At 40.6% G+C, this 72,089-nt stretch overlaps 1 protein-coding gene across 1 annotated transcript; it reads right to left on the bottom strand.

Annotated features, from left to right (window-relative positions):
- Positions 1-36,317: 36,317 nt before the first annotated feature.
- LOC128685959 (tRNA (cytidine(32)/guanosine(34)-2'-O)-methyltransferase) lies at positions 36,318-66,199 on the bottom strand. Its single transcript, XM_070080370.1, has 6 exons — positions 66,018-66,199; positions 61,308-61,377; positions 60,958-61,139; positions 52,627-52,836; positions 43,877-44,064; positions 36,318-38,300 (listed from the first exon to the last, which is right to left on the bottom strand). The coding sequence occupies exons 1-6, from the start codon at positions 66,136-66,138 to the stop codon at positions 37,950-37,952; spliced, it is 1,122 nt and encodes a 373-aa protein (XP_069936471.1). The 5' UTR covers positions 66,139-66,199; the 3' UTR covers positions 36,318-37,949.
- Between the last annotated feature and the right edge of the window lie 5,890 nt (positions 66,200-72,089).

Here is a 72,089-nt window from a genome sequence, read left to right as displayed (position 1 = left end):
GGGTGTGTGTGTGGGTGTGCGTCCTTGTGTGTATGCATATATTTGTACGCTCGTGTGCACATGTCCGTGCGTGCGCCCTCGTGTGTGTATGTGCGCGGGCGCGCTAGTGTGGGTGTATGATCCACTTAATATTTGTATTTATAACTCATTACAATTGTGACCAGGTGTGGACGTATCAGTGGTTCATTACTTTGTAATTTGTTCATGACTGTAACCATGTATAGGAGTGAAGCTGATTCATTACCTCTGTAACTTGCCATGATTAGTGACCAGATCTACCTGGAGTTCATTACCTTTGTAACTAGTTCAGCTATCATAACTTTGGGGTCCAGTCACTGGACCCATTATGTACCTTTGTAAAAGTGTGTGTGTGTGTGTGTGTGTGTGTGTGTGTGTGTGTGTGTGTGTGTGTGTGTGTGTGTGTGTGTGTGTGTGTGTGTGTGTGTGTGTGTGTGTGTGTGTGACTCAACAATCAATATTTGCACCAATAACTCATTACAGTTGTGACCGGGTGTGGAAGTGTGAATTGCTCATTACTCTATAATTTGTTCATGATTGTAGCCAAAGTATAAACGTAAGTAACCATTCTACAGAATTCATTACCTTTGTAACTTGTGAGCTCATTACCTTTGTACCTAGTTCAGCTATCAAAACTTTGGGGGCCCAGTCCCTGGACCCATTACGTACCTCTGTAATCTGTAAATACCTTTGTAACTTGTCATGATTGTGACCAGACTTACCTGGAGTTCATTACCTTTGTAAATTGTGAGTTCATTACCTTTGTAAATTGTGAGTTCATTACCTTTGTAAATTGTGAGTTCATTACTTTTGTAAATTGTGAGTTCATTACCTCTGTAACTTGCTCAGCTATCAAAACTTTGGAGTCCAGTCCCTGGACCAATTATGTACCTCTGTAATCTTTTGACTACCGCCCACAGGATGGGTATGGGGTGCATAATAAACATATTAAACTAACTTACCAGATATTCTCTGGTGGTCACTTGATGTAGCTGGATCACCCATAACCTATCCAATTACAACATACCTAACTGGCCAGTATCAGTCTGCTATAACAGAAGGGTTACTTAACTGTGGGTGATTGATGCTCCTTATTCCTTCCATTCACCATCACATTTCGATGTCCTGCTACACCGACACGGTTCTTATTCCAGCATGATGAGGTATCCGTTGCTTTGCCCCAGTTTAAAAGTCGTGACTCAATAAAAACTTCACTATCCTTGAGACAGGAACACGAGATAAACAGATGCTCACTCTGAGAACGGCGACTCATTTCACTTCACACATTCTCTTAACTTGGTGTTATTATCACTGATTACTTCTTAGCCCACCATACGGTTTAATGTCTCCTAATTATTATACACATTGGAGGCCACTCCATTAAGATCTGAGACCGATGAGTGATGATTAAACCACGGGTATTTTTCCCCAGGACACAGTCCATGGCGACGCGCCAGTCACCACCGGTCTTACCATTATTCACTAATTTTACCACTATATTACGGTGGTCGCGTAAATCACGTTCCCTCACTCTTCACCAGGAACAGTTACGACACTTCCTATTATGAAGTGATGCCTATATTAATCCTTAGGCCGCCGTGAACGCCAATTTCCTGGTCCCATGTTTTCACAGCCCCTTCACTACATTCAAAAAACTCCCGCCGCCCCATGCCCTGAGTCGACCTGTCCCCCCGCACATCCACGCAGGCGCAGAGGGAACTCTTGGTCCTATTCTATTTTCAAATACATTTTTGACCCAAATCAACACATTAAACACCTATTAGGAATTATAGCTTCGGAAAATTAAAATATTTTCCACACTGCAGCCGGGAGGAGGTCGTTGTTAGATGACATAAATAATGTGGAGTGCAACTTTCCCATCTTCACTGGCCACCTGGCTTGGGAACTCCAACATTGGTATTTACATAATCGCCCATTAATTCTTTCCACCTGATAACTCCTCAGGTAGGGCTCCACCAAAAGCCCACTTAAGCTTCCATGCTTCTGATATTAACAATTTCCCTCTTATTGTAAGGTGTGACACTAAGCCTATGCTCTCTGGGTTAATTTATTGGGCATACTGGAATTATGAGGCTTTAACAATAACAAGTCTCTCTCAGTGTCCCAAGTCAGCCCCAGCACCTTACTGCATATAGGCACTTCAACTCCAGGGCTATCCATATTTATTGATCCCTCAAAATGGACTAATTACTGTTCCATTCCCTCAGGGGTATCCTTGCACCTTGCATTATTTCATTAAACCCTTCACATATCCTCATTAGTTCCTCTTCAGTTGACGTCACACCCGGAAATTGTCCACATGAGATTATTTACCCAATTACTTCGCTCAGTGGACCACCTGTGCACTTAAGGTGTTCATTTATCGTCGCCTGAAGTAAGAACAATTTATTATTTAATTGTTTATTAATTATATCATTATAAACAGTCAACAATTTTGATGTCTTGCTCAGTTCGCAGAGCTGGGCCCTTTAACTGTCCATATGCCATCCTATAATTTAGTAGGTAATTCTGGACGGCTGAGCTTCCACGGAAGTCGCACCCAGTAATGTCCAGATTCACATTTAACATCCTTCAGGTATTGTTCCTGAGTAAAGAAATCATTTGGACTTTCCTCATTTATATTAATCCCTATGAACTAGCTACAAGAAGTATAAAATCAGGGAAGTGTTTTTGGGTATGCCCAAATGAGATAAATCTGTGGACTAAAATCACATTGGTATTAAAAGAGGATAACATCAAAGCTGCTTTCATAGAAAACCTGGAAGCATTCTACAACAGATGGAAACATAAAACGTCTGGGCTGGATGGTACTGCCCTTCATGCTGGCCATGTAGTCAGAAACTGTAAGGCTGGAGGTGCTGTCCTGGTAGTCAGTAAATGTGGGGCTGATAGTGCTGTCCTGGGAGACAGTAATGGTGAAGCTGGAGGTGCTGTCCTGGGAGACAGTAATGGTGAAGCTGGAGATTTTGTCCAGGTAGTCGGGAATTATATGCAGGAGGGAATGCATATAAATGACCTCATGGGAGACAGGAGCTGTAGTGGGGAAACAAGTGTAGTCAGAGATAAGATAAAACCAACAGTAATACCACAATAGTAATACCACAGGAAATAGCAAACAAGAGGACTCCACTAGCAATAGTGAGGATATATTACCAAAAACAACTGGTGAGAGCTCCATTGTTGGTGCTAGTGAGGATAGGAATAAGACAGGGAAACATGCACCAACAGGGAATACAGTCACAGAAACCCAAGGCAAACGGAAACCAAGCCTGTGCACATACTATGCACTTGGTATCTGCAGGCATGGGAAATCTGGAAAAACAGATGGGACGTGCAACTATGACCACCCTAGAAAATGCCGTGCCCATATGACAACAGGAAAATGCAAACTCCCTTCCTGTAAGCTTTTTCACCCTGAAATGTGTACCTCTTCAGTACAGGAAAGACTGTGCTATAACTTAAATTGCCAGGCACACCATCTAAAGGGGACAAAAAGATACAAAACATCCAGGCCATGGGAAAACCTGGGTAGCCACAGCCACTCAAGAGGGAGAGGTTTTTTAGTGCCAGGAAGGAAAAAAAAAACTGGCAGGAAATGGCAGAAATCGTACACCAAATCCAGTCATTCCTGGAGTGGAACCACAGTCGATGGCCTCCACTCCAAACCAACAGATACAGATACTAATGCCGGAAACTCCCCCCCCCCTTTCAGTACCAACAACACCACCAGTCCGATGACATTCTTCTTTGCAAATATACAGGGTCTAAAGCCAGCAACAACAAAATACCTTTCATCCGTGGACTGCAGAGGCAAATGCAATGTTCGCGGCTTTCACTGAGACCCACATAAAGGATCACTTGGACAACGAAATATGGATCCCAGGTTACAACCTATACAGATGCGACAGAGTGAACAGGCAAAAGGGGGGGGGGGAGGGGTTGGCCTGTACATGGCAGAGTCACTTGTTTGCACAGAACTGCTTAATGCCTCAAATGATGAAGTGGAAGTTTTAGCAGTAAAGATCGAGGACCAAAACCTAGTCATTGTGGTAGTCTAAAAGCCTCCGGATGCAACATCCCAGCAATTCCAGGAACAGCTGTTAAAAATTGACCACTGTCTGGAAAATCTGCCAGCTCCTGCCCCCAACATCTTGCTCATGGGGGATTTCAACTTAAGGCACCTAAAATGGAGGAATATAGCAAATAATGTTGTTGCAGTAGTAACACCAGGAGGCAGCTCTGATGAGAACTCACACACACACGAGCTTTTAAATCTCTGCACAAAATTCAATTTAAACCAGCAAATAATAGAGCCTACTAGACTGGAGAATACACTAGACCTCATCTTCACTAACAATGATGATCTGATACGAAATGTCGCCATATCAAAAACAATATACTCAAATCACAACATAATTGAGGTTCAGACATGTATGCGCGGAGCCCAAGATCGACATAACGAGATTAGTCACGAGGGAGCATTCACCAAATTCAACTTCAATAACAAAAACATAAAGTGGGACCAAGTAAACCAAGTCCTAACTGATATAAGCTGGGAAGATATACTAAGCAACACAGACCCCAACTTATGCCTAGAACAGATTAACTCGGTGGCACTTGATGTATGCACAAGGCTTATTCCTCTAAGAAAAAGGAGGAGTAGATGTAAAGTAGAAAGAGACTGGCGCTCCCTTTACAGGCGACGGAAAAGAATAACAGAGCGGCTAAAAGAGGTCAATATATCTGAAATGCGTAGAGAGTCACTGGTCAGAGAAATAGCAAGCATCGAACTTAAGCTAAAGGAATCTTATAGGAGTTAGGAATCGCGGGAAGAACTAAAAGCCATAAATGAAATCGAAAGAAACCCAAAGTATTTCTTCTTCTATGCCAAATCAAAGTCGAGAACAACGTCCAGTATTGGGCCCCTACTTAAACAAGATGGGTCCTACACAGATGACAGCAAGGAAATGAGTGAGCTACTCAAGTCCCAATATGACTCAGTTTTTAGCAAGCTGCTAACCAGACTGAGAGTCGAAGATCAAAATTAATTTTTTATGAGAGAGCCACAGAATTTGTTAACACAAGGTTGGTAGACAGCAACCACCCAGGGAAGTACTACCGTCCTGCCAGATGACTGTGAAACAAAAACCTGTAACTGTTTTGCATGATGGTAGGATTGCTGGTTTCTTTTTCTGTCTCATAAACACGCTAAGATAACAGGGATATCTTGCTACTCCTACTTACACTTTGGTCACACTTCACAGACACGCACATGCATATATATATATACATACATCTAGGTTTTTCTCCTTTTTCTAAATAGCTCTTGTTCTTTTTTTATTTCTTCTATTGTCCATGGGGAAGTGGAAAAGAATCTTTCCTCCGTAAGCCATGCGTGTCGTATGAGGCGACTAAAATGCCGGGAGCAATGGGCTAGTAACCCCTTCTCCTGTATACAATTACTAAAAAAGAGAAGAAGAAAAACTTTATAAAACTGGGTTGCTTAAATGTGCGTGGATGTAGTGCGGATGACAAGAAACAGATGATTGCTGATGTTATGAATGAAAAGAAGTTGGATGTCCTGGCCCTAAGCGAAACAAAGCTGAAGGGGGTAGGAGAGTTTCAGTGGGGGGAAATAAATGGGATTAAATCTGGAGTATCTGAGAGAGTTAGAGCAAAGGAAGGGGTAGCAGTAATGTTAAATGATCAGTTATGGAAGGAGAAAAGAGAATATGAATGTGTAAATTCAAGAATTATGTGGATTAAAGTAAAGGTTGGATGCGAGAAGTGGGTCATAATAAGCGTGTATGCACCTGGAGAAGACAGGAATGCAGAGGAGAGAGAGAGATTTTGGGAGATGTTAAGTGAATGTATAGGAGCCTTTGAACCAAGTGAGAGAGTAATTGTGGTAGGGGACTTGAATGCTAAAGTAGGAGAAACTTTTAGAGAGGGTGTGGTAGGTAAGTTTGGGGTGCCAGGTGTAAATGATAATGGGAGCCCTTTGATTGAACTTTGTATAGAAAGGGGTTTAGTTATAGGTAATACATATTTTAAGAAAAAGAGGATAAATAAGTATACACGATATGATGTAGGGCGAAATGACAGTAGTTTGTCGGATTATGTATTGGAAGATAAAAGACTGTTGAGTAGACTTCAGGATGTACATGTTTATAGAGGGGCCACAGATATATCAGATCACTTTCTAGTTGTAGCTACACTGAGAGTAAAAGGTAGATGGGATACAAGGAGAATAGAAGCATCAGGGAAGAGAGAGGTGAAGGTTTATAAACTAAAAGAGGAGGCAGTTAGGGTAAGATATAAACAGCTATTGGAGGATAGATGGGCTAATGAGAGCATAGGCAATGGGGTCGAAGAGGTATGGGGTAGGTTTAAAAATGTAGTGTTAGAGTGTTCAGCAGAAGTTTGTGGTTACAGGAAAGTGGGTGCAGGAGGGAAGAGGAGCGATTGGTGGAATGATGATGTAAAGAGAGTAGTAAGGGAGAAAAAGTTAGCATATGAGAAGTTTTTACAAAGTAGAAGTGATGCAAGGAGGGAAGAGTATATGGAGAAAAAGAGAGAAGTTAAGAGAGTGGTGAAGCAATGTAAAAAGAGAGCAAATGAGAGAGTGGGTGAGATGTTATCAACAAATTTTGTTGAAAATAAGAAAAAGTTTTGGAGTGAGATTAACAAGTTAAGAAAGCCTAGAGAACAAATGGATTTGTCAGTTAAAAATAGGAGAGGAGAGTTATTAAATGGAGAGTTAGAGGTATTGGGAAGATGGAAGGAATATTTTGAGGAATTGTTAAATGTTGATGAAGATAGGGAAGCTGTGATTTCGTGTATAGGGCAAGGAGGAATAACATCTTGTAGGAGTGAGGAAGAGCCAGTTGTGAGTGTGGGGGAAGTTCGTGAGGCAGTAGGTAAAATGAAAGGGGGTAAGGCAGCCGGGATTGATGGGATAAAGATAGAAATGTTAAAAGCAGGTGGGGATATAGTTTTGGAGTGGTTGGTGCAATTATTTAATAAATGTATGGAAGAGGGTAAGGTACCTAGGGATTGGCAGAGAGCATGCATAATTCCTTTGTATAAAGGCAAAGGGGATAAAAGAGAGTGCAAAAATTATAGGGGGATAAGTCTGTTGAGTGTACCTGGTAAAGTGTATGGTAGAGTTATAATTGAAAGAATTAAGAGTAAGACGGAGAATAGGATAGCAGATGAACAAGGAGGCTTTAGGAAAGGTAGGGGGTGTGTGGACCAGGTGTTTACAGTGAAACATATAAGTGAACAGTATTTAGATAAGGCTAAAGAGGTCTTTGTGGCATTTATGGATTTGGAAAAGGCGTATGACAGGGTGGATAGGGGGGCAATGTGGCAGATGTTGCAAGTGTATGGTGTAGGAGGTAGGTTACTGAAAGCAGTGAAGAGTTTTTACGAGGATAGTGAGGCTCAAGTTAGAGTATGTAGGAAAGAGGGAAATTATTTCCCAGTAAAAGTAGGCCTTAGACAAGGATGTGTGATGTCACCGTGGTTGTTTAATATATTTATAGATGGGGTTGTAAGAGAAGTAAATGCGAGGGTCTTGGCAAGATGCATGGAGTTAAAAGATAAAGAATCACACACAAAGTGGGAGTTGTCACAGCTGCTCTTTGCTGATGACACTGTGCTCTTGGGAGATTCTGAAGAGAAGTTGCAGAGATTGGTGGATGAATTTGGTAGGGTGTGCAAAAGAAGAAAATTAAAGGTGAATACAGGAAAGAGTAAGGTTATGAGGATAACAAAAAGATTAGGTGATGAAAGATTGAATATCAGATTGGAGGGAGAGAGTATGGAGGTGGTGAACGTATTCAGATATTTGGGAGTGGACGTGTCAGCGGATGGGTCTATGAAAGATGAGGTGAATCATAGAATTGATGAGGGAAAAAGAGTGAGTGGTGCACTTAGGAGTCTGTGGAGACAAAGAACTTTGTCCTTGGAGGCAAAGAGGGGAATGTATGAGAGTATAGTTTTACCAACGCTCTTATATGGGTGTGAAGCGTGGGTGATGAATGTTGCAGCGAGGAGAAGGCTGGAGGCAGTGGAGATGTCATGTCTGAGGGCAATGTGTGGTGTGAATATAATGCAGAGAATTCGTAGTTTGGAAGTTAGGAGGAGGTGCGGGATTACCAAAACTGTTGTCCAGAGGGCTGAGGAAGGGTTGTTGAGGTGGTTCGGACATGTAGAGAGAATGGAGCGAAACAGAATGACTTCAAGAGCGTATCAGTCTGTAGTGGAAGGAAGGCGGGGTAGGGGTCGGCCTAGGAAGGGTTGGAGGGAGGGGGTAAAGGAGGTTTTGTGTGCGAGGGGCTTGGACTTCCAGCAGGCATGCGTGAGCGTGTTTGATAGGAGTGAATGGAGACAAATGGTTTTTAATACTTGACGTGCTGTTGGAGTGTGAGCAAAGTAACATTTATGAAGGGATTCAGGGAAACCGGCAGGCCGGACTTGAGTCCTGGAGATGGGAAGTACAGTGCCTGCACTCTGAAGGAGGGGTGTTAATGTTGCAGTTTAAAAACTGTAGTGTAAAGCACCCTTCTGGCAAGACAGTGATGGAGTGAATGATGGTGAAAGTTTTTCTTTTTCGGGCCACCCTGCCTTGGTGGGAATCGGCCAGTGTGATAATAAAAAAAAAAAGCCTATCTGATGTTATCCTGACGCCAAATGACTTCGAACAGGCGATAAATGACATGCCCATGCACTCTGCCCCAGGGCCAGACTCATGGAACTCTGTGTTCATCAAGAACTGCAAGAAGCCCCTATCACGAGCCTTTTCCATCCTATGGAGAGGGAGCATGGACACCGGGGTCGTCCCACAGTTACTAAAAACAACAGACATAGCCCCACTCCACAAAGGGGGCAGTAAAGCAACAGCAAAGAACTACAGACCAATAGCACTAACATCCCATATCATAAAAATCTTTGAAAGGGTCCTAAGAAGCAAGATCACCACCCATCTAGAAACCCATCAATTACACAACCCAGGGCAACATGGGTTTAGAACAGGTCGCTCCTATCTGTCTCAACTATTGGATCACTAAGACAAGGTCCTAAATGCACTAGAAGACAAAAAGAATGCAGACGTAATATATACAGACTTTGCAAAAGCCTTCGACAAGTGTGACTATGGCGTAATAGCGCACAAAATGCGTGCTAAAGGAATAACAGGAAAAGTCGGTCGATGGATCTATAATTTCCTCACTAACAGAACAGAGAGAGTAGTCGTCAACAGAGTAAAGTCCGAGGCAGCTACGGTGAAAAGCTCTGTTCCACAAGGCACAGTACTCGCTCCCATCTTGTTCCTCATCCTCATATCCGACATAGACAAGGATGTCAGCCACAGCACCGTGTCTTCCTTTGCAGATGACACCCGAATCTGCATGACAGTGTCTTTCACTGTAGGCTCTGCAAGGCTCCAGGCGGACATCAACCAAATCTTTCAGTGGGCTGCAGAAAACAATATGAAGTTCAACGATGAGAAATTTCAATTACTCAGATATGGTAAACACAAGGAAATTAAATCTTCATCAGAGTACAAAACAAATTCTGGCCACAAAATAGAGCGAAAAACCAACGTCAAAGACCTGGGAGTGATCTTGTCGGAGGATCTCACCTTCAAGGAGCATAACACTGTATTAATCGCATCTGCTAGAAAAATGACAGGATGGATAACGAGAACCTTCAGAACTAGGGATGCCAAGCCCATGATGACACTCTTCAGGTCACTTGTTCTATCTAGGCTGGAATATTGCTGCACACTAACAGTACCTTTCAAGGCAGGTGAAATTGCTGACCGAGAAAATGTACAGAGAACCTTCACGGCGCGCATAACGGAGATAAAACACCTCAATTACTGGGAGCGCTTGAGGTTCCTAAACCTGTATTCTCTGGAACGCAGGCAGGAGAGATACATGATTATATACACCTGGAAAATCCTAGAGGGACTAGTACCGAACTTGCACACGAAAATCACTCACTACGAAAGCAAAAGACTTGGCAGACGGTGCAACATCCCCCCAATGAAAAGCATGGGTGTCACTAGCACGTTAAGAGACCATACAATAAGTGTCAGGGGCCCGAGACTGTTCAACTACCTCCCAGCATACATAAGGGGGATTACCAACAGACCCCTTGCAGTCTTCAAGCTGGCACTGGACAAGCACCTAAAGTCGGTACCTGACCAGCCGGGCTGTGGCTCGTACGTTGGTTTGCGTGCAGCCAGCAGTAACAGCCTGGTTGATCAGGCTCTGATCCACCATGAGGCCTGGTCACAGACCGGGCCGCGGGGGCGTTGACCTTAGGAACTCTCTCCAGGTAAACTCCAGGTATGCTGTCCAGCTCCCACAAATTAGACTGGTTCAACATCATCCTCGATAGAAGAATACTTGTACTGGGTTGACCTTTTATGAGTAAGACACCGTGACTGTATTTACTACTTCCTCTAGTCATTATTACTAGGCGGTAGTCTGCCATATATTACATGGCCCGTACCAGTGTTGAGGAGAGTGACGCCACATGGTTTTGGATTTATGCCCTTTATCCTGAATTATTACATCCAACACCGACAAGGCTACCTCAGCTAGGCCATCATTATTGCCATTAGCTGAAACCTTTACCTCAGTCATTGTAGTGTCAGGGTTATTAATATTATCATTATTGTCACCATTATTATAAGAATTACACACAACCCTGCCCATAACTGTATGGTGCCTTCCCTTGTTGCATTGATAGCAACTGTTCAATTTGGTATGACAATCCTTTACATTACGATTGTCTAGACATCTGATAAATCTGTCAAGTTCTTTCATTCTTTCCACTTTAATATCCCATTAATTATAGGCATTACAATTCTTAGTGAAATGAGTACCCTGGCAGAAGAGGCAGTCTCTCTTTTCTTTGCCTGACCTCTTATTAACTGGGTTACCCTCACTGAGGTACTTATTCCTCTTACCTTGATGTGAGGAACCAATATTACTGATTCCTGTCCTTTGATATGTGCCTATTTAACTCTTAATTATGATTATTACCACTGGGATTATTTTTCCCTTTTGAGACTTGACAGATACTTCAGAGTCATTATGTGTTATATCCTTAGAACTGTTTGGCTGACAGGTCTGCAATTGAACAATTAATTCTTGCCGATCTAGTCTGATTTCCTCCAGACAGTACTCTGGAGGTTTTGGCAAACACACCCTTTGCAGTAATAGGTTGATCAACTGCCTGGCTTACACCCTTTAATTTATTCAAAGCCTTACTTTTACAAGACAGTTTTTCTTCCAATTCGTAATGTTGATTAATTAAACATTCATTTCCATTCCATCTGCACAATTCTCCAGCAGATCTCTTTCACAGTCTTTAAACCACAATTTGTACCACTCAAATCTACTCTCTAAAGCATCTAAATATAACTTTAATGCATTAGGGGTTCACGGTTCTTTGATTCATTAAATCCAAGCACTTATATGCCTTCATCACATGGCCTTTAATAGCCTGTAATGATGCTTTCATTACTCTAAAATCCACGGACTTGTCAGCCACATTAACTCCATCAGATCCAGTCATGGTTAGAGAATTATTAATCACTGATTATACAACTTAAGTAGGAGCCTTATTAGAGTAATTCTTGCACTTTACTCTTGTATTAATCCTAGCCACACATGTGCTAGCAATTAATTAGGCTAATTATCATCCACCACACGATCGATTAAATTTGTGTACCCTATACCCACTTCCTTCAATCAGTCACTTAATTATTAAGTAATTAATTCAATTAATTTTTCACTGATTGCATCCGGTTTGAAGGACCAGCGGGCAGATATGGAAAATTTTCTAGGGGTGTTACCTGTACGTACTTCAACATTACATGCATACGAGTAATCTCATTGGGAGACAACAACTATATTGTTTACTGTAGTCACCCCGTGTAGACATGTGAGAAAACTTAACCTCTGGTCACTGCAGGTGGCCCCTTCGACCTCACAATCTTATCCATATCTATCCAAGACCAGTATAAATTGGATAGCACCCACAAGTACGGTGCTACTAATTAATTGTGGACTGTATAGATTACATTAGTTTAACTGAATGAATGGGGGGGGGGGGTAGGTTACACATGGATATATCCATCAAGGAAAAACACTTGTACATAATCCCACCACTTACCAGATATTCTCTGGTGGTCACTTGAAGTAGCTGGATCACCCATAACCTATCCAATTACAACATACCTAACTGGCCAGTATCAGTCTGCTATAACTAGAAGGGTTACTTAACTGTGGGTGATTGATGCTCCTTATTTCCTCCATTCACCATCACATTTCGATGTCCTGCTACACCGACACGGTTCTTATTCCAGCAGGACGAGGTATCCGTTGGTTTGTCCTGGTTTAGAAGTCGTGACTCCATAAAACTTCACTATCCTCGAGACAGGAACATGAGATAAACAGATGCTCACTCTGAGAACGGAGACTCATTTCACTTCACACATTCTCTTAACGAACCAGACACTGTCACAGTGAATCTTACCAAGTGTCTAGAGGTAAATACACACAGATCTAAATGGATTGTGAAAACGTGCAATTGCATTAAGTTTTATAACCTGCATGAACTGTATCACTGTAGGCAACAAGAGCATTTCACCCCTCCATGGAAGATGTGTTCATTTAATATCACATACCTACAAGTCCCTCCCAAGAAGCTCATTGCTAGTAATCCCTTCCTTAAATCTCTTGTTAGAGCAACTGCTCAAGAAGAAATTTTTCGCCTAGCTGGTAGTAATAAGTTATCACAAGTTATATACACTGATGGATCTAAACAGGAGTCTTCTGGCAGGGCTGCATCTGCTCTTGTTGCCACCTCCCTAGTTAAGAACGATAATAAATTTGTTGAGTTAGGCATAAGAATTAACAACTGGGCATCTACACTGCAAACTGAATTGTTTGCAATCCTAATGGCGCTAAAGCTAACCTATGACACTGAGCTTGACTCTATCATCATTACTGATTCTATGTCATCATTGAAGGCTCTTGGCTCATATAATGACTCCAACAACATGCTCATTGGGGAAGCCAGGTATAGATACTCAAAAATTAGGGACAAAGGAATTAATGTACAATTGCTATGGATCCCATCACACATTGGATTACTCCTTCATGATAAAGTTGATATGTTAGCCAAGAAGAGTATCCAGAAGGAGAATGTAGAATATAACTTTGGTATAACTGTGTCTAGCATTAGGAATAATATTAGGAGAGAAGTAAATAATGAAGATGATTGTTATAGGAATGCAGTTAGAAGCCTGAGTAGATCTAAAACCCACTATGATAACATGAACGTAGATAAGTAAGTTTATGGAGCAACTTGCAATGTGAACAGACTGACTTATGTTGTAGTGGCCAGGCTTAGGCTTGGTTACAAGTACTTCTGGCAGTTTGGGAGACACACAGATGATGATCAAACTAAATGTAAATTATGTGATCAGGCATATGGTCACTCTCTTGAACACTATGTGCTTAATTGTCCACTTATTGAGGAATACAGAGACAGACAGTATAATAACCTATGTGACATGTCAAGATATCTTATTAATGAAAATAAGATACCAGATATACTAAGCAAATTTCCTAAATTTGCTTGTAACAGATAAGTGAACTATAGATATGTAGATATAAATCCACATGTATTCCTGTTAACCCTTTGGGGCCTAGTTCCTAGGCCTTTTGTGTATCCACATGCTCTCGCGCTACCGTCCACAGGATGGATATGGGGTGCACAATAAACTAGCCACTTCGGTGGCAAAATCTAAAATCTTAACTTGGTGTTATTATCACTGATTACTTCTTAGCCCACCATACGGTTTAATGTCTCCTAATTATTATACACATTGGAGGCCACTCCATTAAGATCTGAGACCGATGAGTGATGATTAAACCACGGTATTTTTCCCCAGGACACAGTCCATGGCGACGCGCCAGTCACCACCGGTCTTACCATTATTCACTCATTTTACAACTTTATTACGGTGGTCCCGTAAATCACATTCCCTCACTCTTCACCAGGAACAGTTACGACACTTCCTGTTATGAAGTGAGGCCTATATTAATCCTTAGGCCGCCGTGAATGCCAATTTCCTGGTCCCATGTTTTCACAGCCCCTTCACTACATTCAAAAAACTCCCGCCGCCCCATGCCCTGAGTCGACCTGTCCCCCCGCACATCCACGCAGGCGCAGAGGGAACTCTCGGTTCTATTCTATTTTCAAATACATTTTTGACCCAAATCAACACATTAAACACCTATTAGGCACTATAGCTTCGGAAAATTAAAACATTTTCCACACCTCCAATCAACATTCACCTGATAACATCCAAGACAGCACCATGCCTCCAATTCGTCGATTGGCTCATCGTGGCGGCGCAAATATCATTCCTTCGCCTCCACTCACCACTACTCAAATTCAAATTCAAATTCAAATTCAAAGTTTATTCTCTATAAGGATTACAATGCTGAGTTTACAGAAATTTGGTTATTGTTTGGTTTACATGTAGTAAAATTGTGATTACAGAGTGTACCACTAGAACGCTTAGCATGGCTAGGCATTTCGGGCATACTTAGTTTTATTCTTAATTGTAAAATATTACAAATTATGAGGTAAGTTGGTATTATGGCTAAGTGACTAAATACTAGTTTATGAGTTTAGCAATGTGAATGCTTTTGTTTTGGCACAGTATATAGTTTCAGTATTGGAGTATCACAGGATTCATTATTTTAAGACTGAGATTAATTTTTCTGTTTATGGTCAAATGAGTGAGCGAGTGTAAGTGTGAACCACCAGGTGGTATTCGTGTAGTTAGTTGACGGGGTGTATCAGGGAGATAAGATGTTTTCTAATGGTAGTTTTGAAGGTGATGAATGTGTCTGCAGTTCTAGAGTTCTCAGGTAGGGTATTCCAGATTTTAGGGCCTTTGACATACATTGAATTTTTGTAAAGGGTTAGTCGGACATGGGGAATGTCGTAGAGATGTTTGTGTCTGGTGTTATGCCTGTGGGTTCTGTCACAACTATCAAGAAAGCGTTTTAGGTCAAGGTTGATATTAGAGTTTAAGGCCCTGTAGATATAGATTGCACAGTAGTAAGTGTGGATGTACTGAACTGGGAGCAAGTTTAGATCTATGAAGAGTGGGGGGGTGTGTTGCCAGGGATGGGATTTAGTGATTATTCTTACTGCAGCTTTTTGTTGGGTTATTATTGGCTTTAGGTGTGTTGATGCAGTTGATCCCCAAGCACAAATAGCATAGGTGAGGTATGGATAAATAAGTGAGTGGTATAGTGTGAGAAGGGCATTTTGCGGCACGTAGTATCGTATCTTGGAGAGGATCCCAACCATTTTGGATACTTTTTTGGCTATATGCTGGATATGGGTGCTGAAATTCAGGTTGTTGTCAAGGTATAAGCCTAGGAATTTTCCCCCATTATTTCTGGTAATTAGAGTGTTGTCAATCTTAATGTTAATTTGTGCATCTCCTGCTCTGCTACCAAACATAATATAGTAGGTTTTGTCAGTGTTAAGCGTAAGTTTATTGGCTGTCATCCAAGTCGATATTTTAATCAGCTCCTCATTCACAATGGTGTTGAGGGTGGCAAGATTAGGGTGAGAGATGACATAAGTCGTGTCATCAGCAAAGAGAATGGGTTTCAGGTGTTGGGATACGTTTGGAAGGTCATTGATGTATATGAGGAAGAGCAGGGGACCAAGGACACTTCCCTGCGGAACTCCAGTATCAAGTGGCCGTGTTGCTGATGCTGTGTCTTTAATGGTGACGTACTGATACCTATTAGTAATGTAAGATTTGAAATAAGCAAGTGCATGGCCTCTTATACCGTAGTGATCAAGTTTGTGGAGTAGGATGTCATGGTCTACTGTGTCAAAAGCTTTTCTTAGGTCAATAAAAATTCCTAGTGGATATTCCTTATTTTCCAATGCTGTGTAAAGCAGATCTAGCATTTTTATGATTGCATCATTAGTGCTTTTATTTTTCCTAAATCCAAACTGGCAGGGGTTGAGTATGTTTTGAGCCGTTATAAATGAATACAGTCTCCTGTGCACGAGTTTCTCAAAGATTTTGGATAGCAATGGTAAGTTAGATATTGGCCTATAGTTGTTTAAGTCTGTAGGGTCACCACCTTTATGTATTGGTGTAACCCTTGCCATCTTGAGTAGTTTCGGGAAGGTGCTAGTCTCTATTGACTTGTTAAAAAGTAATGAAATAGCATGCGAAAGGACATGGGCCGCTCGCTTGTACAGTAATGGTGGGACATGAGACAGATTCCCCGAGTTATTTTTAAGTGACTTTATGATCTCAATGACTTCCGTGGGCTCAGTTGGTGCAAGATAGAAGGAATTAGGGAAATTTCCATCTAGGTAGTCCCCGGCATGGGCATTGGTATGTGGGATTTTACTGGCGAGATTAGATCCTATGTTTGAGAAGAAGTCGTTTATCTTGTTAGCTGTGTCAGTGGGATGTAGTGGTGTTTCATTAGGTATAGTTAGGACAATATTCTTGGTTTTTCTCAGTTTGTGGGTCCCTAGAATCTGAGAGAGTGTTTTCCAGGTCTTTTTTATATCTCCTCTAGTGTCTGTGAATCTACTGGAGTAGTATAGTTGTTTGGCTTTTTTTATTACTTTGGTGAGAGCTGATGAATAGTGTTTAAGAGTATCTTTGTGTATTAAGCCCTGTCTATATTGCTTTTCATATTGGTGTTTCTTGTCAATTCGTTCGGTAATGGCATTTGAACAGCCTTCTGGAATGAATCAAGTTCGTAACTTGAGGTACCACTGTACAGTACATGGATAAGGAGGGAGGCCCACAGGCAATACAAGAATGACATAACATCGAAAGCCAAATATGACAAAAAGCTGTTGTACAAGCCACATCAGGAGGAAAACAGCAATCAACTACCAGGTAATCAGGCTGAGGAAGGAAGTAGGGAAGATCACAAGAAACAACCAAGAATTATGTGAAGAGCACAACACGAGATTTAAGGAAGTATTTTCAGTAAATCAGAATGGTAGGGTACACCAAAGAGTGCTGGACACATTACACACAACCAAGGAGGTGGTGAAAAGGATGTTAAGTGAACTAGATACCTCAAAGGTGGTGGAAACAGACATCATCTCTTCCTGAGTCCTTAGAGAGGGAGCAAAGACAGTGTGTGTGCTACTAACAACAATCTTCAACACATCTATCAATTATTATTATTATAATAAAAAAGAAGTGCTAAGCCACAAGGGCTATACAGCCCTGCAGGGCAGGAAGGAAGCGAGGGTATCAGGTGGCAAAAGGGAGATGGATGAGTAATAGGTTACGAAGAACAGCGAGGCAGTGGATGGTGAAAGGGTAGAGGGCAGCAAGAGATTGAGGTAGAAAGGGCTGAGGGGAGTGCGAAAGGTATCATCATCAGAGTTTCTTTAGTAAATCAGTCGTTGTCAAGAAGTCAATGAGAGAGTCAGAATTAAAGGAGGGTCCATCAGCAAGAAGGGAAGGTAAAGAAAGAGTAGTAGAGCGGAGATGACGGAGGTAAATTCTGCGTGCTCGTTGATAGAGAGGGCAGTCTAACAGAATGTGGCTAATCGATACTGGAACTTGACACTGCTCACAGAGAGGAACAGGGTACCTTTCCATGAGATACCCATGAGTAAGATGAGTGTGGCCAATGTGAAGGCAGGAGAGAGTGGTCTCCCAACCTTGGCACTGATGACAAGAAGACGGCCAGTAACCTATGTTCGGTTTAATAGAATGAAGTTTGTTACCGAGTAAAGTTGACCAACATTGTTGCCAACGGGTGTGAAAGTGGGTAGCTATTACAGCAAAATAGTCTGGAAATGGAACACCTCTATATGAAATTGGTAGGTCATGTACTGCTGACCGCACAGTAGTGTCTGCCTGTTCATTGCCCTGTAAGTCAACATGACCAGGGACCCAACAAAAAACAATATCTTTATGCTTGGTAGAGATACGGCATAGCCAAAGTTAGATATGGAGAACTAGGGGGTGAGGTGTATCAAATTTCCGTATAGCCTGTAGAGCACTAAGGGAGTCTGAGACAACCACAAATGATGACACAGGCATAGATGCGATACGAATAAGTGCTGCAAGAATAGCATACAATTCAGCAGTAAAAATGCTAGCCGAAGATAGTAAATGCCCTCGCACGATGCTGTCCAGAAACAATGCTGCGAATCCGATGCCGTCAGAAGACTTAGAGCCATCTTTGTACACAGCGATGGCATGAGAATGCGAGTGGAAGTGGTCAAGAAAAAGAGAGCAGGAAGCCACCGTAGGCAGTTGGGTTTTCGAGCAAGGGAGTGAGAAAGAACAGATCCGAACAGCTGGAACTTCCCAGGGGGGTAGGGAAAAGTGAGATGCTACATGAACATATAAAGGTGGTAACTGAAGGGAAGACAAGAGCGAATGTAGGTGAAGACAGAAGGGATGGAGCAAACAGGGGAGGCGAACAAATAAAGAATGTCTACTAATATCAGTGACCGTTCTATAAATGGAAGGATTGCAGAGATCGTGAGAGCATACATAGTAGCAAAGGCAATGGGCATCACGGTGATCAGACAAGGATGGAACATTCGCTTCTGCATAGAGGCTCTCAACAGGGGAAGAGCGAAAAGCACCAAGGCATAAACATAATCCTTGGTGATGGATGGGGTTAAGGCTAAAGAGAGTAGCAGGAGAGGCTGCTGAATAGATCTGGTCACCATAATCGAGTTTCGATAAAATGAGGGCTGAATGTAGGCGAAGCCGAGTTCGACGATCAGCTCCCCATGAAAGATGAGCAAGGGTTTTAAGAAGGTTCAGCCGGCTGTGACAAGTTGCCTTCAGAGAGGTAATGTGAGGCTTCCACGATAATCTACGGTCAAAGAGAAGGCCTAGAAACCTGACTGTATCACGTTCAGGGATACAGGAGCCATAGAGGTACAAAGGATGATCGGAGATGACAGAGCGTGTCTAGTCTACTAGTCTACCCAACTATATCATCTACCAGTCTACCCAACAATCACATCTACCAGTCTACCCAACAATCACTTAGTGAAAGTAATTTGGCGAGTTTTGGTACTGGAAAATTTAAACCCATGGGTGGTGGCCCAATTGGAAACACGGCCGACTGCATGCTGGAGAGAAACTGTAATGAGGTGACAGTCAGCGCCTGCACAAGCAATAGCGAAGTCATCAACATAGAGTGATGACCAAATATTGGGTGGAAGAACAGAGGCCAAATCATTTATAGCAAGGAGAAAAAGTGTTGTGCTCAGAACACATCCCTGAGGGACACCTTCAGTTTGGACGAAGTCAGGGGAGAGCACATTATTGACTCGAACACGGAAATGTCTGTCAGTTAAAAAGTTCATAAGGAAGGATGGTAGAGTGCCTCGGAGGCCTAAGGAGTGGGCTTGGGCCAAAATATTGTACTTCCAAATTGTGTCATATGCTTTCTCAAGGTCAAAAAATAACTGAGTGATTATTCTCAAAGGCATTATGAACATACGTATCCAAGTGTAGTATGGGGTCTATGGTAGATCGGCCCTTACGAAAGCCATATTGACTAGTGGAGAGACTGTTGTGAGTCTCTAAATACCACATTAAATGTCGATTTACCAGACGTTCCACTTTGCAAACTGCACTAGTAAGAGCAATGGGACAATAGTGGGAGGCATCATGTCCCGTAGTACCTGGCTTGCGGAAAGGGAGAACAATGGCAGATTTCCACAGCAGGGGAAGAACTCCTTGTGACCAAATAAGATTGAAGAGGTGTAAGAGAATTACAAGGGCTGACTGATGTAAATGTAACATCCGAATATGAATGTCGTCAGGCCCAGCTGCCGATGATCCGCAAGCTGAGGGTGTTGCCTCCAGTTCCCAGAGTGTAAAAGGCACATTATACTGTTCTTCTCTGAGAGAAGGAAAGTCCAAGGGTACTAACTCTCTGGCAGACTTTGAGGAAAGAAACGAGGGGCATAGATGGAGCCCCCGGGAAATACGGACCAGATGAGTGCCAATTTCAATGGCAACGTCAAGAGGGTTTGCTATATCAACACCGGTGACCTGTAGAACAGGAGCTGGGTCAGGAGAGTATTTACCATTCAATTTTCTCACTTTTTTCCAGACTGCACTCATAGAGGAAGCAGAGGTGATGGTGGAAACATAATCTCGCCAGTAAGTTCGTTTAGCATCATGGATGATACGGCGAGCGACCGCACGCTTCTGCTTAAAATCAAGAAGTCTCTCATCGGCTCTATTGTACCAGTACCTGCCCCATGCAGCGCGTTTCAAACGTGTTGCACAAGCACAAGCAGGAGACCACCAAGGCACGCACTTCTGAGAATGCCTGCCTGAGGTTTGGGGTACAGAATGAGAAGCTGTGGTTAAAACTGATGTCGAGAAGAGATGTAGGAGCTCATCGATGGAGGATGAAGAAGGAACCTCACTAAAAGCAGTGAGTTGCGAGTAAAGGTCCCAATTTGCCCGATCAAATTGCCAGCGAGGGCTATGGAAAGGTGGTGAATATGAAGGAGAAGTAAGAATGATTGGAAAATGATTGCTGTCATGTAAGTCCGGTAGAACAAACCAGACTAAGTCTAGTGCAGTGGAGGAAGAGCAGACCGATAGATCGATGCAAGAGAGAGTATGAGTACGAGGATCAAAATGGGTGGGAGAACCCGTATTTAAAACATGGAAGGGGTGAGATGCGAGAAAAGCCTCCAACTGGATGCCACGTGAGTCACAATGAGACCCCCCCAGAGGAAATGGTGGGCATTAAAATCGCCAAGTAACAGAAGTGGTGGTGGTAAGGATGAAACAAGAAAGGCAAAATCTGGGATAGAAAATGCCCGAGAAGGAGAGAGATATAAAGAACATATTGTAAACCACTTATTCAAGTGGATACGGGTTGCAGTGTAATGCAGCGAAGTATGGACAAATAGTTGACAGTACGGAATATCACTGTGTAGAAGAAGGGCACTTTCATTAAAGGTCCCATCTGAGAAAGGATCCGAAGAAGACAATAAATTATAGCCTGAGATAGGTTGGAAAACAGCTGAGTGTAATTTTGGTTCTTGTAAGCAAACACCAACAGGGGAAAACCTGGAAAGCAACATCTGAAGCTCACCCCGATTACCCCTGAGGCTGCGGATATTCCACTGTAAATAGGCCATGACTGGCAATGAGGAAAATACCAGGAATCCATAGGGAAGGGTACCTACGGACTAGAGGGGTTAGAAAAGTCAATGTGCTGTGGCATCAGAAGATGTTCAAGCAGCGAAGGAACGGAGCATTGCGAAGAATGGAGTTGTGGAGATGAAGGAGAGGGAACAGAAGAAACAGGGGTGGATCAGTGTCCATTGAAGGTTTAGTCTCTGCAATATATTCTGAAATGGCTTCAAGTGTTTCTGAATTCAAAGATGTATGGGAGACAATATTGGGGGTAGGAGGAGGAGGGTGAGTAAAGATGGGGACAGTAATGGACTGTACCAAAGTAGGGGGGGACGAAAGAGTGTAGGGAATTGGAGAAGAAGTGTGGGAGGGGGCAGAAGAGGCTGAAACCTGGGAGATGGCAGAGGAGAGAGAAACTTGGGAGGGGACGGGGGTGGAAGGCACAGTATGAGGAGGAGGGTGAACCTCCACACTTGTAATAGAGCCAGAGAGAGGGGAAGAACTAGGCACAGAGACTGGAAAGGTAAAATACGGAGGTGGAAGAAGGGAAGGAGGGGGCAAAGAAGATTTGAGCAATGGGGATTTTTTTGACTTCTGAGAAGTAGAGGGGCGATTGGTATAAGGTGTTGTATGAGGTCTTGTCGATACTGGGGCTTGTGAGGAAGGATACGAAGATGTGAGAACAGAATGAGGTGTTGAAGTAGGGATGTCAGAGCCCAGGACAGCAAAAGAATTAGATACAGAAGTGACTATGGGAGGGGTAACAACAGAGGAGGCTGCAGAACATGGGACCCAGAAGTGGGGGGACGTTTTGAAACATGAGAATAAGAAACACGGGGTAGTCTCCCTTGGAGGCAGAGATGAGAAACTGCCATAGCATAAGGGAGACCTTCACACATCTATCAAAATAGAGCAACTACCTGAGCTGTGAAAAACAGCAAATGTAGTTTCAATTTTTAAGAAAGAGACAGACAGGCAACATTAAACTACAGACCAGTGTCATTGACATATATACAAAGTCATGGAGAAGCTTATCAGAGGAGTGGTGGAGCTCTTAGAAAGGAATGAGCTTATAAAGGGAAGGCAAATCCAGTCACAAACCTACTGGAGTTTTACTACAAGGTGACTGAAGTACGACAGGAGGGATAGGGGTGGGTTGATTGCATTTTCTTGGACTGTAAAAAGGCTTTCAACACAAGTTCCACACAAGAGATTAGTGCCAAACCTAGAGGAGCAGGCAAGAATAACAGGAAGCACTGCAATGTATCAGAGAATACATGACAGGAAGGAAACGAATGATGGTACATGACAAGGTGTCATTGTGGGTGCATGTAACGAGTGGGGTTCCACGATGGTCAGTCATAGGGCCGGTGCTGTTTCTGGCATATGTGAATGACATGACAGAATGAATAGACTCAGAGGTGCCTGTTTGCAGATGATGTGAAGCTAATGCAGAGACTCTAAATGTATGAGGATCAGTAAGGACTACAAGGGGTCAGTTATTGGACCAGGCTGCAAGCCTCGTTCAATAACTGACTCCTGGAGTTGAACCCCACCAAGTGGAAAATCATGAAGATAGGAAAAGTCAAAGAAGACTGCAGACAGAATATAGGCTACAGGGGCCAAAAGCTGCAAACCTCACTCAAGGAAACGGATCTTGGGGCAAGTATCATACCGAGCACATCTCCTGAGGCACATCAACCAAATAAGTGCTGAGGCATACAGGTGCTTGGCAAACCTAAGAATAGCATTTCGACACCTGAGTAAGGAGTCATTCAAGACTCTGTACAGCGTATACATCGGGCTCGTGTTGGAGTATGTGGCACTAGTCTGGAACCCACACTTGGTCAAGCAAATCAAGAAATTAGAGAAAATGCAAAGATTTGCAACAAGACTCATCCTGGAGCTAAGGGCTATGACCTATGTGGAGAGGTTACAGGAAATCAACCTGATGACACTTTAGGACAGGAGGGATAGGAGGACATGATAACAACATATAAAATACTGAGAGGAATTGACAAGGTGCACAGGGACAGAATATTTCAGAGACAGGACACAGCAACAAGGAATCACAACTGAAAGTTGAAAACTCAGATGAATCACAGGGATGTTAGGAAATATTTCTTCAGTCAGAGTTGTCAGGAAGTGAAACAATATGGAGAGGGATGTAGTGGAAGCAGGATCCATGTATAGCTTTAAGAGATACAATAAAGCTCATGGAGCAGTGAGAGAATGGACCAAGTAGTGACCAGCAACACAGCAGGGCCAGGAGTTGTGACTTGACCTCTGCAATCACAAATAGGCATGCACGCACACACGTGCGCACACACACACACACACACACACACACACACACACACACACACACACACACACACACACACACACACACACACACACACACACACACACGTGCGCACACACACACACACACACACACACACACACACACACACACACACACACACACACACACACACACACACATATTTAAGAAAGGAAACAGAAATGAGGCACTAAACTACAGACCTGTGTCTCTGACATGTATGGTGTGCAAAATCATGGAGAAGATTATCAGGAGGAGAGTGGTGGAACACCTGGAACGGAACAAGATTATAAATGAAAACCAGCATGGGTTCATGGAAGGCAAATCCTGTGTCACAAACCTTCTGGAGTTTTATGACAAGGTAACAGAAGTAAGACACAAAAGAGAGGGGTGGGTTGACTGCATTTTCGTAGACTGCAGGAAGGCCTTTGACACAGTTCCCCACAAGAGATTAGTGCAGAAGCTGGAGGATCAGGCGCATATAACAGGGAGGGCACTGCAATGGATCAGGGAATACCTGACAGGGAGGCAACAAGTCATGGTACGTGAAGAGGTATCACAGTGGGCGCCTGTGACGAGTGGGGTCCCACAGGGGTCAGTTCTAGGACCAGTGCTATTTTTGATATATGCGAATGACATGATGGAAGGAATAGACTCTGAAGTGTCCCTATTCGCAGATGATGTGAAGCTCATGAGGAGAATTAAATCGGATGAGGATGAGGCAGGACTGCAGAGAGACCTGGACAGGCTGGACATGTGGTCCAGAAACTGGCTTCTCAAATTCAACCCTGCCAAATGCAAAGTCATGAAGATTGGGGAGGGGCAAAGACCGCAGACAGAGTATAGGCTAGGTGGGCAAAGACTACAGACCTCACTCAGGGAGAAAGACCTCGGGGTGACCATAACACCGAACACGTCACCGGAGGCACACATCAACCAAATAACTGCTGCAGCATACGGGCACCTGGCAAACCTGAGAATAGCATTCCGATGCTTTAATAAGGAATCGTTCAAGACACTGTACACTGTGTATGTTAGGCCCATACTGGAGTATGCAGCACCAGTCTGGAACCCACACCTGGTCAAGCATGTCAAGAAGTTAGAGAAAGTACAAAGGTTTGCAACAAGGCTAGTCCCAGAGCTCAGGGGAATGTCGTACGAGAAAAGGTTGAGGGAAATTGGACTGACGACACTGAAGGTCAGAAGGGTCAGGGGAGACATGATAACGACATACAAGATACTGCGGGGAATAGACAAGGTGGACAGAGATAGGATGTTCCTGAGAGGGGACACAGAAACAAGGGGTCACAACTGGAAGCTGAAGACTCAGACGAGTCACAGGGACGTTAGGAAGTATTTCTTCAGTCACAGAGTTGTCAGGAAGTGGAATAGCCTAGCAAGTGAAGTAGTGGAGGCAGGAACCATACATAGTTTTAAGAAGAGGTATGACAAAGCTCAGGAAGCAGAGAGGGAGAGGACCTAGTAGCGATCAGTGAAAAGGTGGGGCCAGGAGCTGAGTCTCGACCCCTGCAACCACAATTAGGTGAGTACAATTAGGTGAATACACACATACACACACACACACACACACACACACACACACACACACACACACACACACACACACACACAGTGTGTGTGAAGAGGCGGGGCCAGGAGCTGAGTCTCGACCCCTGCAACCACAATTAGGTGAGTACAATTAGGTGAATACACACACACACACACACACACACACACACACACACACACACACACACACACACACACACACACACACACGCACACACATACATACATACATACATATACATTACGCACTGTGTGCTGCAGGATTTTTTTTAATACTGCGCACACTGACCACATAGACCCATTCTTTCATATGTAGGCCTACCAGCTTTCTCTCAATAGATTTGAGGGTGCTAGAATTTAGGCGTATACTAGTACGTCAAAAACCCTGGGGTGTAAGCCGTACTAGTACGGCCGAAACCCTGAAAGGGTTAAATTCACTATCTGGAGAGAGAGAGTTCCGGGGGTCAACGCCCCCGCGGCCCGGTCTGTGACCAGGCCTGGTTCCAGGAGTTTTCTTTACACGATTGGCATGCAACTTCCTTGCCTTTTCACAAATAATCGTCTCCAAAACACTATCACCTGCCATCTCTTTATCCTTGATCCACACCAGCAGTAACTTCTCAAGCTGATCGACTGTCTGTGGTCTATTTTTGGTTAGCATATCAACACCTTTCGCAACATCAGCTTCCTTGATTTGTTCTTTCTTTGCCAGGATAGAAGGGATGGTTGACTTGTTTTAGCCATATATCCTGGCAAGCTCAACAAGTCGCTCACCACTCTCGTATTTTTGTATTATTTCTTTCTTCATGTTCATGGTGTTTCTCACTTTGTTTACCACAGGGGTACCACTAGGAAGTTTCTTTGGGCCCATGGTAGCTTATTTCACAGTCCCACAAGCACTAAACACAATGAATTGATAGTGAAATGTGTGAATGAGCATGCAGGTTAGTGTTCACTCAAGCATCAATGAAGCCAGACTGCTCATGACACCTGCACTGGGATGTGGACAGAGCAGGTTGGTGGACAGGTCCAGTACCTGGCGGTTCGAAAGACGGGGCATGTTCGATAATAAGACCAAAATTGGTTTGAAAAAAGTGGTCGAAACTCGAAGAGTTCGATAATCGATATGTTCAAAACTAGGGGCTCCACTGTACTTTATGTACAGGTGAGGTCAGTACCATAAGGTTTCCTTCATCCACTTTGTATGTTGAAATTCAGGAAGTCTATAATTTCACTTAATTTGTAATGCATTTACAGTGTGGTAGTTTCCACCAGGTTGGGTTTCCAATCTATATTTTGTTTAAAAATGTTCACATAATGGAAGATGGTCAGGCCTGCTTGTGCATTTGATCAATGATTTGTGTGACAATGTGCCTACCAATTTGTGTAATGTATTGACACATTAGATACCGATCCGATCAACCATTAAAGCTGCTGATATACGAAATTCTCTGTAAATGCTGCAAATACTCCAGTGAAGGCAAGCAGTCTATAAGGCATTCTTGAATAAGCTATCATTGCAACACTCCTAAAAGTCAGTATCTCACAAGATCAAAGAAATGTTTACTATAAATGGCATTGATAGTGAGGTCACTTGTTCCAAATCATGTATAGGTCATGTCACTTGATACATAATCCCTTCCTTTTATCTACTGTTTAATCTGCTTTAATAGTGTCAAAGGACAGAGACCAAAGTATGCATTTGTCTCTAATTTTCTTTCCCAAAATGAAAATTTAATTTAACCTCTTTTTGCATGTTTGACCTCACTCCCAGCACTTCTGTTCAGTGTAACTTCTTTTTATATGCAGTATATTTTTCTCTCTTATCTCTATAAACTGTAATGTCACATTGTCATAAACATATAGATTTTGTAAAAAGATCAGTGTGCGACTGAACGTGTGCCATTTAGCCAGCAAAGATACACACTATCCACTATAATAACTGAGTTTAACCTATGAGAACTTGTAAACCTTTACCACAGTAATTTCCAGTCTAAACATCATAAAATTTATAATATATGTCAGTGATGTTTAATACAGTACAGTACTATATTTAGTTTGACCTATGATATCTTGGCAAGGTTATGTCATGTTGTTAAGTTAGTCTTGATGAATAATTAAATTTTTTTTATGCTATAATAACTCCCAAAAGTATATCTATTAAGTAATATACAAGAGAAAATGTTTAAAAATGCACATATTTAGTGCAGTTCAACTTATCTGATTAACTCGGCTTAAAAAGCATAAAAAATGTTGTACTGTGGAAACTGAAACTGTATCCACAGCTTTGGTTTCCACAGTATCAGTTATCCACAGCTTACTGTGGCCTGATTTGCTTAATAATGGCCCCAAAGCACAATAGTAGTGATGATGGGAGTTCCTCAAAGCGTAAGAGAAGCTGTGAAGTGCTTCCCATCAGTGAAAAAGCAATAAATCTCCACTTATTGTGCACAATTTATCAATTAAACTTTATTATATGTAGGTACGTAAATGAAAAACAACTTTTATACATAGGGTTCGCTACTATCCATGGTTTCAGGTATCCACGGTAGGTCTTAGAATGTATTCCCCTGTGGATACGAGGGGACACAGAGCTAGATTAAGATGTTAAGACCCTTGGGCTACAGGTACTGTGAGGCCCACAGTGATATTCTCAAAAGGACAAAAAGTTAAATACAGCCTCTCCTCAATTAACAACGGAGTTTCGTTCCTAAGACCATGTTAGTAAACGAATTCGTCACTAAGTGAGGAGCATACTACAGTGGAACCTCAAAAATCGAACGTATCACATATCGAACGTTTCGAAAATAAGACCATTTTTTCGGACAAACTGTGTCCCTATTATCGAACGCGCCCCTATTTTCGGACCGCTGAGTACAGGACCTGTCTGCCGCCTGCTCTGTCCGCGTCCCAGCGCAGGCGCCGTGAGCAGTCTAGCTTTGTTTATGCTTGAGTGAACACTAACCTGCGCTCTCATTCACGCATTTTACGATTATTTCGTTGTGTTTAGTGCTTGTGGGACTGTGAAATAAGCTGCCATGGGCCCAAAGAAATTTGCTAGTGGTACCCCTGTGGTAAAGAAAGTGAGAAACACTATAGATGTGAAGAAGGAAATAATACAGAAGTATGAGAGTGGTGTGAGACTTGTTGAGCTTGCCAGGATGTATGGGAAAAACAAGTCGACCATCGGTTCTATCCTGTCAAAGAAAGAACAAATCAAGGAAGCTGATGTTGCGAAAAGTGTTAATATAGGGAGTGGATGAGGTGCCTTCTTCAAAGATTAAGGAGATTTGTGCCAAGTGGAATGATGTCCAAATGTTTGTGCAGAAGTATCACCCTGAGCAAGCTGAAACAAGCCATCTATGCAACAAGTTCAGTGACAGAACCATGTCCCATTTTAGGGAAATGTTAAAGAGGCACCAGAAACAGAGGACTGTGGACAGTTATTTTGTGAGACAGGGGTCCAGTGACTCTCAAACTGGTCCTAGTGGCATTAAAAGACAGAGAAGGGAAGTAACCCCAGAGAGGGCTTTACCTAAAGTCCTCATGGAGGGGGATTCTTCTTCCAAACACTAACCCCAACTCCCTCTCTCCTCCTCCCTATCTTCCAGATGCCATCACCAATCTTCAATAAAGGTAAGTAAAAATGTTATTTTATATGTATTACTATACATAATTAAAAACTATATTATTTCTTGTATGTAAAACTGTAATTAATCTCTATAAAATGTATTTTTTGTGTGAATATTTTTGGGTTTCTGGAATGGATTAATTGTATTTCCATTATTTCTTATGGGAAATATTGCTTCGAATTTCAGACTTTTCGAATTTAGAACTAGCTCCTGGAATGGATTAAGTTCGATTTTTGAGGTTCCACTGTATATTGATAGTGAGCTTGTGTCAACCATGTTTTATATTGTTTTCATGTCACCTTTGCACCATTTATAATATTTCTGGTATATCTTTAAATGTTTATACAGTAGTGTATCATTTATAGCAATAAACAGAATAGAGGAAATCAGCTCTAATATACATTACTTAGATATGAATACTGGTCAGAAAGCCTGTCATAAGTTCAAGGTGTCAGTAAACAAGTTTGTCGCTGAGGAGAGGCTATATTAAATTTATTTTTACAAGATTAACCACAATTAAAATTCAAACATTTGCTTTGTGTAATTTCTTTCCAAAACATCAGTAGATTGTAAGTTGAGAACATCTCTGGAGGCCCTCCAGTTGGCAGAAACCCCTGGGCTGTAGCCCCTGGAGGCCCTCCAGCTGGCAGAGGCCCCAGGGCTGCAGCCCCTGGAGACCTTCCATCTGGCGAAGGCCCCTGGGCTGCAGCCCCTGGAGGCCTTCCAGCTGGCGAAGGCCCCTGGGCTGCAACCCCTGGAGGCTTCCAGCTGGCAGAGGCCCCTGGGCTGCAGCCGCAAAAGCCCATGCCTTAATCTGGCATAATAGACAAAAAATAAAAATTAATTCACAGAGCCTAAAAGTTGAGTTTTCATTTAAATGACTATAATGAATGATGTCATACAACCACATAATTCCCACCAAGCTTTAATTGCTTCCATTAACATTTATCTTATTTTAACTACTATATGTAAATTATATATTAGATGTTAGATGGAGCCAGGTCATGCTGGGTGACAACCTGAGCCAGGTCATGCTGGGTGACAACCTGAGCCAGGTCATGCTGGGTGACAACCTGAGCCAGGTCATGCTGGGTGACAACCTGAGCCAGGTCATGCTGGGTGACAACCTCACTCCTCTCCTCCTACATCAACACAACAAAATACAACCCCACTGATTTATGGTGGGTAGGTTTATAAAGCATGCAGTGCTTTATAAACACACACACACACACACACACACACGCATGCATATACAACAGGCCTAGTGTCTAATCAACATATGCCTAGGACAAAATGGTAACTAACACACACACACACACACAAGTGTACACAGTAAATATTATATAGTATATATTAGTGTATATTAATAAGGAATTGACTGTGAAATTTTTTTATAATCTTCAAAAGAGTAGCATAATGATATATATTAACCCTTCCCTTTTTTTTTATAGACCAAGACAAAAGCGCATGTGCATGCACATGCGCACACACACATACACATGCATACACACATACACACACACTCACATATACACATACACATATACATACACACACATACACATACACATATACATACACACACATACACATACATATACACACACATACATACACACACACACACTCACACACACACACACACACACACACACACTGTTGCAACCCCTGAATGGCTTGCAATGATTATTATGTATATATATAATGTATATTATCTTTTCATATAATTTTATATTGCTTATATTTGCGATAATAGCTAAATCGTAAATGTATTGCTTTATATTGTTATTTGACTTATGTTGTTAGGATGTAACATATTAAGTGCTCAGTTCAAGTCTTGATTGTCAAACTACTGTAATTATCGCTTGTAGCTCGTTAGACTGCCGGCTTCTGAGCTGCAGCGACCCACGGAGCTATCACGTGATCGAAGGGGGGTTGGGTGTCCTCACCTCGCCTGAAGTATTCAGTCTGGTTGAGACTCTCTTGGTGGTTGGACAGATTGTCTCATTATTCTTGTTAGTTCTGTAGAACTCTGTTCACAGAACATTGTATAGACTTAGTGATTTTCGGCGTTGTATTGGGGTTGTGTTGCATAGACACTCTAAACAACTCAGGTCCTGAACTATAGCTTATGACCTAATTTGTACTGGTATCTGTGTATTATCACAGTCGGGGATTTTCTTATGCTGAACTTAGATTCAGTAGTATGGGAGTTTGGTGACTTTAGTGGAGGATCTGCAGATGGTCCCTACTTAGTGTCGTTATATTATCTCCTTGTTCCTGATTCTGTGTCGCAGTTGCTTGTTGTATTGCTATTGGGCTTAGCATTCTTTTTATTGTTCAAGCAGACTGTTCTGGTTGCCAGTCGGTCAAGAAGTTAGTTTATTTGAGGACTTTGTCAGTCACTTGTTTAAGTTTAGTCGAGTCGTGAGACAGAGAACTACTTAGAGCACTTACACACACACAAACTTGCTTGTACATATTTGTAATATCTTATTAAATGTTAATGTACCAGACGGTACTTAAGAATTATAAATGTGATATGTGCTTTCAGCACAATAATATTGTACTCGAGAGATGTGACATTATTTTGATTACTGTGATTAATTTAATTTAATTTAATTTGATAATATACCTCTAGACTTAATAAATTTATTAAATTTTAATTTCTCTAGTTAGTAGCCTACCAGTTGTAATCCTGAAGCACTATTGAATCATACTGAATTCTAGTGGATAATTGGACAAGGATACTGACTAATTGTTACGAAAACCCAGTAACAGGCTGGATGCTAGAAGGGCAGTCCTTTCTAGTATTCACTGGAGATCTCTAAGCTTTTAGAATCGCGTTTTTTGTAACACACACACACACACACACACACACACACACACACACACACACACACACACACACACACACACACACACACACACACACACACACACACAAACCTAACTTAACACATTAGCTCATAAATCCCCCCACCACACACACATTTTTACGATAAGCTGAAGCAGCTAGAACATCCCAACAGGATAAAAACAAAATGGGCTCTCAAAAGGGAGGACGTAAAGGCAAGGGAACTGATGATGGCTGGTTGGAAAAGGAAGAATGGGTAGAACGGCTCAAGAACAAAATGGAACAACAATGGGAGAAAAGATTAAACGAGCTTTGCAATAACATGTTAGAGCAAATATCTGCAGAGAGCAAGATGTGGGAATCACGAGCTGTAGTACCTGAGGCAAAGATACAGAGATTGGAGGAAGAAATGGATGTGCTGAAGAAGGATCTAAAGATGAGGTCCGAAAGGAGCAAGATGACTGAAATGGGAACAGCAGGCAGTGAGGGGACTGAAGGAGGGGATGGATCTAAGCAGTCTTTTGCAGCAGTAATTTCAGGCCATCATGGTGTCTGGGAGATGATTAGGGAAACAGCAAAGAAGATGCTTAAATCAGATCCAGAGATAAAGAGAGAAAAGAAATGGGAAGAGGAGAGGGAGAGGTCAATAATTATTCATGGGCTTCAGGAGGCTGAGGGGCAGACCTATGATGAAAGAAAGCATTGGGAGAAAACAGAGATTAAGAACATCATTGCAATAACAGGAGAGAGGGACATGTCTCAGGTAGAAAATTTTCACAGACTTGGGGGGTATTCGAGGGAAAAAAAATCGACCGATCAGATTGACATTCAAGACAGATGTGGTAAGGAATAGGATACTACAACAGAAACCACTGTTAAAGGACTCTCCAGATTATCAAAAAGTGTTCCTCAATCGAGACGGAACACGAAAGGAAAGGGAACAACTGAAAGTGAGAACAAGACAGAACCAGTGGAAGGAAAGAGAGATAGGACAGGCAACGACAGACAGTAAAACTCAGACTTTGGGGGAACATCAAACACAAATGCTTACAGAAACCTCTCAACCTCTGTCACCACATATCAACCAAACACAGTAAATAGAAACGAACCTCACTCCATAGCCACCATCCCCCTAAGCACTAATTCCACAATACTGTGCCCTGCCTCCCACCCTCCCAGCCTGCACCTTCCTCTTCCATCTCCCAAAATACAGTAATGGAAAGGAAGCTAATGGTATGGTACACCAATGCAGATGGAATAACAAATAAGAGTGAAGAGTGGCAAGAACGCATCATTGATGCATCACCTGACATCATAGCACTAACAGAGACAAAACTTACAGGGATGATAACAGATGCAATTTTTCCACCTGGATATCAGATTATGAGGAAAGACAGAGAGAACAGAGGAGGGGGAGGAGTAGCATTGCTCATAAAAAACCAGTGGAGTTTTGAGGAGATGGGAGGAATGGAAATAAGGGAAACAGACGACTTCATTGTAGGAACACTTCAGACTGGTGGTCCAAAGGTGATGATAGCAGTGATGTATAACCCACCACTTAACAGCAGGAGAACAAGAGAAGAGTATGATGTGCACAATAGGGCAATGGTGGATACACTAGCTGAAGTGGCCAGGAGGGCTCATATGGGTAGGACAAAATTGCTTATAATGTGGGATTTCAATCATAAAGAGATTGACTGGGAAAACCTAGAGCCACATGGGGGACCAGAAACATGGAGGGCTAAGATGTTGAAGACTGTATTGGAGAACTTCATGCATCAACATATTAGGGATACAACCAGAGAGGAGAGGATGTTGCAGCAAGGCTGGATCTCATATTCACCTTGAATAGTTCAGACATAAGGGATATCACCCACGAAAGACCCCTTGGCGCTAGTGATCGTGATGTCCTGATTTTTTAATATCTTGTCGAGTTAACAGTGGAGAATGCAGCAGCAAGAGAACAAAGAGAGAAACCAAACTTCAAAAAAGGGGACTACATAGGAATGAGAAGTTTCCTTCATGAAGTGCAGTGGGAAAGAGAACTAGATGGAAAGACAGTAAATGAAATGATGGAAATAGTAACCACTAAGTGCAGGGAGGCAGAGGAAAGGTTAATACCAAAGGGCAACAGAAAAAATGGTAAGGCCAGAGTGAGCCCATGGTTTAATTGGAGGTGTAAAGAGGCCAAAGCCAAGTGTGCTAGAGCATGGAAAAGGTATAGAAGGCACAGGACTCAAGAAAACAAGGAGCTGAGCAGAAGAACAAGAAATGAGTATGCAAGGATAAGGAGAGAGGCCCAGAGGCAATACGAGAACAACATAGCATCAAAAGCCAAATCTGAACCAAAGTTGTTATACAGTCACATTAGGAGAAAAACAACAGTCAAGGACCAGGTAATCAGGCTGAGGAAAGGAGGGGAGCTCACGAAGAGTGACCAAGAAAAATTAACTATCTTGAAAGTTGTAATTAGATCAGAGATGAAAAATGTACAGAAACTGTAAAAGCCTATTTGTGATAACTGTACAGTATTTGTAACTACAGGAGCAAAACTGTGCTTGTGATGTCCTGTCACATAAATATTTGATGTGCCCAGTGACTGCAGCACTTATTATTACTTTTTAATTCATTCTCCTGTATCTTCATTTATATACAGTAGGGCCCCACTTTTATGGCGGGTTAGGTTCCAGGCTGTCGCCGGAAAGCAGACATCACCGGAAGGCAGAACGCCATTTTTTTCCATTTATAAATGCATATAAATGCCAGACAACAAGTTTACACTAAATTATATGAAGTTAGTAATAGAACCAAGCATTAAAAGCACACAAAGTAAAATACATTCACAGTAAATTCATTACTTATCTTAAAGTATTTGTAATCTTAATGTAGGGAGAGGTGAGTAGTACTTATTTGTAGGAAGTCAGGTGCAGGTAGCCCAGGTGTAGGTAGCCCTGGCTCCCCGTCTCATATTTAATATACAATATTTAAAACATCCCAGAGAGGTAAAATACATATACAGTACACTCATTATTTCATTATTTACCTTAAAATATGTGTAGTCTAAATATAGGAAGAGAGGTGAGTAGTATTTATTTGTAGGAAGTCAGTGTATGTAGCCGGTAGGTGTAGCCCGCTGGGCTACACCTACCGGCTACCTACACTGTGACCCAGAGCCATATTATTAACATCGACATGCCTTGTTCACTGAATTTAATCATTTCTAACAACTACGTTTAGATGCCATCATAAACAAAGGTAGAAGTAATGAATAATTCATGCCAAAAATTGTAAACAAAAGCGGAGTGAGGGAGTGGCTGGGCCAAACACAGATTCATATACGTTTTCTCTGATGGCTGAGCAGAGAAAACGTAATGTTGTCCCTCCACCCGGCTACCACACAGGTCCACAAGTATTATTATCAGAGATCACATAAAATATGCAATAAATGCCAGACAAGTTTACACTAACTTATATTAAGTTAGCAATAGAAATAGGCATTAAAAACACAATAAAAGGTAAGATACACACAGAGTACACATATTACTTACCTTAAAATATTAATATTCATGTGTGAGAGGTGAGTGCCAGGGTGTTTATTGAATAAAATCAGAATGGCACACCATCATCCTCTAACTTGGCACTTAAAGCAAAAGGCTTACGACTTCTCTTTTTATCACAGCTAACCTTAGACGCCATCGTCAATGAGAGCCAACTAGTCAACGAAAGAGTAACCGAGAGAGAGAACGAGATACAGAGTTGAGACAATGTAAGAACACAAACTGAACAGGTAGTGGACGATCACTTGGTCAGGCGAAATAAATGCATATTAATATGTGTCTACTTTTAGCTCATTCACGTCCATTTGTAAGAGTTTGTAAAACATTTACCTCAATATTTTTTTATTATAATAATAATTACCTCACAATACAAATACTCTTACACTGTGTACAAGTTAGTTCAGAATAAACAAACAGCAACACACCATTTTTAGAGTGAATGAAGATAATAATAATAATAATAATAATAATAATAATAATAATGATAATAATAATAATAATAATAATGATAATAATAATAATAATAATAATAATAATAATAATATTATTTAATAATATTTATTTATTTTCATATAGTCGGACTTGAGTCCTGGAAATGGGAAGTACAATGCCTACACTTTAAAGGAGGGGTTTGGGATATTGGCAGTTTGGAGGGATATGTTGTGTGTCTTTATATGTGTATGCTTCTGGACTGTTGTATTCTGAGCACCTCTGCAAAAACAGTGATAATGTGCGAGTGTGGTGAAAGTGTTGAATGATGATGAAAGTATTTTCTTTTTGGGGATTTTCTTTCTTTTTTTTTGGGTCACCCTGCCTCGGTGGGAAACGCCCTCATTGTTCAACAAAAAAAAAAAAAAAAAAAAAAAAAAATATTATTATTATTAATATAATAATAATAATAATAATAATAATAATATTATTATTATTTATTATAAAAAGCACTAAACCCACAAGGGTCATGAATTGCTATATATAGAGTAAAGGCATACGAAAAGAATATTTTTCTACAGGTATCCCCCAGTTTGACTAGAGAAAACGTAATTCTTCCGACACTACCTACACAACCGCTTTGTAAATAAATCTCATATTTACGTCAATTTTTATTCTGTGAGTGTATGTATCATGTTTATATTCTATGTAATGGGTTTCATATATAATTCTGAGGAAAATATCATAGATGGATTAATGAAAATGCCTATATTGATGTAAAATAAGACATTTAGTGTGCCCAAGAGTGATCATTATTACATAGTATTGGCGTCATGAGTAGAGAGAGACCTAGCGATTTTAATGTGTACCTGCACAGCAGCACAGTGTGTAAGTATATTTAGGTATAGGCACACTTAAGTATAATTATCAGAGTACATATAAAATATGCAGTAACTTTAAAACACTTGAAATTTTGGAAAGTTTCCTGACATAACAGATGAGGTCACGGAAAATGTAAACAAACCAGGTGGGGGGCACCGTATTTGAAAGACCGCTTGCCGTATAGCAAATTTTGGTCATAATTTGACATTGCCGTATTAGCGGAATGCCGTAAGGCGGAACACCATAAAGCGGGGCCTTACTGTATTTATATTTAACCCTTTCAGGGTCCAGAGGCCAAATTTCAAAGTGAGCACCAGGGTCCAAGAATTTAAAAAAAAAAATTCGTTATTTTTTCTTATGAAATGGTAGAGAATCTTTTTCTGAAGGTCATAAGACAAAAAGTACAAAATTTGATGGAAAACTGATGAAATTATGCTCTCGCGAATTTTGATGTGTCAGCAATATTTACGAATCGGCGACTTTGCCGACTTTGACTCCCATTTTAGGCCAATTACATTATTCCAGTCGACCAAATTCTTAGCTATTTCACTAGTATTACTTCTATTCTATCGATTGAGCACAAGAATTTCAGTGATCGGAAATTGGTAATTTGGCCAATTTAACACGAAGTTCAGAATATTCCAATTTCAAAATAGACTCCAGAATAAACAATGTAGGTATTCATGGCACAAAACTAACATTTCCTCTGTTCATTAGTTATGTTTTGAGGCTTTACAAATTAATTCCATTTTGTTTTTTATTCACATAATGAATTTTTATTCAAACCAAAAAATAGAAGATTTACTGTTATGCAATACTGTAATAATTGTATAAATATCATCACCACATTTGTGAATGTATATTAGACCCACCAGCTGGCGTGTATTAGACATGTGAGGTCGTTTGTTTACTCTTGAACATTGGCAAAAATTCAACATTTCTGCTACTTTGAGCTCAGTTTCAAGCCATTTCCAGTGCTAAAACCAATCAAAATCATCTCTATTTCTGTAATATGTCTTCCATTCTATCAAATGAGACCAAGAAATCGCAAATACAACTATAAAAATATACGAAAAAGCACTGCAAAGTCGCTGTTTTAATCGAAAATCACGGTCTCAGTTTTTTTCTCTCATTATATACAGTGTGCTGCAGGATTTGTTTTATGTGGTGCACACATACCACAGAGATGTATTCTCTCATATCTAGGCCTAAATTTACCACTCACAGCTTATCAGAGTGAGCTGAGCTCATGGCGTAGATCTACGGTTTGGACTCTGAACGTAAAGCCGTAGATCTACGGCACGCACCCTGAAAGGGTTAAACAATAATTAAAGATTAAAAATGCCTAAAATTCTATAAATATAAATACATGGTACTATGCTAATGAATGGCAAAATTGAGTAATGACTTATGAAATATTAGTGGTGTGATTATCACCAATGTGTAAGTCTTTTAAGGTTATACTCGCAGCCTCAGTCTTAGGGTCACTGGCTGAAGCAATCGACTGTTCTTGTTTTTTGCTTTCATTTTCAGTTGTCATGCAATTTTCACTTTCATTATCACCAGCTACCATACTGGACTGCTCAATTTCTTCACTTTTGTTTTCATTAGTTATGTCATTTTCACTTTTATAGGTAGAAATGGCAGAGGTAGATGAAAACAGGTGCCGCTGACGCTTCATAGCAACTGCTGCTGTATATGCTGGGTTGATTGGAGGTTGAGTTGGAGGTCGATACTCATACAACTCTCCTTCACCCAACTATGAACAATAAAAAGGTAAACACATTAGGTTAAGTAAGAAAATATAATGCAGCATGGAATTACAGCATTACAGGGCACTGCTGTGAGGGGTCATAACCAATGAAAACACCAGCAGTGTGTGTCTACCCTATTCTACACAAGTACACAGTACGAAAAAAAAAGCTAACTATATTTACCTGTCATATTCCACCAAAGACAATAAAGCTTATACAAGTTGTTGCAATCTGTCAGCAGCTGGTAAACTTTATTTTGGCTATGAGGATATCATCAAGCATTCAAGCAAGGGTTAATCTGCTATGGGAACCTCAAAGGTTTCATTCCAGCTATGCTGGAATGAAAGTTGTGTATTGGTGTGACCTCTGTGTATTGGTGTGACCCTTGCTATCTTGAGTAGTGTCAGGAAATTGCTGGTTTCAAGTGATTTGTTAGAGTAATGAAATAGTGGGCAAAAGAACATGAGCTGTTCATTTGTACAATAATGGTGGTGGGACTTGAGCTAGATTTCCTGATTTATTTTTTAGCGACTTAATAATAGTGGTGACTTCTGCGAGCTTGATTGGTGCAAGATAGAAGGAAGTTGGGAAATTCCCATCTAAGTAATCACTCGCTCAGGAATTGGTGCATGGGATTTTACTGACAAGATTTGATCTTTATTTATTATTATTATCACACTGGCCGATTCCCACCAAGGCAGGGTGGCCCGAAAAAGAAAAACTTTCACCATCATTCACTCCATCACTGTCTTGCCAGAAGGGTGCTTTACACTACAGTTTTTAAACTGCAACATTAACACCCCTCCTTCAGAGTGCAGGCACTGTACTTCCCATCTCCAGGACTCAAGTCCGGCCTGCCGGTTTCCCTGAATCCCTTCATAAATGTTACTTTGCTCACACTCCAACAGCACGTCAAGTATTAAAAACCATTTGTCTCCATTCACTCCTATCAAACACGCTCACGCATGCCTGCTGGAAGTCCAAGCCCCTCGCACACAAAACCTCCTTTACCCCCTCCCTCCAACCCTTCCTAGGCCGACCCCTACCCCGCCTTCCTTCCACTACAGACTGATACACTCTTGAAGTTATTCTGTTTCGCTCCATTCTCTCTACATGTCCGAACCACCTCAACAACCCTTCCTCAGCCCTCTGGACAACAGTTTTGGTAATCCCGCACCTCCTCCTAACTTCCAAACTACGAATTCTCTGCATTATATTCACACCACACATTGCCCTCAGACATGACATCTCCACTGCCTCCAGCCTTCTCCTCACTGCAACATTCATCACCCATGCTTCACACCCATATAAGAGCGTTGGTAAAACTATACTCTCATACATTCCCCTCTTTGCCTCCAAGGACAAAGTTCTCTGTCTCCACAGACTCCTAAGTGCACCACTCACTCTTTTTCCCTCATCAATTCTATGATTCACCTCATCTTTCATAGACCCATCCGCTGACACGTCCACTCCCAAATATCTGAATACGTTCACCTCCTCCATACTCTCTCCCTCCAATCTGATATTCAATCTTTCATCACCTAATCTTTTTGTTATCCTCATAACCTTACTCTTTCCTGTATTCACCTTTAATTTTCTTCTTTTGCACACCCTACCAAATTCATCCACCAATCTCTGCAGCTTCTCTTCAGAATCTCCCAAGAGCACAGTGTCATCAGCAAAGAGCAGCTGTGACAACTCCCACCCTGTGTGTGATTCTTTATCTTTTAACTCCACGCCTCTTACCAAGACCCTCGCATTTACTTCTCTTACAACCCCATCTATAAATATATTAAACAACCACGGTGACATCACACATCCTTGTCTAAGGCTTACTTTTACTGGGAAAAAATTTCCCTCTTTTCTACATACTCTAACTTGAGCCTCACTATCCTCGTAAAAACTCTTCACTGCTTTCAGTAACCTACCTCCTACACCATACACTTGCAACATCTGCCACATTGCCCCCCTATCCACCCTGTCATACGCCTTTTCCAAATCCATAAATGCCACAAAGACCTCTTTAGCCTTATCTAAATACTGTTCACTTATATGTTTCACTGTAAACACCTGGTCCACACACCCCCTACCTTTCCTAAAGCCTCCTTGTTCATCTGCTATCCTATTCTCCGTCTTACTCTTAATTCTTTCAATTATAACTCTACCATACACTTTACCAGGTACACTCAACAGACTTATCCCCCTATAATTTTTGCACTCTCTTTTATCCCCTTTGCCTTTATACAAAGGAACTATGCATGCTCTCTGCCAATCCCTAGGTATCTTACCCTCTTCCATACATTTATTAAATAATTGCACCAACCACTCCAAAACTATATCCCCACCTGCTTTTAACATTTCTATCTTTATCCCATCAATCCCGGCTGCCTTACCCCCTTTCATTTTACCTACTGCCTCACGAACTTCCCCCACACTCACAACTGGCTCTTCCTCACTCCTACAAGATGTTATTCCTCCTTGCCCTATACACGAAATCACAGCTTCCCTATCTTCATCAACATTTAACAATTCCTCAAAATATTCCCTCCATCTTCCCAATACCTCTAACTCTCCATTTAATAACTCTCCTCTCCTATTTTTAACTGACAAATCCATTTGTTCTCTAGGCTTCCTTAACTTGTTAATTTCACTCCAAAACTTTTTCTTATTTTCAACAAAATTTGTTGATAACAGCTCACCCACTCTCTCATTTGCTCTCTTTTTACATTGCTTCACCACTCTCTTAACCTCTCTCTTTTTCTCCATATACTCTTCCCTCCTTGCATCACTTCTACTTTGTAAAAACTTCTCATATGCTAACTTTTTCTCCCTTACTACTCTCTTTACATCATCATTCCACCAATCGCTCCTCTTCCCTCCTGCACCCACTTTCCTGTAACCACAAACTTCTGCTGAACACTCTAACACTACATTTTTAAACCTACCCCATTCCTCTTCGACCCCATTGCCTATGCTCTCATTAGCCCATCTATCCTCCAATAGCTGTTTATATCTTACCCTAACTGCCTCCTCTTTTAGTTTATAAACCTTCACCTCTCTCTTCCCTGATGCTTCTATTCTCCTTGTATCCCATCTACCTTTTACTCTCAGTGTAGCTACAACTAGAAAGTGATCTGATATATCTGTGGCCCCTCGATAAACATGTACATCCTGAAGTCTACTCAACAGTCTTTTATCTACCAATACATAATCCAACAAACTACTGTCATTTCGCCCTACATCATATCGTGTATACTTATTTATCCTCTTTTTCTTAAAATATGTATTACCTATAACTAAACCCCTTTCTATACAAAGTTCAATCAAAGGGCTCCCATTATCATTTACACCTGGCACCCCAAACTTACCTACCACACCCTCTCTAAAAGTTTCTCCTACTTTAGCATTCAGGTCCCCTACCACAATTACTCTCTCACTTGGTTCAAAGGCTCCTATACATTCACTTAACATCTCCCAAAATCTCTCTCTCTCCTCTGCATTCCTCTCTTCTCCAGGTGCATACACGCTTATTATGACCCACTTCTCGCATCCAACCTTTACTTTAATCCACATAATTCTCGAATTTACACATTCATATTCTCTTTTCTCCTTCCATAACTGATCATTTAACATTACTGCTACCCCTTCCTTTGCTCTAACTCTCTCAGATACTCCAGATTTAATCCCATTTATTTCCCCCCACTGAAACTCTCCTACCCCCTTCAGCTTTGTTTCGCTTAGAGCCAGGACATCCAACTTCTTTTCATTCATAACATCAGCAATCATCTGTTTCTTGTCATCCGCACTACATCCACGCACATTTAAACAACCCAGTTTTATAAAGTTTTTCTTCTTCTCTTTTTTAGTAAATGTATACAGGAGAAGGGGTTACTAGCCCATTGCTCCCGGCATTTTAGTCGCCTCATACGACACGCATGGCTTACGGAGGAAAGATTCTTTTCCACTTCCCCATGGACAATAGAAGAAATAAAAAAGAACAAGAGCTATTTAGAATAAGGAGAAAAACCTAGATGTATGTATATATATATATGCATGTGCGTGTCTGTGAAGTGTGACCAAAGTGTAAGTAGGAGTAGCAAGATATCCCTGTTATCTAGCGTGTTTATGAGACAGAAAAAGAAAACCAGCAATCCTACCATCATGCAAAACAGTTACAGGTTTTTGTTTCACAGTCATCTGGCAGGACGGTAGTACTTCCCTGGGTGGTTGCTGTCTACCAACCTACTACTCTAAAGATTTGATCTTATGGTTGAGAAAAAATTATTTATTTTGTTAACTGTATCAATAGGCTGTAGTTGTGGCTTGTTCAGTTTAGTTAGGACAATATATACCGAGTTTTTTCAGTTTGTGGGTGCCCAGAATCTGAGTGTGTATCTTCCAGGTCTCTTTTTTATATCTCCTCTTGTTTTGGTGAATCTACTAAAATAGTACAATTGCTTAGCCTTTCTTGATAGTTTGGTGAGGACTGATGCATAATGTTCAATATCATCTTCGTTTATTAAGCCCTGTCTGTATGCTTTTCGTACTGATGTTTCTTGTCAATGGATCTTGGTATGCTGTTAGTTAGCCATGGGCAACCTAGTCATTTATCCATAATCTGTTTCATTTAAATGGGGCAATGTTTGTTATACAGTCTAAGTAATTTGTTAAGAAATATGTCTATCTAATCATTGATACCACTGGCACTGGAAAATTCTGTAGGCCAGTCAACTATACTTAGCTCTGTTGTCTTTAAGGTACTTACTGATGCCTCGTCATGGAGTCTAAAAGAGAACTTGTTATATTCTATTGGTTATTTACAAATGTTTGTTAGGAGGAAGATGGGGAAGTGGTCAGTAGTGCTGTCTGTGATTATCCCTGATTTAAGGGGAGCTAGTATATTTGTCCATATAGAGGCAGTGGAGATGTCCTGTCTAAGGGCAATGTGTGGTGTAAATATTATGCAAAAAATTCAGTGTGTGTAAATTAGGAGAAGGTGTGGAGTAATAAAAGCATTAGTCAAGAGGGCTGAAGAGGGGTTGTTGAGGTGGTTTGGTCATTTAGAGAGAATGAATCAAAGTAGAATGATGGAGAGTGCATAAATCTGTAGGGGAAGGAAGGCTGGGTAGGAGTCATCCTCGAAAAGGTTGGAGGGAGGGGGTAAAGGAGGTTTTGTGGGCGAGGGGCTTGGACTTCCAGCAAGCGTGCATGAGTGTGTTAGATAGGAGTGAATGGAGACGAATGGTATTTGGGACGTGACGAGCTGTTGGAGTGTGAGCAGGTTTTAGAGTGGGTAGGGGATGTGTAGATCAAGTGTTTGCATTGAATCATATATGTGAACAGTATTTAGATAAAGGTAGGGAAGGTTTTATTGCATTTATGGATTTAGAAAAAGCATATGATAGAGTGGATAGGGGAGCAATGTGGCAGATGTTGCAAGTACAGTGGACCCTCAGCTAAGGATGACATCACCTAATGTTAAATCCAGCTAATGATACATTTTAACGCAAACAGGCAATATGTAACACTGAAAATTACTACTGGAGACTGCTGGTGTATTGACTAAACACTTCTATATTACCTGCAGAGGGTAAGTCATATCTGAATCATATGCAGACAAGTCTCCACATGCTAAAAATGGTACAATTACACGATTGATTCCTTCAAGCTCCTGCCAAGAGCCTTCATAGCTGAGGTCGAGAAGTGGGTTCACCATAGTTGGGGTGTACCCAGGAGGTGAGGAGTAGTCTTCACAAACTACAAATGCTTCTGAAAAATTAAAAAAAAAAATATGAATTAACATAATGAAATCATAATCAGCAAGCTTGTATTTCTCTTACAGTATCTGAATAAAATGTTTATGTTCAATGAAAATATGACTTAATGTAATTCTTCTCTTACCCACATGGGTACTCTCTCACTGTTCTTCCATATGATAATTTGCTTCTAAAATCTTAGTTTTCATAATGCTGCAATGGATGCATTCCCCATACGTTCCACTTCCATGGGGAAGTGAAACAATTCTTCCTCCGTAAGCCATACGTATCATAAGAGGCGACTAAAATGCTGGAAGCTATGGGCTAGTAAACCCTTCTCCTGTATTTTTTTTTTATTAACACATCGGCCGTTTCCCATCAAGGCAGTGTGGCCCGAAAAAGAAAAACTTTCATCATTCACTCCATGACTGTCTTATGACAGCTGTGTTTACACTACAGTTACAAAACTGCAACATTAACACCCCTCCTTTCAGAGTGCAGACACTGTACTTCCCATCTCCAGGACTCATGTCTGGCCTGCTGGTTTCCCTGAATCCCTTCATAAATGTTACCTTGCTCACACTCCAACAGCACGTCAAGTCCTAAAAACTATTTATCTCCATCCACACCTATCTAACACACACATGCTTGCTGGAAGCTCAAGCCCCTCGCACACAAAACCATCTCTACCCCCTCCCTCCAGCGTTTCCTAGGCTAATCCCGTACCCCACCTTCCCTCCACTACAGATTTATACATTCTCAACGTCTTTCTATTTTGTTCCATTCTCTACATGTCCGAACCACCTCAATAACCCCTCCTCAGCACTCTGAATAATAGTTTTGGTAATCCCACACCTCCTCCTGTATATATTACTAAAGGAAAGCTTTTGTTTTTTCTTTTTTGGGCCACCCTGCCTTGGTGGGATACAGCCGGTTTGTTGAAAGAAGAACTGCCTACATCATCTGTTCATAGCACAATACTGGATATGACCGACTACTCTATTAAAATGCTGTACCTCCCAAAATTTTTATGGAACTAGAAAGTTTTCTTCATGAGCAGACTCAAGACTGAAATATGGTAAAGAGGAGTACAAGTGCAACCTTCGATAAACTCAGAAGTTTTTTAACCCTCACAGCCTGGCTTGGGGCCAGCCTTTTCTGCTGATTGCTTATTCAACCAGGTTGTGCCTATAGGCAGCCCACCAGCCCACATATCCATCATAGCCTGGTTGCTGGCACTTATTGGAGGTAGTGCTCCAATTTCCTCTTTAAAACTTCTACACTAATTCTAAAAATATTTTTACAATCTCTGGAAGCTTCAAAACATTTTATAGAAGACTTAACACCAAAAGCAACACAACCTGAGATTAGCTCAACTCCTATACTTCAAGGGAGGTTCCTCGAAGTCAGTGAAAGGCTTGATCCAAGGGATTGAACCTGCTCTACTCTTGCTTCGAGTGAACCTGAATGCCCCTCATTACCAAGGCACTGTATAACCCCCTACGCATTTAGCACTACCCTCCTAAATTTATTATATATTAACACATCGGCCATTTCCCACCAAGGCAGGGGGGCTCAAAAATGAAAAACTTTCATCATCATTCACTCCAGGTTTATAACTCCAGGTTTATAACTCCAGTTTTATAATTCCAGTTTTATAACTGTAGTGTAAGCATGCCAGAGATATGCTTACACTACAGTTATAAAACTGCAAGGGAAATCGACCTGACGACACTGGAGGACAGGAGAGATAGGGGGGACATGATAACGACATATAAAATACTGAGAGGAATTGACAAGGTGGACAGAGACAGACTGTTCCATAGATGAGATGCAGCAACAAGATAATACAGTGGACCCCCAGTTTACGATATTTTTTCATTCCAGAAGTATGTTCAGGTGCCAGTACTGACCGAATTTGTTCCCATAAGGAATATTGTGAATTAGATTAGTCCATTTCAGACCCCCAAACATACACGTACAACCGCACTTACATAAATACACTTACATAATTGATCGCATTGGGAGGTGATTGTAAAGCGGGTGTCCACTGTACAGTTGGAAGTTGAAGACACAGATGAATCACAGGAATGTTAGGAAGTATTTCTTCAGTCACAGAGTAGTCAGGAAGTGGAATAGTTTGGGAAGCGATGTAGTGAAGGCAGGATCCATTCACAGCTTTAAACAGGTATGAGACAAATGACAAGAAAAGAATACAAGAGTAGCAGCCCAGCCACCATGGAGAGAAGACGTCGTCGTTCCTGCTCTTCAGCTGAGCAACTCTGAACACTGTTGCTCGAGAATTTTCTTGGGTTATCCTGAGTAGTTCTTCACCAGAGCTGAGAGGAGACTTGCTTGCAGTCATTTCGAGCCCCATCCCATCAAGAGGGTAAGGCGGTGACTTGCTTGCTTGTTCACCCCTCTCATCCCCATCCCCCCATCCTTCCCCATCCTACCCTCACCCATACATCAACACTGGCCCACACACTTAACACACTACATACATTGCTATCCTTCTGACTGTCCTATCTTCTTCTTTTTCGGCAACTTCGCTTTGGCGAGTTAACACAAGGCATTTTGACCATCTGGTAGCCCGTGTGGTTTTTTAAAATCCAGCCGATCTTTGCCTTGGGTAGGCTATCTTAGGGGCTGACCTTCATAAGTCAGCTGAAATAGGATGCTAGTTTAACATCAAGGAAAGTTCCCTTTTTGTTAAGAAACTCCTCTGCCAGATGTTCCTTCCTCAACATCATGGTGAGGATACGTGTAAGATTACGCATTGACGGCAATCAAATGTCAATGAAAGAAATTCTCACATGTATTTGCTCCAACTCAACTGTTGCTCCAGTGGATGTTTTTCAAACCCACGCTGGAGCAGTACTTCTCCTCTCTTCGGAAGAAGAGTTACTTCAACTTCTGAAGCATGATGTGCTTGAAAAACTCAAGACTTCTGGTGTTACCCCAGTTGCACCTGATAGCTATCAAGCTCAGAGGACTGTGTTTGTGGCCAGAATCAACAGTTTCATGAAACATAGCACAGTGAATGAAATTGTTGACGACATTAACACCGAGAATTCTGACTTTAGGGCTGTAGAAGCACATAAATTCTCTAATCCTACCAACAACAAGGTGACCTTAAAGCTAATACTTGAGACACCTGAGGAGGCCAAACTTGTGTGTCAACATGGATTCAAATGTTTTGGCACCAGATGTACACCTGACCAAATCTTCCTTGAACGATTTGTCAGTGTGACACAATGTTTCAAGTGTTATGCCTTTGGTCATAACAACAATAAATGCAGTACTCAAGGGCAGATTTGTAGCATTTGCTCTGGCCAACATTCGTATAGAGATTGTACCAACAAAAATACACCTAAATGTGTCCTCTGCAATGGAAAACATCATGCTGTTTCTGCTATTTGTCCTGAAAGGAAAAAGGAAATGCAGAAAATTCTTGAAGCCAAGAAACTGTCCACTGCTAAGAAGACCACTCCCCAGGCACCGCCAATGATGTCCCAAACTTCCTTCCCAGCTCTGCCTGGATCAAGTGGGACTCCTCAGGTCTCTACCAATGGTTCCAATGTTTGGAATTCTGCCCCTCTTGGAGCGCCCCAATCTAACCCTCACTTACACCATACACAAACGCAACAACAAGGTTCAGTATCATCTCCTATGTCTCAGGTATCCACAGCCGGGCATATGACGAGAGCACAACTAATGTACATGATGGCCAAAGACATAGCAGGTGGTGACATTCAACTCTGCTCTCAGGTTTTAAATGATCTGTTAATGGCTAATGGGATTACTCCCATCACTATCCCAGAAAATGTGAAGGCTATTATGACCCAGCCTTCTCATAACAAGAAGTATGTTCCCTACTCTGCATCTAAAAATAAGCCTAAGTCATCCCTGGCTCAGGGATCGCCCACCTCACAAACCCAGGTTGTCAACTCCCCTCAACCCGATAAGTCAACACCTGAACATAACAATGCCCCAGAAAGTGGTGCCTACTCTCCCGCTATTGAAGCTGATCCTGTTGGACAGGAACTTTCCCAGGGTGACTCACCTTGCCTGCCTACTTTTCCCTTGGAGCCTCCACAGTCTCCCATTAACTCTCACGAGCCTCTGCTTCCTGTAACAGGGAACAACACACCTCAGTTTTCTGATGATGACTCTACCGATTCTAATGAGTCTGTTAATATTACTACCTCTAGTGAAGATGATGGCATTCTTAATACACAAGCACCTACGCAAAAGTTTCCTCCTCCCCTTGATGAGTCCAGCAGGGATAGTGTTGATACAACACGTGACATTACTTGCAGGCGTTTAGACCGCAGTACACGAGCGAAGAACAAGAAATAATGGGGATTACAATTTTCCAACTTAATGTTCAACATTTCTTTAATAACCGTTACCTTCTTGAGGTTGAACTACATAATTACAATCCCGATGTTATACTTCTGAACGAGACAGCTGCAAGAGTTGATCAATATATTAAATTACGTGGTTACTCTACTGTGGAGAAATCGAGAGGACCATTTAGTGGAGTAGCCATCTTAGTAAAATTAGGCTATACATTTAAAAATATTCATGTTGATGAAGATAACATTCTTGCAATAGAAATGACAACGTCTCATGGACAACTAGTGATAGTTACTGGATATTTTCCCCAGAGACAACAATATATAGAGTCAATTCCTCTACATAGGATATTAAGTAGGAATATTCCAACAATTCTAGTGGGAGATTTTAATGCTCATCACCCTGCCCTCTTCAACTGTGGAGCTGGTATTCCACTGGGTGACTTAAAAGGAAAACAACTCTTTAATATCATGACAGCTAGAACCTTGTCATTTCAAGGCCCATTCTTTAAATCATACATTGGACCTCATCCAGGAACACCTGATATAGTACTGACAAACAGGGACTGTGACATCTTTCACTGTCGTATATCTCCTGGTGGACATGTAGGATCTGACCATATCCCTGTTATAATACAACTACAAACTTCTCCATTTAGAATACCTGTACCACCTAAACCCAATCTTAACACCCTAGGATTTGACCCCTTCAGGGCATATCTGGATGATGATGAAATTGTGTCATTGGAAAATCTACCTTCCAATGCAATTGATGATGCAATCAGGTCCCTGCATAATCGAATAATTGAAGCAACTAATGCAACTTGTCAATTAGCTTCCACAAAGATATACCAACAATATAAACCTACTAGGGAAATTAGAGACAATTTGAGAAATTATCAAGCAGAATGTCGAAGGCATCTTCAAACGCGACAACCACCAGCAGCTACACTGCACCGATTAAGGCAAGAATTAATTACTATGATTAGTCATCACAAACGGGACATGGAAACTTCTAGTTCTTCAAGCGAATCAATATAAACGTGAACCAGCAAAATTTTGGAGTAAGATCCGACAACTTTTAGGGGCAAAGCACAAGGCTCCTAACTACCTAGTTCATACCTTCACTGATGAGGATGAGGAAGATGTTGAAATTAAACTTGACGATCCACAGGACCAGGCTAATTTGATGGGTGATGTATGGGAGAAAATTCTCTCCCATAATAACAGTCGTCAATTTAACAATAATCATTATCAGTTAGTAAATGAATGGAGAGATGAGAACTTGGATGATCTACAACCACTACCTTCCATCGATACTTCAACTCTTGAAGATACCCACCCGCTTACTAGACCTATTACATTACTAGAGATAAGTCAGGTTATTGGAAGAATGAGAAATAGAGCCCCTGGCCTCTCTGGAATAACAATGAAACAAATAAAGTACCTACCTAGAAATTGTAAACAGTCTTTGGTCAATATCTTTAATGCCATCTTGGCCTCAGGACATTTTCCAGTTGTTTTTAAGACTGCTAAGATGATCTTTCTTGGTAAGCCCAATAAAGACATCCACCAACCTGGGAACTATAGACCTATATCTTTACTTGAAGTCACTGGAAAAGTTCTTGAGAAAGTCATTTCCAACAGACTGAACTACTATATGGAGTTTAATCACTTTTTTACTGAAAAACAATTTGGCTTTAGAACACATAGAGGTACCAATCATGCAATAAATGTTATTTTCGATACTGTAGCAAGTCTAAAACATCAGGGCAATCTTGCCTTAATTGCCACCAGAGATGTTCATAAAGCTTTTGATAGCTTATGGCATGATGGCCTTATATACAAACTCATTGACCTACCAGATCATAACTGGACTTTTCTCAGATTAATATATAATTTCTTAACTCAAAGAAAAATCATTCCCACCTTTCATGGCAGGGCGACAGAGCCTTTTATACCGACAGCTGGTGTCCCGCAAGGATCTTGTCTCAGTTCACTCCTGTTCAACATTTATGTGAATGACCTTCCTCAACCAGAGTTTAATGACACAATTGTGACACAGTTTGCAGATGATGTTATTCATGTCGTCTCATCAACTCCGGTAACAGGAAAATACAAGTATGAGAGAGTCATAGAGAAAATGAATATTGAACTTCGTCGAACATCTAATTGGGAAAAGAAATGGAGAATTACAACTAATCCTGACAAGGTCCTTGTTAGCATGATAGGATGTTTTGCATCAACAATTGAAGATAAAGGAGGTATCTCCATCAGAGGTACACCTGTAGCCATTAGAAACCCTAACAAGATTTTGGGATATGAAATCGACAGGCTGCTCCATTCAACATCTCATGTAACTAAAAAGATCAACATAGCCAAAGCCGGTCTTAGCAGACTCTTTCGATTTAATCAAGCCCCTCAACATGTCAAAAAACATCTGTATAAAATGATAATAAGACCAATACTCGAATACCCTTGTGTCCCAATGTCACTAACAACAAAGACCAACATGCTCCGGTTACAAAGGGTCCAGAATAGAGCTCTTCGCTTCATCACCGATACCAGGAGGAGAGACAGAGTTAAAATGGCAGATTTACACATACAACAAGATATTACTGCCATAAATGTACGCCTTGACACCCTAAAAAAGAAACAACTTTATATAATGCAAGAACTATACATGCCAGATAGAGAACATCCTATACAAGTGGTTAATACCACGGATTATACCATCACTACTCCTCCTCACAGGACTCAACGAATGACTCTCCCACAAAGGGTCCGTCGCTTTATTCATAAAGATGATTACCCACGACCCATGATATTGAGCAACCTCCCTGATGAAGAGGATTGGGTACCACCAGAACCCTTCTATGTATACTGAAAAAATCATCGCCCCCAATTAGGGAGACATCTTATATAACTTTCTAATGTAAAAATTATGCTATTTACTATGGCTGGACACCACCTGTAAGAAGCAATTGTCACGAACTTTATAAACTGGCCACAAAATTATTGCCTTCCTTGTCAAAAAAATATCCGTTGTGAAATCGAAAAAAAAAAAAAAAAAAAAAAAAGAAACAATTGCAACCTGTATAATTACTACCAATTCAGAGTCATGTACTTATATATCTGTTATATCTATGTGACTCTGATGGGTTAGTCTTATACCCCTTAAATAAATATATTATCATTTCATGTACACTTTTTAAATTGCACCAAAGTGGTTGGGCCACTTACCTTTATATCCTACCTCTCACCCCCCTCCCACCCTTTTCCAATATTTCCATCCTTACCCATCCTTCTTCCTTCCCCATCTCACCAAAGCTCTGGTCTGAACAAGAACAAGAACAGGTATGAAAAAGGTAATGGTGCAGGGAGAGTGATCCAGTATCAGCCAGTGAAGAGGCGGGGCCAGGGGCTATGACTCGACCCTTGCAACCACAACTAGGTGAGTAGAATTAGGTGATTACGTATGTGCATACGTACACACACACACACACACACAAAAAAAAAAAAAAAACAGGACTAGTGTCTAATCGACATGTGCCTAGGACAGAATGGTAACTAACCCCTCTGGGTTTTCTTCTGCTTTCTTACTAGTTCTTGTTCGTGTTTATTTCCGTTTATCTCCTTGGGGAAGTGTAACAGAACTCTTCCTCCATAAGCCATGCATGTCGTAAGAGGCAACTAAAATGCCGGGAGCAAGGGGCTAGTAACCCCTTCTCCCGGTGGGATATGGCCTGTTTGTTGAAAGAAACACCAGCTGTCTCCTAACAAGGAAGGGTGACCAAAAAAAAAAAAAAGAAAAAGTAACTATAAAGTTTTTCTTCTCTTTACATTTAGTAATTTATACAGGAAAAGGGGTTACTAGACCCTAGCTCCTGGCATTTTAGTTGCCTTTTATGGCACGCATGGCTTACGAAGGTAAGATTCTTTTCCATTTCCCCATAAAGACAGATCAAAATGTCCATATATTATTAATTTCAACAGATTATGCATTTTATTGCTTCTTCTTTCAACAAACCGGTCGTATCCCACCGAGGAGGGTGACCCAAATAAGAAAAACAAAAGTTTCTCTTTTTAACTTTTCAACCATCTGAGTCAGGCTTTCTCACACACATATACATTAGTTTCTAAATAGTCTTATATTTTACCACTAATTTACTCCAATTAATCGTCAATGCTTAATATTTACTCTTATTACTTACCAATACTTGAATTTCGTGAAGAGCGAGGTTTGGTCACTGTGACACGCTTGAAGAAAATCTTGAGTTGAGCATAGAGGAGAGTAACATCTTTACCACGGAAGATCTTAGCAACAAAGGTTCCTCCTTGTGCCAAAATATGGGTAGTAATATTCAAGGCTGCCAGCAGCAACTGAGCTTGCACATACTCATCAAGGTCATGAAGGCCAGTCACTAAAAAATGCAGAGAAGCTTACCATACTGTATACAATACTGACAATCACTGTTAATAAATAATCAGCAGGTACAAACTTAAAATAAATGCTCTGAGAAGTGTTGCTAAGCTTTTATCATATCAAAGAGTATAGATTACAAGTAATAAAGTTAACTTATAAACATATGGTGAAACCTCAGTGTAATGAACAAATAAGAGGGAGGAGAGGGTGTCTGCTTAACTGAAAATTCATTATATATAGAAGTACCCAATGGAATGGACCACTACCAGATGCACCCAAAATGCCCTATGTAGCACTGATGACACTACCATTCTTAAAATAAACTGAGATACAGCAAAAAAATTACCTGAAAATAAGAGTTAAAAATACAGTACAGCAGAGCACAGTTTTTTTTTTTTTTTTTTTTTACATTTTCTGCTAGGCAAATGAACTTTAGCTAATCGCCTTGTATCTTGAGCCATTTTCATGCACTTTCAAGGACCAACTTATGGACTCTTTTAGCTAGCCTCTACACTAAACTTAAGAGCATATGCAGTCTGTCTGTGCCTTTCCAGATATCAGAAATTGTTTGCCTTGCTACGCCATATTCCTCAAACACATGCAACACCCATACAATAACCTACACCTTCCCTATTAGCTCAAATTTCTGCTTAGAACTCAGATTCACACACAGCAACTTGGCATCATTAATTGCTTTAAAGGCCATTTTTAATAACATTGTATGTCAAGTGTTAATAAAGTGGTAAAAAGAATGTACATCTAGAGAAAATATGAGATTGACTCGTAATAGTATCTGTGAGCATGCACAGACACTAGCAAACTGAGGCAGGCAGGGCCAGCAGCCCTGCTTGCCCAGAAAGAATGAAAATGGACAAGTTCTGGACATGGCCTCTCTGGCATGTGCCAGATAAATGTGTGATGCAGCGGACTTGGTCTGCTAAGGCAATGACACTGCTGGACACCTACAGCAGACTTAGCTCACAGCTCTGATGACACTAGACAACCTCATGCAGCTGACTCTCAAACATTTTTTCCAGCCAAATTTTTTGTTCATTTTATCCATATGTTGTTAAACAGGAGTCTGTTATACTAAGGTTTTACTGTACTTTAAATAGTGCCCGGTATCATACAGTTAGCAATGTATGATACACATACGATATAGATTTTTTTTTTTTGAACACGTTGACCATATCCCACCAAGGAGATAAGAAAGTTGAGTAAGGAAGGTACATAATATGCAAATACCTATTCTGGTACAGTGGACCCTCGACCAGCGATGGCATCGATTAATGATAAATCTGACTAGCGATACATTTTATCGCAAAAATTTTGCCTCGATTAGCGCTAAAAAACTCAACCAACACTATTCGTTCCGTCTGAGACGCGTCCACTTCTGGCCAGTGTTTACAAGCCAGCCAGCCACCGCGGTCGCTTCCAAGCATACAATCGGAACATTTCATATTATCACAGCCTTTTTAGTGATTGCACCTGCAAAATAAGTCACCATGGGCCCCAAGAAAGCTTCTAGTGCCAACCCTACAGCAAAAAGGGTGAGAATTACTATGGATATGAAGAAAGAGATCATTGCTAAGTATGAAAGTGGAGTGCATGTCTCCGAGCTGGCCAGGCTGTACACAAAACCCCAATCAACCATCGCTACTATTGTGGCCAAGAAAACGGCAATCAAGGAAGCTGTTCTTGCCAAAGGTGCAACTATGTTTTCGAAACTGAGATCGCAAGTGATAGAAGATGTTGAGAGACTGTTATTGGTATGGATAAATGAAAAACAGATAGCAGGAGATAGCATCTCTCAAGCGATCATATGTGAAAAGGCTAGGAAGTTGCATGACGATTTAATTAGAAAAATGCCAGCAACTAGTGGTGATGTGAGTGAATTTAAGGCCAGCAAAGGTTGGTTTGAGAGATTTAAGAATCGTAGTGGCATACATAGTGTGATAAGGCATGGTGAGGATGCCAGTTTGGACCAAAAAGCAGCTGAAAAATATGTGCAGGAATTCAAGGAGTACATAGACAGTGAAGGACTGAAACCTGAACAAGTGTTTAATGGTGACACTGACAATGTTGTGAAACACTTTAGGAATGTCATAAAGGAACGGGAGGTACAGGCCTCTATGGGCAGATATGTTGTGCGACAGAGGTCCAGTGACTCTCAAGCTGGTCCTAGTGGCATTAAAAGAAGAAGGGAAGTAACCCCGAAAAAGGACTTGCCACCTCAAGTCCTAATGGAAGGGGATTCCCCTTCTAAACACTAAGACCATCAACACACTCCCCTCTTCCCATCCCATCAATCATCACCAGATCTTCAATAAAGGTAAGTGTCATGCAACTGTGCATGTCTTCTTCAGTTTGTGTGTATTAAAATTAATATTTCATGTGTTAAAATTTTTTTTTTTTCAATACTTTTGGGTGTCTTGCACGAATTAATCTGATTTCCATTATTTCTTATGGGGAAAATTAACTTGACTAATGATTATTTTGACTAACGATGAGCTCTCAGGAACGGATTAATAACGTTAGTCGAGGGTCCACTGTAGTTAGAATTTCTTAAAATATCTTTAAATTTATCAATGTCAATATGATTCAGTTACATAAAAACTATCAAGAGATTGTATGCCCTGTCTTCTACTCCAGCATATTTCATGATACAAAATGTTAAAAATTTTGCTTATCCATTCACTTCAAAGACTGTGAAAACAGAGTGATGTGTCTTTGATCACGAAAGGTGCAATTCCACTTCGGCTACCAAAATTTTTTTTTAACATACTGAGATGTTCTGCAATGACTCATGGATAAAGAAGTGCAATGGCAGTGTGATGGGTACTATCATCTACTGCCCAGAGTTGAAAGGCATGAACTTACACATTCCCAGCTAATGCCACCAACCCATGTGTGTGATTTTTAATTATAATACCAGTTATTCTTATTCTCAATAATAAATAAAGGAAGATTTTTTATAATTAGTTGATAAAACATCTGATTGAAGATGATAAAAGGAAATACAACACACATTCATAGTGAAATGAGCTAAAAACTGAGAGCCAGGCAATCTTGCTAACTATCCAGCTCCCTTCACTTTAGGCTACTGGACTTGGTACTAGAGTTGTTCAGTTTTTCTTCATGCTATTTGCAGTGAAGATATGCCAAGCCTCATTTGAAACTAATTTCTTCTTTCTTTCAGCAAACAGGCTGCTTCCCACTGAGGTAGGGTGGCCCAAAATCAAAAGTTTCTCTTCTTAACTTTAGTAATGTATACAGGAGAAGGGGTTACTAGTGCCTTGCTCCTGGCATTTTAATCACCTCTTATGACACACATGGCTTACGGAGGAAGAATTCTGTTCCACTTCCCCGTGGAGATGAAACTAATTTATATTCATGTATTATACCATAAATAACATAAGACATGGTAACTATACATATAGATACCCAACGTAATGCCTAATGCACAGTAAAATATCGAAGGTTTGGAGTGATCAGGGCCAGACATGGTCGATCCAACCTTACTGCAAAAATCTGAGAGTACCATAACGACACAATCAACTACATATTGCCAAGGCCACCCTGTCAAATAAGCTATGGAAGAATAATCATTCTATATCCGAAAAATAATTTAAGAAGCTTACACCTTAATCCTGAAGAAGCCTTGTATAAAAGAACAAAAGGGTTCAATCAGAAGGTTAAGAAGGAAGTGATGACAGAAGCAATGTGGAGCAACACAGAAAAATATTATTATTCAAAAAGCTCTGTTTGATTAACAAAAATGAGGTGGTTTATGCTGGTGAGTATATGTAAACTAGCAGATATAACTAAACTGAATCATGAAGCCTTATAAAATGTTTGTATACTGTAATACAAAGTGTACCACTATATATGTGTATCCATATTCTCATTGTCACTAATGCAATGGAAACTCAGCTTACGAACTTAATCCGTTCCATGACCTTGTTTGTATCCTGATTTGTTTGTATGTCGAGTCAATTTTCCTCATTTAAATTAATTGAAAAGCCATTAATCCATTCTGGCGGAATTCCTGCTCTCAAAGGCAGGAACAATACACTTCAATATTAACCCTTTGACTGTCGCGGTCGTATATATACATCTTACGAGGTACCGTGTGACATATATATACTCATAAATTCTAGCAGCTTCAAATCAAGAAGGAGAAAGCTGGTAGGCCCACATGTGAGAGAATGGAACTGTGTGGTCAGTGTGCACCATATAAAAAAAAATCCTGGAGCACGCAGTGCATAATGAGAAAAAAAAACTCCAACCGTTTTTTTTAATTAAAATGTCGACTTTGTGATCTATTTTCGTATAGTATTTATGGTTGTATTCTCGTTTTCTTGGTCTCATTTGATAGAATGGAAAACATATTATAGAAATAGAGGTGATTTTGATTGATTTTACTATAAAACGAACCTGGAAATGGAGCTCAAAGTAGGAGAAATGTTTGATTTTTGCCGATGTTCAAAAGTAAACAAATGATGTCATTGTCCAATAAATGTCCAACTAGCCATTCTAATATGCAGTCATGAATGGGATGATGTTATTTACACAATTATTACAGTATTGTAGTAGTCTGCATAATAGGAAATCTTCTATTTTTTGTTCGAATAAAAATTCAAAATAGAAAGCAAGAGTAATATCAGAGGGGCCTGGAGATATGACTGATGAACAAAGAAAATGTTATTTTAGAGCCAGGAATGTCTGCATTGTTCATTCTGGACCTTATTTTGAAATTGTCATATTTTTTAATTTTCGTGAAATTGGCCAAATTGCAAATTTCTGACCACGTTATTGGGTAGTTGAAATTAGTAAATGGGCAGTTTCTTGTACTCAATCGATAGAAAAAATGGAGTTCTAAAGAAATAGCTATGAGTTTGGTCGACTGGAACAATGGAATTAGCCAAAAATAGGGCTCAACATGGGCGAAATCGCCGATTTGTAAATATCGCCAAGGTCACTAACTTCGCGAGAGTGTAATTCCGTCAGTTTTCCATCAAATTTCGTTTTTTTTGGTGTCATTACAATCGGGAAAAGATTCTCTATCATTTCATAAGAAAAAATAAATTTTTTTTTTGAAATTTTGCAACACCAGGAGACACCACAGGATTGAGGGTTGCGACAGTCAAGGGGTTAAACACTCTATGGCTTATTTATCTATCACAACTGATCTAATTTGATATAATAGACAATATAAATAACAGAAACCTGATATATACTTTAGAATGAATAAAATATGTCATTATGTGACAAGTGGAAGTGGCCATAACTGCTCCCGCATTGTTGAGGTATCCACTGCCATCTAGTGACAGCCTTTCGAAGCCGTCTATTATAATAATTATTATTATAGTACATTTTTATTATATTATTATATGTATTATATTATAATTATTATACATGTATTATATTATTATTACTATTATAATGGGGAAGCGCTTGTGGGGGGAGGGGATGGACGGTATTCAGGCATAATTTAGGGAACTGGAACACAGATCCAATTCCCTAGATCAAGAGCCCCTCACCACGTACGTACTAATAATAATAATAATAATAATAATAATAATAATAATAATACAATATTAATAGTAATAATAAGACAATAATAATAATAAAATAATAAAACAGTAAGGAGAAACTTCAAAAGGCTGCCACCATCAGCAAAATACTGGTAACCACTACTTTTCACCTATCTAGACTTAAGCAGTCTATAAGTATTAAGTCTGCCCGAAATGCCTCAGCATGATACAGTGGACCCCCGGATAACGATCAGCTCCCAACTCGACCAATTATGTAAGTTTATTTTTGTAAGTGCTTTTGTAGGTGTATTTTTAGGGGTCTGAAAAGGACTAATCTAATTCACAATATTTCTTATGGGAACAAATTCGGTCTATAACGGCACCCAAACAGACTTCTGGATTGAAATAATATCGTTTTGCGGGGGTCCACTGTAGTGACTTTCTTTGCTCCAATCATATTATGATATGTAAACACACATTGTAAACTTTGCAAAGAAATAAATATTTTATTTATTATTTATTTATTTAACCCTTAAACTGTCCAAACGTAGATCTATGTTGACGTGCGTAACACTCCAACCTTTATTTTCTCCATTTGAAAGCATGTAAAATCGGACGTAGATCTACGTTCGGAGCACTACGTACGTCAACGTAGATCTACGTTTGGACAGTTTAAGGGTTAAGGAACCTCCCTTGAGGGGGAAGTACGCATCCTGAAATTTCGTTCATATCCAGAAGCAAAAAATTGACAGAATGACAGTTCGTATCTGAAAAGTTCGCATGGTGGGGCTTTCGTAAGCCGAGGTTCCACTGTATATGGAAAACAATATACAGTGGAACCTCAAATTTCGAACTTAATCTGTTCCAGGAGCTAGTTCTAAAGTCAAAAAGTTTGAAAGGCAAAGCAATATTTCCCATAAGAAATAATGGAAATACAATATTCACAAAAAAATACATTTTATAAAGAGTATTACATTATAGTTTTACATACACACAACAAATATAGTGTACAATTATTAATAAATTTAAATAAACATATAAAATAACATTTTTACTTACTTTTATTGAAGATAAGTGATGGCATCTGGAAGATAGGGAGGAGAGAGAGAGAGAGTTGGGGTTAGTATTTGGAAGGGGAATCCCCCTCCCTAAGGACTTTAGGTATCAGGTATCAAAGCCCTCTCTGGGGTTACTTCCCTTCTCTGTCTTTTAATGCCACTAGGACCAGCTTAAGAGTCACTGGACCCCTGTCTCACAAAATAACTGTCCACAGTCCTCTGTTTCTGGCACCTCTTTAAGATTTCCCTAAAAATGGGATACGGTTCTGTCACTGAACTTGTTGCAAAGATGGCTTGTTTCAGCTTGCTCAGGGTGGTACTTCTCCACAAACATTTGGACATCATTCCACTTGGCACAAATCTCCTTAATCTAAATCTTTCTTTATCACAGGGGGCACCACTAGCAAGTTTCTTTGGGCCCATGGTAGCTTATTTCACAGTCCCACAAGCACTAAACACAATGAATTAATCGTAAAATGTTTGAATGAGACCGCAGGTTAGTGTTCACTCAAGCATCAACAAAGCCAGACTGGCTCACGGCGCCTGCGCGGGGACGCGGACAGGGCGAGCTGGCGGACAGGTCCAGTACCCGGCAGTTCAAAAGTAGGGGCAAGTTCGATAATAGGGACAAAGTTGGTTAAAAAAAAAGCGGTCAATTTTCGAAGAGTTCGATAAGCGATACGTTCGAAATTTGAGGTTCCACTGTAATCTTATTCTTAATATCTGTAATCCTCAAAACAATTAAAACATTGAATGTGTTCACATTATGTTAATATGCTATGTCTAGTTTTAAGTAATGTGTTAGCATTAATATTAGTCTGCCTGAAATACTCAGGCATGTTAGCGAGTTTCTTTGTACTTAACAATATTTTGTAACATGTCAGTCACACATTGTATATTGTGAAAAAATCTAAATCTAAATTTGTAATAAGCAATGCCAATAAAAAATGCAATAATATGTGTATCAACATCTCTGCCCTATTTCTAGTACACAATTAATTGAAGTGCATGCATAATCTTTATTGATAAAATATATCAAACCAGGTCGGCCATCACTAATCCGGCATCACTGGGACCTGTAGTGTGCTGGATTAGTGAGTTTGCCGGATTACAGTGTGGTTAGGTTAGAATACACTTAATTAATCTATCAATAGAGACTCTTTCTGCTACATCTTCCTCATTTTCATCACTGCTTTCTCCTCCACTGGCTTGCTGCTGTGGATTTACAATCATCTTCACAATTTCTGAGTCAGTATAATGATGAAATTTGAGTCTGTATAATGATGAAATTTGAAATCATGCTAGTTGAAATTAGTGCCGGATTACCGATGAAACCGGATTATTGATGAAATTGGATAACTGACTGCCGGATTAGTGATGGCGACCTGTAGTAATTAGAAAACATTCTTCAAATATTAAATAAATGGCTACAGTAATATAAGCATATACAATTTGGAAAGGTCAGACAATTCAACACCCTACTTCACACAAACAATAATGCAGATTCTCATATTTTACACTTACCATCTGGAGCACCATCACACACTACCAGTTGTGCAGTGTCACCCTGAAAGTGACTAATGATTGCTTCTGCTGTGCTTATTTTTGTTATGTCACCCTGTAGCTGAACTACCCCTGGAAGTGGAGCCATTGCTTGAAGATCTACTGCCACTATTTTCACTGCAGATGGATCTGGTGCTGCACCTCTGCAGTAAAATAGAAAAGAATACTGGTGCTCACAATATGTTATGATTACAATAATGAACCTTTAAATCCACTTGGTGTTTAAATTATTCCATAAAATTTTTTTGAAGCAATATATTGTACAAGTATATTTACATACTTAATATATACTAAGATTTTTTAGCACTCACCTAAGAGTGCGTGATAACACTTGACTCCAGCTACCAGGTGCAGCACACAAGTCTACAACTCGTGTCACACCTAAAAAATAGTCTCAACAATCATTTAGGCACAGCATACGCAAGATCTGAAGAACACAAATTCACTATCGATCATGTTATCTCACCGGAAGGGAACATGCAATACAGTCTAGAGTTGACCAGCTGAACCTGAACATCTCTGCCTCAACTTTCAAGTACTGACATATAAATCTAACTAACCAGTTTCCCTGTATCATTTTTTAGATATTACAATACTGTGGCTTGGCAACACTTTTGCCTCTCACACTGAGTGCCTATGGTTCAATCCCCAGCATAAGTGAAAGTGTTGGACATGTTTCCTTACATCAGCTCAGCTGTTTCTATTCACCTAGCAGTAAGTAGATACATGGGTGTTAGTCAAGTGGGGTGGGTAGCATCCCAGGGGGACAAGATTAAAGGACCCCAATGGAAATAAGACAGACAGTCCCTGATGACACACTGACTTTCCTGGGTTATCCTGGATGGTTAACCTTCCAGGTTAAAAATCCAAACAATTCTTATCTTATATTAGATCATCAAATCCCATGGACCCATTCACCTCCAAACATATCTGTGAAACATACTCACATATGCCTGTTGTGTGTACAGGCCCCTATCTCTCAGCTATTGGTATCTGTGGCAAGGGGCTAGGGACAAATGCTCTTTCCCTGGACTATCTGACAAAAATCACCAGATTTTTGCTTTAAATTTCACATTTTCACCCTATCAGTAGATATATTGTAAATAGTGGTGTCACCTGTTACAAAGACAGAAGTGGATTCAGGCAAGGGGATAAAAAGACAGGTCTATTAAGCAAAAGAGTCGGTAGAATATATCAAATATGGCTGATAGCCAAGACTAGAGAAAGAACTTCGAAAAATCGACATTGCAGAGTTGAAAAATTGATTATCAAAGATGTGGAGGGCATGGAAACAGAAACAGAAATATTTCACTTAGCATACTGTTCATGGAAGGAAAAAATAATGACTGTACACATGCCACTGTTCATGGGCTTCCAGTAGACAGAAAAAACATAGCAGTCACAAAGCACTGGACATAAACATCAAGAAAAGGACAGTGGGTTATGGCTCTCACTCAGCTTTAAATTTGGTAGATAAAACAAGATTTATTTTTTATAGATAACAGAAAAACATATTGTATCTGGCTTAGTAGCCCAGAAGGTTAGTAATCCACAATAACAAGAAAAAATCACAGTCTAACTGATTTCAATTAGGGTCCTTTGAGCCTCTCCCCCAAAATGCTGCTTGTTTGTTTGCCTTGTAATTCCTAAATTTATTGTTTATGAACCCTTAAAGTCCTTATATCTAAGAAATTAATTATTTATTGCCATTTTAGTCTTAAGTCAGGCTTAAATTTGCCCAAAATGTTTTGCATAACTATGGGCTTTCTGCATGCACAACTAAATGTCACCCATTCCTGTATAAACATTGTAGCATGCTGAAATAAATTATTATTATTATTATTATTATTATTATTATTATTATTATTAATTATTATTATTATTATTATTATTATTATCCACAACAGTCAGCTGACACCAAGGCTTACTGCTAGGTGAACAGAGGCAACAGGTATAAGAAAACATGCCTAGCATTTCTATTAATGTCAGGATCTCCAGGATCAAACCCAGATCCTTCAGATATAAGTTGAAGTTGCTATCACTTGAGCCATGATCTGGAGAGTTAAGACATGGACCCCAATTGAAATAAATCAGTGACTTTTTTGGGTTATCCTAGGTAACTTATATATGTTATATATTATGCAAGATAATTGTTCTCAGTTACAATTGTGTAATTATACCTAAATAAACTTACAGAAAGAAGGACCTATACAAAATACTCCATGTAAAAGTCAGTAAATATAAGGGTTAGGGGAAGAGCCCATAACAATACCAAATGTTAGAAAATAGTACTGCAATTATATTGGAAAGAAAATGGGATAGAACCCACATAAAGACAAAAGAAATACAGTGGAACCTCTACTTGCGAGCGCATCCATGTGTGAGTTTTTCCAAATACGAGCAGTCGATGGATCGATTCTTTGCTTCCATACGCGAGCGAAATTTCCATAAGCGAGCAGGCCTCAAGGGAGGTTCCTTGATGCTGGTGAGAGGCTCTTGCTCTTGATCTAAGGAATTGGATCTCATTTGTTTGTTGGACTATCTTATTGAAACTTGGGCTATATATGATGGAAAGATGCTTCTTAATGTACACCAAAAATGAAAGAAATCAGAGCATAAATAATGGAGATCACTTCTCAGCAATAAGCCACCCCTTAGCGGTATTTTCGTATGGTTTTTATGGTTGTATTCTCGTTTTTTTGGTCTTATTTAATAGAATGGATGATATATTACATAAATAGATATGATTTTGATTGCTTTCACGATGAAAAGTACCTTAAAATTGAGCTCAACGTAGGAGAAATGTTCAACTGTTTTGGCTATGTTCAAGAGTAAACAAATGACGTCACTGTCCATTTCAATATGCAGTTGTGAATGGGTTGACATTATTTATACAATTATTGCAATAAGGCAGTAGTCTGCATAACAGTAAATCTTATATTTTTTGTGTGAATAAAAATTACAAATTATTTATATTGTAATAATAATATGTATAATAATAATAGTATAATAATATAATAATAATAATAATAATAATAATAATAATAATAATAATAATAATATAAAACATATTAATACATATATAATAATAATGTACTACATAATAATAATTATAATAACAGATGGCTTCAAAAGGGCTGTCACTCTGTCTGACTTTTTTGGGTTATCCTAGGTTCTCTACACATATGCTGCTATGTATGATAATTCTATGTAACTGTATTTGTGTATACCTGAATAAACTTACTTACTTACTTAAAGAGGGAGCAGTTGTGGCTGCCTCCACCTGTTACATAATGACATATTTTATTCATTCTAGATTATAAATCAGGGTTCTGTGTTATTTATATTGTTTGTTATGTCATATTAGATGAACTGTGATAGATAAATAAGCCATAGAGTTGATGATAGCGAAATATTCAGAGTATTTTGTCCTGTCTCCAGACAAACACTCGTCGGCCACCACTGCCGTCACATATACAGTGACACATTTTATTCTTTTTAGAGTATATATTAGGTTTCTATGTTGTTTATATTGTTTGTTATGTCATACTAGATGAATTTTGATAGATAAATAAGCCATAGAGTTGATATTAGCAAAATTACTGAAGTACAGAATTCCACTGGAACGGATTAATTGTATTTCAATTAATTTAAATGAGGAAAATTGACTCTGCAAATGAGCAAATCCAGTTGCGAGCAAGGTCATGGAACGGATTAAACTAACAAGAAGAGGTTCTACTGAACATTGGTAGGAAATGGGAGAAAAAAAGAAGACAATGACTAACAGACAAAAGAAAAGAGAAAACAATGACAAAAAAGACAAGAAAAGGCAGAAGTTTTCACTTTGCTGAAATTAATAATGTTTTTTTTTCATTATGTTGCATTAATTGTTTCAATTATATAAGGTAAGAATTAGACTGCATCTTTTACATAATTATTATTGATATTATAATTATTATTACTGTATTACTGTAAAGACTATTTGGATTAAAAATCCAAGAAAGGTAATCAGTTGCTGTAAAACTTTAATTTAATAAACTTCAATTTAACAGGTTCTGAATTTAACAGATAAAAGCCATTGCCCAGACAAAGTCCAGAAACAACAGTCTGTTAAATTCAGGCATGTCTGTTACTGTTGCAATCCACCAGGTAAATTGATTTTTAATTTTATGGACAAAGGATATGGAATCTCATTAATTGCATTTAACTGACAACCCTCTGCTTTATTGAGTCCACTGAATCAAAGTTTCAGTGTGGCTTACATTAAGGTCTTTGGTCCTCTTGTCCAGGCAGTGGCCTGGTGGTTAACGCTCTCGCTTCACACGGCGAGGGCCTGGGTTCGATTCCCAGCCAGAGTAGAAACATTGGACGTGTTTCTTTCCACCTGTTGTCTATGTTCCCCATCAGTAAAATGGGTACCTGGGTGTTAGTCGACTGGTGTGGGTCGCATCCTGGGACACTGACCTAAGGAGGCCTGGTCACAGACCGGGCCGCGGGGGCGTTGACCCCTGGAACTCTCTCCAGGTAAACTCTCCAGGTACTTATTTTTAATAAGAAGAACATGGGTAACAGGTATTAAGAGACCTGTCCACAAGTCTTGCCTCAACCCAGGACTGCACCTGAGTCCTCCTGATGTGAGGACAATGTACTACCATTGAGCTATGAGGTACAATGAAAAAGTTGCATGCAAACACTTAATATACAGTATGTCCGTAATTAATATATAATTTTCACTTATATGTAGTAGCATGAAGTGTTAAGTATAAAGAGAGCACACTTAAGTGCCTAAGACATACTTGTGAACCCCAATGGAAACGCTTCACATTCTTATTCTACTGCGGGTTAAATCTATGTAATTTATCGCCAATGTATACCTATAACTATTTTATGCTTATTACAACCATTATATTAATGATAATAGTCTTCAAAAATTATGTGTTGTAACGATTTATCAGTATACTAAAAGTAAGCGCTAGATACGTATGGGTCAAACAACGTAGTGAACCTAAATCAAAGCATACCATTAAAAATGTTAAACTCTTCATTTATCTGGATGAGTTTGAATGCACTTCTTGCCCGCCAGCCTTCTTCTTTGGCCAGCCTGTAGTAAACATCTCGTTTGTCCTTAGAACTGCGACCCATTGTGTCTGCTTCTTGTTGGGGTTATTAAGGGCCACCAGAATCTCCTCGACTACGGTCCATTGTGTCTGCTTCTTGTTGGGGTATAAGGGCCACCAGAATCTCCTCGACTACGGTGTCTTCTTCTGACAGCATAAGCCGTATCGAACCCGGTTTCTCGATGGTACGAGAAAAAATTGTTGCCCAAGCCTAGGCGATCAGAGACAAGGAACAAAATTTCCTTTGTAAATAGAGATAGAAACTTAAAGTTTCCAATTAGATCCGGTGGACGCCCTTGCCAAGCCCCAGCAGAGAGGAGCGCCCACACTCCCACCTGAGTTCAGTAACCGGCTTCCCACCAAAGACAGTTAAAGAATTTTCTGCAGAGCGGAAAAAATGGAGCTGGCTAAAGTAAGGCGATGTACAGGTGCCCCTCCTGTAGAGTGCCCGGCGGGCAAAATAGATGAGGGCAAGCGTCCCAGAGACGTCCACACCCGATGAAGGCTGGCGCAGAAGTCCTCGATTACGGTGCTCTACACACCAACTCTCAGGCTATGGGACTTCTTACCTCATCTTATGTATATAGTTCTACTGTCTTCAAGTTATGTCCTAGAATCTGTATTGATAAAGCCACTGGATGGCGAAATGTCTACAATAAAGATACCCAGATGTACATGTGTCTAATTTTCAACAAAGTTGACACTTTATTGAGTTGATGTTCCTCGTGTCCATCTCACGCTATGCAAAAACTCAATGCACATAAAAGGCCCTAAAATCTGGAATTCATTATCTGTGAATATTGTGGAAAATACTGTATATTTTCCGGAAATACGGTAATTTATAGGCAAATAGATGGCCTATATTGTATATAATAAAAATACTGTTATCAAAAATGGGAAGAAGCTGTGCCTGCGCAGAGGAGACTCGCCATTATTTGAATTGGACACACGTTAGTGAATAATTGGGAAGAATTTTCGTTCTCTAGAGGTAAAATTGGGCTGATACCTCTCAAATAGAAGCCGAAATTGTTGGATGTGCATTCCTGCATAACTTGAGATATCAGGCGACTGGACAAGACAGCTCCAGGAACCTCAGATAAGTCTATTATGTTTAACTCTGGCCAGTGTTATTTTCATAGATAGACAGTGAGGCTTTCTGAGTATGATACACCTTAATCTCCAGTCAAATTGGTGAGTGATATTAAGATATATTCTCCTTCTGTTATGTAAATGTGTGTATATATAATCATTTTTTACCTTTAATATACAGTCCACAAATTTTTATTTACCAGAATTCCTGGTGATGTATCTTTTATTTATAATTAATAGGTCTAGAGCAACTTGTGGATAAGACGGTACTCACCTATTTGTACTCACCTATTTGTGGTTGCAGGGGTCGAGTCTTAGCTCCTGGCCCCGCCTCTTCACCGGTTGCTACTGGGCCCTCTCTCTCCCCGCTCCATGAGCTTTATCAAACCTCGTCTTAAAACTGTGTATGGTTCCTGCCTCCACTACGTCATTTTCTAGGCTATTCCTTCATGTGTTAGCTCAAATCACCGACCAGTATGTTTTAAATAAGTGACCCACTGATCAGAGCAGATCGACTGGTCCAAACCCTTGACTGGTCCGAACCCTTGACTGGTCCGAACCCTTGACTGGTCCGAACCCGGGACTGGTTTCAAACAGTTTCGTTGGACAATAAAGCAGACTGTAAACGGATGGGGTTGTAGGCGCCCTTATAAACACAAACATTAAAAATCAGGAACGTGACGGTAAGCTGTCCAATATACAAAAAGAGTTAGAAACAGAAATACAAATAGCTAGAGCTTCATTTAAGGTTATTAATATAATATTCAAGAGGTTGCTAGTAGAATTGCAGTAAATCAACCATTCAAATCATTATGAAGCTGTGTGTAGTCTGTGGTCAGTCAAACAAACGGGCCTCCACATGGATAAATTGTCATTTTTGTGGAAATTGGTGTCACGCCCCTTGTGCAGATATCCCAGAACTAGCTACAAGCAGTATTAAAACAGAGAAGTGTTTCTGGGTATGCCCAAATGAGGAAAATCTGTGGACTAAAATCACAAGGGTATTAAAAGAGGACAACATCAAAGCTGCTTTCATAGAAAACCTGGAAGCTTTCTACAACAGATGGGAACATAAAAAGTCTGGGCTGAATGGTACTGCCCTTGATACTGGCCATGTAGTCACAAACTGTAAGGCTGGAGGTGATGTCCTGGGAGACAGTAATAGTAAAGCTGGAGGTGCTGTCCTGGGAGACAGTAATGGTGAAGCTGGAGGTGCTGTCCTGGGAGACAGTAATGGTGAAGCTGGAGGTGCTGTCCTGGGAGACAGAAATGGTGAAGCTGGAGATACTGTCCTGGGAGACAGTAATGATGAAGCTGGAGATTTTGTCCAGGTAGTCGGGAATTATACGCAGGAAGGAATACATATAAATGACCACATAGGGGATAGGAGCCATAGTAGGGAAACAAGTGTAGTCAAAGATAAGATAAAACCAATATTGCAAACTAGAAATACCGCAGGAAATAGCAAACAAGAGGACTCCAATAGCAATAGTGAGGATAAATTACCAAAAACAACTGGTGGGAGCTCCATTGTTGGTGCTAGGGAGGATAGAAGTAAGACAGGGAAACATGCACCAACAGGGAATACAGTCACAGAAACCCAAGGCAAGCGGAAACCAAGCCTGTGCACATACTATGCACTTGGTATCTGCTGGCATGGGAAATCTGGAAAAACAGATGGGACGTGCAACTATGACCACCCTAGAAAATGCCATGCCCATATGACAACAGGAAAATGCAAACTCCCTTCCTGTAAGCTTTTTCACCCTGAAATGTGTACCTCTTCAGTACAGGAAAGTCTGTGCTATAACTTAAATTGCCAGGCATACCATCTAAAGGGGACAAAAAGATACAAAACATCCAAGCCATGGGAAAACCTGGGTAGCCACAGCCACTCAAGAGGGAGAGGTTTTTTAGTGCCAGGAAGGAAAAACAACTGGCAGGAAATGGCAGAAATCGTACACCAAATCCAGTCATTCCTGGAGTGGAACCACAGTCGATGGCCTCCACTCCAAACCAACAGATACAGATACTAATGCCGGAAAAAAAATCCCCCCCCAGTACCAACAATACCACCAGTCCGATAACATTCTTCTTTGCAAATATACAGGGTCTAAAGCCAGCAACAAACAACAAAATACCTTTCATCCGTGGACTGCTTGCAGAGGCAAACGCAATGTTCGCGGCTTTCACTGAGACCCACATAAAGGATCACTTGGACAATGAAATATGGATCCCAGGTTACAACCTATACAGATGTGACAGAGTGAACAGGCAAAAGGGGGGGGTTGGCCTGTACATTGCAGAGTCACTTGTTTGCACAGAACTGCTTAATGCCTCAAATGACGTAGTGGAAGTTTTAGCAGTAAAGGTCGAGAACCAAAACCTAGTCATTGTGGTAGTCTAAAAGCCTCCGGATGCAACATCCCAGCAATTCCAGGAACAGCTGTTAAAAATTGACCACTGTCTGGAAAATCTTCCAGCTCCTGCACCCAACATCTTGCTCCTGGGGGATTTCAACTTAAGGCACCTAAAATGGAGGAATATAGCAAATAATATTGTTGCAGTAATAACACCAGGAGGCAGCTCTGATGAAAACTCACACTCACACGAGCTTTTAAATCTCTGCACAAAATTCAATTTAAACCAGCAAATAATAGAGCCTACTAGACTGGAGAATACACTAGACCTCATATTCACTAACAATGATGATCTGATAAGAAATGTCACCATATCAAAAACAATATACTCAGATCACAACATAATTGAGGTTCAGACATGTATGCGAGGAGCCCCAGACCGACAAAATGAGACTAGTCACGAGGGAGCATTCACCAAATTCAACTTCAATAACAAAAACATAAAGTGGGACCAAGTAAACCAAGTCCTAACCGATATAAGCTGGGAAGATATACTAAGCAACACAGACCCAAACTTATGCCTAGAACAGATTAACTCGGTGGCACTCGATGTATGCGCAAGGCTTATTCCTCTAAGAAAAAGGAGGAGTAGATGTAAAATAGAAAGAGACAGGCGCTCCCTTTACAGGCGACGGAAAAGAATAACAGAGCGGCTAAAAGAGGTCAATATATCTGAAATGCGCAGGGAGACACTGGTCAGAGAAATAGCAAGCATCGAACTTAAGCTAAAAGAATCCTTTAGGAGTCAGGAATCGCGGGAAGAACTAAAAGCTATAAATGAAATCGAAAGAAACCCAAAGTATTTCTTCTCCTATGCCAAATCAAAATCGAGAACAACGCCCAGTATTGGGCCCCTACTTAAACAAGATGGGTCCTACACAGATGACAGCAAGGAAATGAGTGAGCTACTCAAGTCCCAATATGACTCAGTTTTTAGCAAGCCGCTAACCAGACTGAGAGTCGAAGATCAAAATGAATTTTTTATGAGAGAGCCACAAAATTTGATTAACACAAGCCTATCCGATGTTATCCTGACGCCAAATGACTTCGAACAGGCGATAAATGACATGCCCATGCACTCTGCCCCAGGGCCAGACTCATGGAACTCTGTGTTCATCAAGAACTGCAAGAAGCCCCTATCACGAGCCTTTTCCATCCTATGGAGAGGGAGCATGGACACGGGGGTCGTCCCTCAGTTACTAAAAACAACAGACATAGCCCCACTCCACAAAGGGGGCAGTAAAGCAACAGCAAAGAACTACAGACCAATAGCACTAACATCCCATATCATAAAAATCTTTGAAAGGGTCCTAAGAAGCAAGATCACCACCCATCTAGAAACCCATCAGTTACACAACCCAGGGCAACATGGGTTTAGAACAGGTCGCTCCTGTCTGTCTCAGCTACTGGATCACTACGACAAGGTCCTAAATGCACTAGAAGACAAAAAGAATGCAGATGTAATATATACAGACTTTGCAAAAGCCTTCGACAAGTGTGACCATGGCGTAATAGCGCACAAAACGCGCGCTAAAGGAATAACAGGAAAAGTCGGTCGATGGATCTATAATTTCCTCACTAACAGAACACAGAGAGTAGTCGTCAACAGAGTAAAGTCCGAGGCAGCTACGGTGAAAAGCTCTGTTCCACAAGGCACAGTACTAGCTCCAATCTTGTTCCTCATCCTCATATCCGACATAGACAAGGATGTCAGCCACAGCACCGTGTCTTCCTTTGCAGATGACACCCGAATCTGCATGACAGTGTCTTCCATTGCAGACACTGCAAGGCTCCAGGCGGACATCAACCAAATCTTTCAGTGGGCTGCAGAAAACAATATGAAGTTCAACGATGAGAAATTTCAATTACTCAGATATGGTAAACATGAGGAAATTAAATCTTCATCAGAGTACAAAACAAATTCTGGCCACGAAATAGAGCGAAACACCAACGTCAAAGACCTGGGAGTGATTATGTCGGAGGATCTCACCTTCAAGGACCATAACATTGTATCAATCGCATCTGCTAGAAAAATGACAGGATGGATAATGAGAACCTTCAAAACTAGGGAGGCCAAGCCCATGATGACACTCTTCAGGTCACTTGTTCTATCTAGGCTGGAATATTGCTGCACTCTAACAGCACCTTTCAAGGCAGGTGAAATTGCCGACCTAGAAAATGTACAGAGAACTTTCACGGCGCGCATAACGGAGATAAAACACCTCAATTACTGGGAGCGCTTGAGGTTTCTAAACCTGTATTCCCTGGAACGCAGGAGGGAGAGATACATGATTATATACACCTGGAAAATCCTAGAGGGACTAGTACCGAACTTGCACACGAAAATCACTCACTACGAAAGCAAAAGACTTGGCAGACGATGCACCATCCCCCCAATGAAAAGCAGGGGTGTCACTAGCACGTTAAGAGACCATACAATAAGTGTCAGGGGCCCGAGACTGTTCAA

Source organism: Cherax quadricarinatus, unplaced genomic scaffold, assembly GCF_038502225.1.
Source record: "Cherax quadricarinatus isolate ZL_2023a unplaced genomic scaffold, ASM3850222v1 Contig360, whole genome shotgun sequence".
In the NCBI taxonomy this organism is placed as follows: domain Eukaryota; kingdom Metazoa; phylum Arthropoda; class Malacostraca; order Decapoda; family Parastacidae; genus Cherax; species Cherax quadricarinatus.
This window is presented reverse-complemented; position numbering and strand designations above follow the sequence as displayed.

Coding starts and splice junctions, on each gene's coding strand:
- LOC128685959 (XM_070080370.1), bottom strand. CDS start 66,138: ATGGGTCGCAGTTCTAAGGACAAACGAGATGTTTACTACAGGCTGGCC. Junction 61,378..66,017: donor AGAGTTTAACATTTTTAATG/GTATGCTTTGAT, acceptor ACTATTTTTTAG/GTGTGACACGAGTTGTAGAC. Junction 38,301..43,876: donor ATATGACTTACCCTCTGCAG/GTAATATAGAAG, acceptor TATTGTTCATAG/TTGGGTGAAGGAGAGTTGTA.